This window comes from Nothobranchius furzeri, chromosome 18, assembly GCF_043380555.1.
Source record: "Nothobranchius furzeri strain GRZ-AD chromosome 18, NfurGRZ-RIMD1, whole genome shotgun sequence".
In the NCBI taxonomy this organism is placed as follows: domain Eukaryota; kingdom Metazoa; phylum Chordata; class Actinopteri; order Cyprinodontiformes; family Nothobranchiidae; genus Nothobranchius; species Nothobranchius furzeri.
In genome coordinates, this window is record NC_091758.1 from 29,113,614 (window position 1) to 29,181,611 (window position 67,998).

The window sequence follows — 67,998 nt, forward strand, 5'->3', positions numbered from 1 at the left end:
AAGTGGCAGATTAGGAAACAGTTAAGAGCCGTCAGCGTTCAGCCATGGCCTCCTCCCCTTCTCTATTTATGCATCTCATCCTCCTCACCCGTCCTCCCCCTCCGGCCCCACAAAATAAACACATCAGAGACCGACAGCCGGTGCAAGTAACCACCACATATTTTAGAAATTGTTGCATGTTTTTGAGGATGAATAAATGTATACATCCACTTTCAAGGCTTTAAGTGTTACATTTAAGATGAGGATCTTTACATTTATCTTTTTATCTATCATCCTGCCTCATATGATTGAACCTTCTTCAGCGCTACAAGTGTACTTGTTCCTGTTCTTCGTGTGTTCTCCCTGTTTTGCCATGATGTCGGATCTCCAAATGTCATGGGTTTTCCACAGTGAGATACATGTAATTTGGGGGAGAGCATCACTGAGAGTGCACAGTGGAAATAATCATGCAGCTGCACAGCCAGGGCAGGAAAGATGCTTATTGCTCGCAACCCACATCTGCTGGGAAATAAGTAAAATAGTAGAGGATATTCTGAAAAGACTGAACACTGCTGAGTTTAAAATTACTCTAAAATTACTCCACATGGTGCCCATTTATGCATAAAATTAGAGGAACACTTGTTTTCTGGATGCAAAAGAAACAATGCTACATTGCATTTAGTCCTACCAAGGAAACTTTCCTTCCAGCTGATGGAAAATTGATCCAGTGAAGTTTCTGGATCTCCGTGCATTCACTGTGCAGTTGCAAATGTGTGACTGACTGCAGTTTTACAGACCGTCTTATTTATTGTCAATTATCAAATGTACAGATGACTATAATAGTAACACCCAAATAAACACACAAGCCCACATGAGCAACTGCAGTTAATTATGTAAAAAATATTTTGCCCTTATTCACATTTTATTTTGACATTAGTTTGTTTTCCAGCTCACGTTTTCAGTCTTATGGGCTCGACACACGGACGGGAGGCGACATCGCCTCTCATTCATTCATTTTCAATGAGACATGCGCGACAATGCGATAATCGCGGGTCTTCCTCCTACTAAGCGAAACGCGAAAAACGTGAGTGTGAAATTTTGCACTCGTGCACACGTCGTACACAGGTGACCCAGCGACGCGATCCCAGAAAGTTGAAATATTTTCAACTTTTCATCACTGTCGCTCGGACGAGGACCAATCAACGGCGGTTTCATTCACTGACCAATGAGCGGACAGGATGCTCCGCACACCTCCGAGCAAACATGGAGGAGAAGTTGATTATTATTGTGTTTTATATAGTCCCTCCAACCTGACACAGCCAAACAAAACAACGGAAGTTTCGATTTCACCATGGAACAGAACGCGTAGACGGCTTTGCCGCTGGCGCGGGTCGCCTCCCGTGTGTCAGGTAATAAAAGCAACAGCGATGAATTTCGCTGATCGCCGTCATTTCTCGCCTCCCGTGTGTCGAGCCCTTAAAAGTGTGGGTGCCTTAAAGCACAATACCCAGTTCCACCAGTAGGTGGCACTAACACAACGTAGAAATTGAATTACATGTCCTGTTTTGATCACTTTATAATCTCATGAAATTAGAAGAAATAGACACATTTTAATGTAGCAGCTACATAAATTATTTCATCTATATATATAAATAAACCAACAGTGAGTTTATGTGAATGAGGGACAAGAGAGAGAAAGAAGGGGACAGACATTCAGCACCTTCTAGCATGCTAGCTAGTTATTTTCTGTAGCAGGGGCACTATCGCCTAGCACACAAGAGGCATTAAATTCAGTGATGCTGATTGGCCAAAAACTCTCCAGTTCTTCCTAGCAACCAAACACGATTGGCTGTTTACGTGCAGTTTGGGGCACTTTTTCCAGCGCCCCAGCAGTGATATTGGAGAAAATTCCTTGTTTAATGAGAGATACATTCATACAAAATGCATTATGTATATTTAGCAGTTTTTTTTTCTTTTACTTTTTAGGGTTTTTTTTCTCTCCCTTCACTTCAGAAAGGGGCAACCCCTATAGGTAGCCTAAGTCATGCCCATCAACCTCCAGACTATGGGTCACCGCACCCCAGAAAGAAGAAAAAAATGAATGCAATTCAAATTTACTGACCAAGAAATTGCTTATTTTTGAAAGGCAGCAAAGGTTTTTATAAGGTTTTGTGTGAAAAGACGATAGGACTACAAAAGCGTCTCACCGTATTGACATCAACAAACCAAACACGGAGAAGAAAACAGCTGAGTTTAGCGAGCTTTGAATCCTTCTAGGACAAAAGAGGGAGTATTAAATGTGGGGAAAACCACTGTGGTCCTGTGGTAAATAGCAGCTAGGCTGAGAGAGGAAAGATCCTGTGGTGACGTCATGTATGTCTGATTTGTAGTCGTTTTAATAAAAAAAATTATTACAAGGTAATAAACCTAAAACGTACATGACACACACAATTACTTTTCATTTAAATTGAAGTACAGCATATGTGTGATTCAGGGTATATAATGTAAAGTGGATTAGAAAATTGCTTTTACAGATCATTCATTTTTTCTTTGTTCCAGGGACGCACGAGCCAACCGGCAGGGGAGGAGACTTCAGCTCCCTGAGGACAAACCACCACAGACTGATGCCAGTTTTAATCAATTAGCAGATATTAAAGTAACTGTCTTTTACATACAGTTTATAAACAATGCCTTACAGATTTCTTTGTTTGTTTCTTTGTTTTTTGAGTAAACACATACTGCATTCTCCAAATACCCTTCATTAAGGGAATAACTTGAAGTAAATGTCGTCGTCTTCCTCCGCTTATCCGGGTCCGGGTCACGGGGGCAGCATCCCAACTAGGGAGCTCCAGACCGTCCTCTCCCCGGCCACCTCCACCACCTCCTCCGGCAGGACCCCAAGGCGTTCCCGGACCAGATTGGAGATGTAACCTCTCCAACGTGTCCTGGGTCGACCCGGGGGCCTCCTGCCAGCAGGACATGCCCGAAACACCTTCCCAGGGAGGCACCCAGGAGGCATCCTGACCAGATGCCCAAACCGCCTCAACTGACTCCTTTCAATCCAGAGGAGCAGCGGTTCTACTCCGAGTCCCTCCCGAATGTCCGAGCTCCTCACCCTATCTCTAAGGCTGAGCCCGGCCACCCTACGGAGGAAACTCATTTTGGCCGCTTGTATCTGCGATCTCTCTGCGAATAACTAAAAGTAAATGTAATTTTGTTAATTATAAGTACAAATCTGTCACAATCTGTGATGCAGAAGGAACCTAGGAGGCAGGCTGAAAAGCAAAATAATTTTGTTAACTAAACAACATCAAGGTCGGCGCTTCAGAAAGCAGGAGCACAAAAGCTCAACAGAACCAAAGCTGCAGCAGTGAACGCTTCAGTTTTGTCTGCAAACCAATTAGCTACTTCCTTTTTTTATAACGTCGAAATTAAAAGCATGGAGAAAACCAAAGTAATAAAACGACAAAGGATCAAGTAAAACCAAACACCAAAACATATGTCTGAACTATATAGAGATCCCTTTATTTATTAGTTTTCCACGCCGTTAGTGCGTGTTTTAAACGGGGCTGTGTCAAATTTTTCTGTTAAGTCGATCATCAGGTTCTGGGCGCAGCTGCTGCCGAGTTCATTTCTAAACAGCCTGCATGGTGATCGGATGCGCTTCCTGCGCTCCAACACCTCAGACCACGTGACCAGCAGGCGCACAAAGCACAGCCATATAACCGCGAGGGCGCTCCCAAACAGACTCACACCTCTCCGGCTGCCTCCGACACACACGGGATTCCTAACCAGGCAGATCATCACAACAACTCAAATTTCTGTCTCGCGTTCATTGTTCTAAGACTTCAAACTTTTTTTCTTTTCTAAATATTTAGTTTTTTCGCGGGATGGACTGGTCCAGGATATCTGTAGCGACTCAATAAAGGTAAGTAATAAACATCTAACCATCATAAATAAACTTTATTTTTTTTTTACTCAAAAATTCCCTTAAAAATGTTTTTTCTCGACATCTGACTTGATTAGATTGTTACTAATTAATATCATGATCCTTGTCATATGTTTACGGTTGATTGATCAGGTTTGTAGACCCTGTCCCATGATACCTAATTATTCAAGAGATTACTGGAAAAGGAAGAAAGCTTTAATGCTTAATGACCTCCTGTAATTAGTTTTAAAAAAAAGCTCTGCATTCTTAATGTGAAGATTTCCCTCAGGGCTACAAGTTCATACACTGTTCCCACTATTGTCTGGGATGCATCTGATCTGGAGTCAGATTCTCTGAAATTACAAAAATCTCCTTTATTTTATGTTTAATGATACCTTAATATGCTTAAATCACCATTTAAATAAGGAAAATGCTTTATCCGCATGAAAAAATGTCTTATTTCTTCTGTAGATGTGTTGTGTGAGTGTAATGCTAACTAACACCCCATTCCTCTGAGCATCCCTGCAGCCACTCAGCAGCCATGAAGCTGGCTGCACACCGGATCGCAGGCACAACGATGAGCACACTAACAACAGGTGTCCAGTATCTCGGCTCCAACGATGCCAGCTACGACGACCCCTCCGCTGACTCCAGCCTGGTTAAGAATAGATTCCACTTTGAGAAACCGTACTCTGCCTCCATCAGCAGCTCCGTTCCTGAACTCATCCCAGGGAATAAGGAGGTCATTTTCACAGCGCTTTCTCCCATTTTTCCCACCAACGTGTCAGACTTTGTCCTGGATAACGCCACCTCCGTGGAGAACAGTGGAGCTGCACAGTGCACTGAGGACTTTGTGGACAACTTGGAGTGCTTTATGATCCTCACTCCCGGTCAACAGCTCGCCATCGTCATCTTAGCGCTCACCCTGGGAACTTTTACGGTGCTGGAAAACCTCATGGTGCTGTGTGTGATCCTTCACGCTCAGACTCTTCGATCCAGGCCCTCCTATCACTTCATAGGCAGCCTGGCTGTGGCCGATCTGATAGGAAGCATCATTTTTGTTTACAGTTTCTTGGATTTTCATGTCCTCCACAGGAAGGACACGCCAAATGTTTTCCTCTTCAAGCTGGCAGGAGTCATCGCCTCCTTCACGGCCTCTGTGGGCAGCTTGTTTCTCACCGCCATTGATCGCTACATCTCCATCCACAGGCCCATGGCGTACAAGCGCATCGTTACAAAGACTAAGGCGGTAATCGCTTTCAGTTTGATGTGGTCCATCTCCATCGTCATCTCGCTGCTGCCGCTGCTCGGCTGGAACTGCAAGCGTCTGGGCTCGGTCTGCTCCGACATCTTCCCTCTGATCGACCAGAAGTACCTGATGTTCTGGATTGGAATTACAAGCATCCTGCTGCTGTTCATCATCTACGCCTACATGTTCATCCTCTGGAAGTCTCACCATCACGCCGTCCGCATGCTGAGCCGCAGCTCTCAGAGGAGCATGATTGTCTACACGGCAGAGGGGGCAAAGGTGCAGACGGTGAGGCCTGAGCAGGCCAGGATGGACCTCCGTCTGGCTAAGACCCTGGTCCTGATCCTGGTGGCTCTCATCATCTGTTGGGGCCCGCTCCTAGCCATCATGGTGTACGACCTCTTTGGGAAAGTGAACGACTTCATCAAGACCGTGTTCGCCTTTTGCAGCATGCTGTGCCTGCTCAACTCCACTGTGAACCCGATCATTTACGCCATGAGGAGCAAGGACCTTAGGAGGGCTTTCATCAACATCTGTCACATGTGGCGAGGAGGGACGCAGACTCTGGACTACAGCACTGAGAGCGACTGGAACAGCAGGAGTGTGAGGGCGGCAGCAGGTGGGGTGGGGAAAGATGGAAGTGTTTGTAGAAAGACCCAAGTAAAAGTGGCCCAGGTCACCATATCTGGAGGTACAGATACTTTCACGGCAGAGCCTGTCTGAAAAACATAGTGCTGCAAAAGTGTGAAGAACTGGAAATTTAGTTGAGTTTGTTAACAGAAGAGTTTTGTTACTGTGAAATGTGCCAAAATAACTTAGGTGCAGTGTGGAACTGCAGGGATTTAATGAGAACTTATTGTTAAAACTTGAGATAAACAGGATGAGTTTTGATTGTATTGTGGATTGTCTGATCTTATTCAGTACTTTTTTCCCTCCACCAACCTATCCTCATGTAATTCCTTCTCATCTATTAAGGTAGCGCGACTCGTGTTGCGAATGACCACAGTCACCAATTCTTGTCATGTGTCTTGCCCATGTATGTCTGATCTCTGAATTGTGTGTACTGAAACTCAATTTCATTTCTCTGTATGTCTTGCACATGTGGTAGAAATGACAATAAAATGACTTTGACTTGACTTTTGATAAAATGCATATTTCTAAAACATTTTGCTCAGTAATTATTTTCTTTTTTTTTCTGGGACAACTTTCAAAAATGTAATCTTTTTTATTTGAAAATGCAGGTTTTTTTTTTCCTTTTAACAAACACAAAAAATAGCCTTTTGTGATTATTTTGTAACATAATATGAGCAATCTTGTGCCGGTGATTTAAGACAAACCCATGCACCATATTCAGTGTGAGAAAATATGCTTGTAAATAAAAGAAGCTTGTCGCTAGTGGTGAATTGTACAGTGTCATTATCAAATGTAAAGACCATAGAATTGTAAAATTTGGCCACAACTATTTTGTATGGATATCGTCTTATTTATTTATTTATTTTATTATATTTGAACTAATTCTCTTTATCTAATAATTTTTAAGTGTGATATTTTATAATTCTGCATGGTTTTGCTTTTTAAATTTGCTTTTATTACATGTAATACAGCCATATTTTGTGAAATGTGCCATTTTGTCACTTTACTGACATGTGCTTAGTAAACATGTCAATCTATTTTTGTCAAACTGTCTGGTAATTTTTCCACAATAAAATAAATAAGCCCCCACTTTTAATCCTCTGCTTTGTTTTATTAATAATATAAATGACATGCATATAAATATTATTTTTATGGTTTTTATTTTTATGTATGTGCATAACACCTGTTAACCTACTTATTAACCTAATAAAATCACTGTGAGCAGTTCAGCCTTAGAGGACTGGTAATGTATATTACCGGTAATATGATGAATTGGTTACATTGCAACCACATCCCAACAACTAAATGCAATCCAAATAATGCAACCACACTGGAACGTACACAAACAGCATTTCAGCTAAACCTCTGCTGTGCAATCTTGCAGGACTTTATTTTCATATTTTTAACAACGCAAATAATCTTTATTAAGAAACTCATAGTGATTGCATTTAAATTAACTGAGAAAAAAGTTTTGTAAATTCAACTTTTTTCCTATTTGGGGTGTGTCAAAGCGCCCTCTTGTGGATTAACTCATTTAGGCAGAAAGAAAAGATGAACAAATACTCTACGTCAGCAGAGTAATAACTTTTAAATTCAAAAGTTTAATATCAAAAGCATAAATTTAGCTTAATTGAGGCCGTATTTCGTCCCGTGTCCAAGATCATTTTGTCGCCTCTCGTTTTTCACTACATAACCCATAACCCCTAGCGTCCCTGTTTGGCGCGTCACGTGACAACCCAAAGAAGCCGACAGTGTCGAATCAACAAACAGGCTGCTTAGCAGCGTTAGCTATAGTCCTTATCTGTTGGCTCTTGTTGGCCCGCAGCTGGCTGCTCGTCCCTTTAACTTTTTGGGAAAACAATTTTAACAACACCAAGAGTTGGTTAACGCTGTCGGATAGATTTGCTTTGCAACAAGAGGTAAGACGTTTAAGTTTATTCAAAAAGACATGTAGACACCCTCGTTTAGCGACATCCAAAGCTAGCATTACCGTTGTTTTCTTTTTTATCGGTTTGCTAACGATAGCTTCTTTTAGGAAAGCAGAACAGCGCAGTGTTTAAAAGGCATTTATCGGATAATATAAACAAATCCTACTTTAAACTGAGAACATACATTAGTTATGGTTCGTTGTTGTCTAATTACTGCTTTATTGCCAGTATTTTAAACCACCTTCCACAAGTTGAAGTTATGGCGTGTGGAGCCACCCTAAAACGGACCATGGATTTCGATCCGCTCATGAGTCCTGCTTCACCTAAAAGACGAAGATGTGTCCCCGTGCCCCCTTCGTCTTCCTCCCCGAGGAAGTACCTCAGCATGGAGCCCTCACCGTTTGGACAGTCGTCGTCCAGACTTAGCGCAGGTAAAGCCACTGCTGTCCGCCAACTGGCCTATTAACACATGTTGATCCACACATCTAAAAATCACCAAACACCGGTTTAAACGGGTTACCTAAACACCCGATGGGCCCCATTTCTGTTTCTGACCCACTAGAACAAATCCTCAACAGCATCAAACAAGAGTACAAACGCATTCATAAGAGGAAGCATCCAGATGGAGGCATCCAACAATCAGAGTGCTGCTATTCTCCAGAGTCCCCTTCCCAAGCGTCTACCATGAATGTTTCCAGCATGCCAGGTTGGTGAGAGTGGAAATCCAGTCAGTAAAAAAAACTCATGAAATGGCTTTGACATTAACTCAAACACCTTGTTCTATATTCAAACTAATGTTGTTGTTGTTTTTTTTTTTCAGGGACATCCTCGGGAGGCGTTTCTCCAACCAGAAAAGAACAACCTCTGTTCACTCTGAGACAAGTTGGGATGATTTGTGAGCGCCTGCTGAAAGAAAGGGAAGAGAAGGTGCGAGAGGAGTATGAGGAGACCATGACTTCAAAGTTGGCAGGTTGGTGCAGAAGCAGTTCAGATCAATGTTGTGTAGAGGGATGTAATAAATAATAATTTTACAGTGAACTAATCACAAAACTATCCAAGGTCTCAGTAAAGTTAAGGAAGGTTCAATTGAAACAGCTAGCTGGGGGTTTGAGTTTTTCTCCTTTCAAAATGGCCAGAGAGGGACTTGGTCTTTGTTTACAGTCTGTCCTGCCTCCATACTTCCTGGTTCCAGAGCCAGTCGTACGTGAGCCCTCAAATTTTCCAAGTCTTCGCTGCAGTGCCGGCATCTTTTATTCAACAGCAGCCCCCCAAAAAGCAGCAGCGGTGTGGAAAGATCTTAAGCCAGTAACAGGAGCGACTGTAAAGTTATTTCTCGCGACCTCTAAAAAGCCACGCAATCATTTTGTTTTACTCTATCGGGTAAAGTAAACTAGAGGCTAACTTTGAGCTAACAGTGAAATAGAAAACAAATTGTCTGCTCTAAGAATATCTCAAGCTACTTTGCCAGTTACTAACCACTAGACATTACAGTAAAATGTAAATATCTACTCAACTTACTGTTCGTGACTCATCTTCGCTCGTCATCTAGGATCTTTGGGTGCTGATCTGTAAATGGACACTAAACGATTTTTTCACTTTTTTGAGCCAATTTTCTCCTCGTGTGAGAATATCCGAGATCGGGGTGAGTTTTGCGCTGAACGTGACCAGCTATGGATCAGCAATCATAAGCTCGCAGGAACTTCTGGCGTTTGCTAGTTTGCTCATCCCTCGTGAGGGTATTGCTCTGTTGAAGCGGCGCTTCAAGCGGCTGCAACCCAAAAAGTACCAGAACCGCTCACGGCGCATGCACTAACATGCGTCAGCACGGCTCGCCCTATATACACGCCTTGTTCGTTTTTATTTATACGCTTTTTTTTGCACACAATTACGATAGTCAAGAAAGCATGTTTGCTGCTTAAACTGATAAAACGTTAATCTACTTTTCCATTCGTCTTCCTCCTCCAACCCCCTTAAACCCGTGTCCTCCTGCAGCACTCCCGAAGGACAACAGACATCAATAACAACACAAAAACAAGTCCAACGTGTCGTGTAAAAACGGCTGTTTTTAGATCCAGTGTGTTGCTACCAGACGTGCGGTGTGAGCAGTCAGGTCGCCTCCGAGAACCGGGTCGTACGGTGTGAAAACATGACTCATAATATTTGCGCTGCGAGGAAGTCGCAGAGTTTGAGCAGGATGTCCCGAAGGTCCGCCCACCTGTTCACCGCTCGGACGTCCTGATCTTCTACCTTCCTAGATCATCCAGCTGTGACCTGTTTCTGATCATTTTAGTCCCGCTGTAACACTGATGCATCAGTCTCAAGGTGTTACCAGAACTACCTGTGTGTGTGTTTACCACCCAGCTTCAGCTCTTCTGTGTTTGGGTCTGACCCAAGTTAGTAAATTTAATCAGATTTGTGTCTCTTCTAGTGTCATTTTAAAGGATTTTTATTTATTTATTTAACCATTACTAGATCAGCAACAGAAATGCTACTAAAACACACAGTTATGTGAAGCTGGACAAATTAGAATGCTGTGCAAAATTACATTTATTTCAGTAATTTAACTAGACTGAGAGACCATTTAAAGGCTCAGGAACCTTTACATGTGTTTCTATTTGCAATAGTAAATTTTAGTTGATTCGGGTCTTGTTAAATATCACACAGTGACATTTTAAAAGTCTAGATAAGTGTAATGTTCCCGTTAGTAGTTCCTCCTGTTAAGTGTTCATTTATTTCAATGATTCAGTTTTTTGAAAAAAAAACTTGGACATATGTTTTACTGTGTTCCAGTCATTTATATTTCACTATTATAATTTATAGTCAATTAAGTTTAATTAAGAAGGGACCCCATTTTTCTTGCTTTAATAATAAAAAAGGAACAAAATATTTTTCTTGGTAATTAGTTACATTTATAATCTTGTAACTCTGTAACTGACTTACTTTTTTGACAAAGTAATCCGTAACTATAATTACTTTTTAATAGCAACGCTCCCAGCACTGGTGTTTGATCAAAATGTCCAGAGTGTCAGTTAAACTGAGGTTACTGTTGTTTTGCAGGAATAAATCACAAACTTGCTGAAACCATCAGATGGAGCATGTTCTGTAACACATTTTAGTTCACCAGACATGCTTTTAAATTCCCCAACCTCTCCTTTTTAACGTGTTGCATCTGAGTGACGGCAGCGTTAACCGATTCCTTTCTGAAATTCCAGAACAATACGACACCTTTGTGAAATTTACACACGATCAGTTAATGCGACGATTCGGAGAGCAGCCGGCGAGCTGTGAGTTCCTCTTTTTTTCTTTCCACATTCCTGCTCCACTGGCCTGGATTCAGCTAACGGGTCTGGTTTGTGTATTTCATCTCTCTTCTCCAGATGTTTCCTGAGTGTGGCACCGACGCTTTGCAGGAAGCGAGCTCGTCATGATGCTTCTTAAGAGTTCCTCGTTGGGAGAGATTTGATTTTAGCTAGTTTAAATGAAACTTTTTACCGTGCCATACGTCTGTTGGGCAAAACAAGGTTTGAATGAAGCTGTTGTTGGCAGTGTGTTGTAAGCAGCCGTGTCCTTCCTGATGTAAATGAGCGGCCCCCGTCTCCACCAGTGGCCTCTGTCCCTCCAGCTATCTTACTTTTGTAATGACTCCCAGCATTCCAGACTTGTTGCATGTAAATATGAGGAAATCTCTAACATTTTATAGGATTTGCTGGTCAATCTGAAAGGGAGTGCAAGAACTTTAGTGATTTTCTTTTTTTTAATAGGCATAAAGTGAGGGCTAATTTTTTTTTAATTAGATTTCCACCCCTTACTGATATCTCTTAAGAAAATCAGGGACATTTGATTTTTATTTACAGAAAAACTGTGCGTTTGAGTCCAACTTAGCACAAAAACCACAGATTTATGTTTTTTTTCCCCCCTTGAAGATTAGATCAACAGCCTCCCCACGTGAGTCGAGCCACATGGTCGGTCTTCTGCTTCGTGGACTTGATGAAGCCCAGAAACTCCAGCTCAGCCACGGCGCGGATGAAACGAGCGCTGAAAGGAAAAGTTGAGGAAAAACAAATTTTAAATCTTTTTGTCTGATTTCCATGAAATCAGTCTGATCACATCTGCTGTCAAGGACTGTTACATTTTCTAGGGGCAAAAAGTAAAATGACATAATTGCTTCGTGTGCGTGTGTGTGTGTAACCCTTCAACATGTGAAACAAGTGAATTCCCTGAAGTGTCACTATGTTTCCCTTCTTGTTTGAATAAAAACTTCAGCTGCTCAACTGTTAGTTTTGTTTTTCTAACTGAAAATTTTCAGATTTAGTAGAGAAACTGAAATCAGAAAGGATGCTGTTTGACTTCGTCCACTTTCCCGAAGCCGTCGGAGTCTGGATCGGTCCCCTCGGCAGCAGAAATCACGGTGGAATACGCCTGAAAACAAAAACAGTCGAACAAAACCTCTCCGACAGAAAATCGGCTCATCTCTGGAGCTAAACGCTCGTCTCACTCACCTCCAGCCAATCGTAGAGGTTGATCAGTCGGCCGCACTCCAGGTGGAGCTTGTATGCGATGCAGATATCCGGAGCAGAGTTGGACACTGTGCCGTCGTCGGACTTTAAGCTCTCATTCTGAAAATAAAGCCACCGTCAACATCTGACCGTCGTCCACAGGAGCAATCTGTTGTTTTATGAAGACGAACCTGAAGGTAGTGGTAGGGGCTGCTGAGTGCAGCCTGAATGGAGGTGCGAGGTGCAGCATTGAGGTGGCGTCTGACAGCAGCTGAAGAACTGTAGTAGCAGACTTCATACAGCGGCTGAGACTCTGGGGGGGATAGGTGACTCCTGATTGGCACAAATACACATTAAATTAGCTATTCTGTTACTTTAATCAACTCTTGTGGATCTAAGTTTTATTTTTCATTTCTTACTTCACTAAAGTGTCGATAAAGTCCAGAGCTTCGTTACGTAGAGCCTCAAACGGACTCTTTTTCCTGGATCTGCGAGACTCCAGCAGCGTCTGCAAGTAGATCAAATGTCCAAACGGCTTTAAAAAAGTATTTCGTCAAAGAACAGAAAAAAATGTCTGATGGACGTACCTTCTGCAGCTGGAATAGATCTGTTTTCTTTGGAAGGTTTTTTACTGGAGAGGTGAAGTTTTCCTCTGAAGCGGTACTCTGATCAGTAGCAGGTGCTGTGTGAACAACAAAAGATTATGATCATAAATTAAAAAAAAACTTAAAAATCCTGCTTTGAACTACCATCCAGCTGCTGGAATTTGGACAGTAGTTCCTCCAGTTGGACGCAAGCACTCTTCATCTGAGTTGACCTGATGGGCTGCAGGATTTCTGCACATTTCTGCAGCAAAGAGATCAGCTCGTCTTTCGCCAGCATCCTGAAGAAAAAAGTACAAAAATACTGACCACCAGGGGGAGGAACACCTCTAAAAATCCCACAACTTTGTCGCCACCTAGTGGCAAATCTAACTGGCTGCAACTGAATGGAGAGATGGCATTGCGTTTACATCAAAATAGCTAAATAGAAATGCCTCAAAAAATAAAAAAATTACAAGTTTTATGTTGAGCTCAGCTTACTTTAAAAGATTCACAGCTGACTGGTACTCCTCCGCCTCCCACACGTTCTTCTCCAGGCAAATCAAGTGCAGCTCCCTGATCTGCAGCAGTAAGAAAAAGGAGACTCCAAAAATCAAAGAACGAAGTGAGACCAAAGCAAAAAGATGGTTTAAATGAAAGTTTAAAACTGTTTTCTTGCCTGTTTTCCGAGAGGGTATCGAGGCAACGATGAGGTCAGAGTGTGGAGACACCTCAAAATGGGATAATAGCACTTGTGGTATTTGTGAAGATCCTTCATCAGTTTTTGACAAACGTTCTAAAATCACAAAAAGGATAAAATCCTGTGCACAAAAAAAAAGTCGTCTAAAAACTGAAATCTTTAACAAACCTTTAAATGAGAGTCATCCGTCCTGAGCTTTTCCTGCTCTTCTATTTCTTGCTTTTCCACAAACCTAAAAACGAATTTTAACACAAAGAGCTTTTTTTTTTTTCATTCAGTTATAGAAAATGATCATCTCAGCTGGTTTTGTTCACCTCCTGAACGACGGGAGCTGCCTGACCCTCTCCAGGTCATCATGGCGAAGGTGTTTCAGGTTCAGCAGAGCCTTCTCCTTCCTACAGCACAGCACGCTGAGGGGCTGCGAGTAAAAGTGCTCCAGCAGGGCCAGCTGCACCCAGGACGGGAAGATAGTCGGGAGAAAATCAGTCCCTTACATTTACATACCTTACTCGTTTAGACCCCGATCCTCACCTGCAGGCCCTTAATGAAGTTTTTGACTGAGAAGTCGTGGTAGAGGAAGATGCCCACCAGCACCTGCATCACTTTCCCGTTGAGTTTGAAGGGAAAAGAATGTGTCAGGATCAACTGGAAAGAAGGGATGGACTTTTATCAGATTCAAAATCTTCGATCAGCATGCACAGATGTCACGGTGAAGGCACCTTTTCTATGACGGTGGTGAGATGCTGAGAGCAGGACAGGGACTGGAAGAGCTCTATGCACAGCAGCGAGGACACAGAGTGAGGCAGCATGTGCTGGATGGTGCTGGGCGCCGTGGCGATCCCGAAGATAAACATCAGGGGAAGACGCTGAACGTAACGGCTGTGGATCAATCATCAGACGCAGTTTTAACCTTCCAACGTAAACCGTGAGAGCTTCTCACGTGTCTGCTCTAAAGTCACCTGCAGACAAGGATGAAGTCCTGAAGAACTCTCGGATTAAAAGCTTCCAAATCTTTGAAGACGATCACCACCGGAGGCTCCTGCTGCTCGTTAACGACCAAAGAACTGCGCTTTTTTCCGGGAGTTCCACTGCTGGATTTCTTAAACCCAAGAAAACGTTTGTTTTCACCTCGCCGAATTAAAAACCTGCATGAGCGGACCTGCGTCGTGTCCTCACCTTTGTTTTCTTACTATACCAATCGCAGAGAGTCGTCAAGGAGCAGTGAACACTCCTGTGGTGCTGCTCCGTTTCCTCCTCCACCTCATCATCATCATCATCACCTACAGCTACAACCGTGTCCATCAATCTCTCCAGAACCTTCTTCATCAAATGCTTAAGAGCTGAAATAATAAAACCAAAAAGTCTACTCCTGAATATTGTGACATTTACAGTAAAATCCTGACGCGTTTGTATATTTTGAAGCTTTTCCCATCACCTCCACACTCTTTGGCTTGCACAGACGCCACATGGGGGGTGACAGACGTCTGGAGCAGCTCAGACAGACTCTGGAAGGTCATGTCATGATCTGTGACGTTCACGCCTGCAGTGAGAGATGAAAGTCAAATGCAGCTTGCGGGATTTTTGTAATAATGCAAGTTAGCAGCTTGAAAAAACAAAACAATAACTACTGGGTACCAAGGATGAGAGCGGCTGTGGGAATTTCACTTGCTCTCATCTGTGAGGTCCAGTCACTGTGATGGCGGATGGAGGAGCATTTTTTGGTGAACTCCAACAAACTGTCCAGAACTTTTCTGTTGAGCTCATCCTGTAAAATCTTATTTAAAAAAAAAAGATTATGCTGATCTGCACATTCTCTGTATTTTTTTGATATTATAATTTGTTCTTACTTCTGTCTCAGTTTTGATTTGGTCCCACAGATCCTGGCAGAGCTCGAATCTCAACTCACTGCTCCGTGCATCTTCACAGCCATCAGTGAAATAGCTCTCTGTGTAAAAATACAGACACGTTTATATCGCAACAAACAGATCCAACTAACAACTCTTCTCTGTCTAATGTAACATAGCTCACCCAAATCAAGGGTCTTTTTCTTCTTTTTAGCGCTGGGCTTGAAAACAAAGCAGCCCTAAAGGGACACAGCAAAACACAGTCGAGTCTGACGCAAATATCGCGAGGTCTCCATTTTTGTTAATAGAAACGTCGTTGAACGACAACAAGCTATAAGAAGTTACCTTTGAAACAGAAGAGGTGGCCATCTTTCTTCAAACTCTTTGTAGTAGTTTCTTTTTTAAAAAAACGCTACTTTTCATGAAACGTAGCCGCGACTTCCCGCCAGAGTGACGTTTACGGAAAAGGTTGGAAGTGTTAGAATGTATGGCAAGCCGCTATAGCATATAATTAGATGTAGCCGCTATAGCATATAATTAGATGCCGCCATAGAATATAATAGACAACAAAATGTAACCGTGATCACACACATATATTTTATTTTGTGTGTTTATATTTAAATATCACAAAGCTGTCTAAAAATTGAATGACTCAAATATTAAACACATTTTCTGTGTATTATAAAATGCATGTAATCCACAATGTGTATTAGTCTTGTTTACCACATCTTTTAGTTTTAGATTAAAAGTAATTTGGCTTTATTTGAATTTAAATAAAAATAAAAATGGAGCTTGTTATAAATTCAGAACAGCTTCATAAACTACTTATGAATAAAGTAAACATATTGACAATACATTATGAATGTGATTCTGCAGATTATAATAAAGTATAATTTAAATCTTTTAAACTGGCTCTAGCTTCGTCCAATTTGTGAATGCTGCATTTTATCCCTTTCCCAGAATCTTAATCCTTCCGTGTACAGCACTTTGATCATGCCGTTTTTAAATGTGCTATAAATTAAAATGGTTTATGAGATCATCTTTGAAAGTTTATTTAATTCAAGAAGTTACAATTTCATGAATAACTGGGTTTAAGCAGCTGTGTTGTTGTATTTGTAGATCAAATTGATGACATTTTTAAAAAGACAAGATTTCACTCGTGCTTTTATAAAAAAGAACCAGTAACATTTTATTGAACACTTTGTGGAAGACATGTAAATATTACAGATAGGTCTACTAGTGTTGAAAAGGGATGAAATAAATACAAACAGGACTCGAAATCCCATAGGGATATTTATAAAAACATAGTTTTCTTTAAAAGGTGTCCATTTAGTAAAAGAAAAAAAACATATTCAGTACTAAGCATAAATACAAACATGGTTCTAAAATCTATGCCCTATAGCTTACCTGGTTATTATAACTAACATACATAGTTAAAATCATCAGAGACATATTTTTTCAATTAGGTACAAAATAGGCCATTTCATTGTTAACTGTGACCATGACTGTTAACAGTTGGAAATCTGATGCATTAAGAAACAAATCATTCTGCAGCATAACGTCTCAAATCCTGAGTAAGACAGGGTAGGAAACAAAAAGACAACAACAAAATGAGCTATGATTCACTAAAAATCCTCTTTTTTATAATAACCGTGGGTCTCATATGTTGTAGCTGCTTAAGTAAAAGTTCAGCACCATCTGAAAATGTTTTATCCATAACAATTTTTACATTACTCACAGAATTTAGCTTTACAGGGTTTCTGAAGTCTATAAGATTCTCACAACCTCTAATGTCGTTCGTCATTTGACTTTTACTTCCAGATTTCAGTTTGGGAGTCTGTTGTCTTTTGTGCGGCACCTCAGAATTGGGTTTCTCATTTATTTTACGTTTAGAAGAAACTGTTGTCTCTGAGGTTTCCAAGAACTTGAGGAAGGAGTCCTCGAGTCCTAAAGGCTTGAAACATCCCGGTGAAGCCCCATCTTCTCGTTGCTCTTGGGTCGAAGGGGTACCGGGATTTGAGTTCTCTCCGGAACTGTTAACAGTCAAGCGGTTTCTAAGGGTCTGCATCCTTTCTGGACATGCTGGTGTAGGCTGTGAAGGTTTTCTAGGACGCCCCCTTTTAGGTCCGACTCCTGTGCCATTGGAAGCTTGAGATTCTGCGCTATCATCGTTGGACAGCTTGGCGTCCTCCTTCTCTTCGACTTTCTCTTCGACTTTTTCTTGTTCCACCACCAAAGTCTCCTCCGTTTTCCCCTCAATAGGCTTCACGCTTTCCTCAAGCTCCGTCTCTTCAGAAGAAGAACTTTCTGCTCCTTCTAATTTGTTTGCATCTTTGAATCTGGAGCGTGAATACTTTTTGCAGAAAATGAACTGACTTCTCTGATCTTCTATGTATCTTTCTGTGAGGCCATGAGTTGTGTAATGCTTGAATATGTTTCTTTCAGCCCGCTCTACTGCGTCGCAGCCGATGATCATGCACGGATACTGCAGGGGGGACTTCTTGGTGCACATGGCTGATGCCTCTTCGTGGGTTTTTAGTGTAGGCTTGCCAAAACTAGTCCAGTGTTCAATGGATTTCCCGTCTTTCTTTTTAGTGTTTTTCTTTTTCATTTTGAATTTATTGTCTACATTCTCCTTCCCGTTATTAATCCCTGGAAAGAGCCCGATTGATTTAGTTCGTCTTCCGTCGCTCGCTTTGGGATCATAAATATAATCATGCTTTTTGATCAGGTGGCGAAGGAGGTTTGATTTTGTAGTGTACACACGGTCACATCCATCATACTGGCACCGGAAGGTTGGATCAACTGATCCTCTGTCAGACACAGCAATCTCTTTGTGGAAATTCTTAATGTGCTCAATGTACTTCTCCACGGAGTTGAAAGGGAGAGCACATTCTGGGCGGTCACAGTTAAACGTTCCTAGGGTCATACTGGCCATCATGGCAGTGGCTTTGTCGCAGGTGAACTTGTGAAGTAAGAGGTAATGCTGCACTAACCTTGTGATACCCATGAACACCCTGGAACAATTTCTTACCTGACACCTGACCTCGTCATCTTTTCCTATGCACTCAATGCTCTCCTGTCTATCAACAACAGCGACCTTTTCTGTCTCGGATTCGATTTTGCTTGAGGGCAGCGATGCCTGATGCATGGCTCTATAATGGAGAATCAAGTTTTGCTGGATGGTGAAAGCTGCAGTGCATCCTTCATGAACACAGCGATAAGGTCTATACGGGCTGTAGGCATTGTCTGTGTCGCACATTTTTAAACTCAGCCTTTTTTGATTTTTTTCTTTTCTCTCCTCCTTTGTTGGTGTGCTTTTAGAGCTGCTTGGTTTCTCTGGGGAGGATGATGCAGAAGCTGTAGAAGACGAAGCAGACATTGCGGAGGGCTTTGGTTCTTTTACTTTAATCTGTGACATATCAGAATTTTCTTGCTGCACCTTTATTTTGGCTAAAGGACTCAATTTTTCTTTCACACTGACTTTCACTTTCACCTCTGGGCTCCTGTCTGTGACAGATACCTTAGGTTGCTCTGGAGGCCTTTCAAGGGCAGGAGGTGCCACGTCTTCATGCATCCTTTCAGCCAGATAGTTTTGTGGAGACGGTAGACGTGTAACAGTTGACATCTCTGGTGTCGAGATCCGTTTTACAGCCTCTCCTGAAGGGATGTCAGGGAGATTTGGGTTGCTTTCAATAACCGGCTGAGGTGCAATTGCAATGTCAAGTGGTTCCTGTTTTAAAATAGGGATCACAGATGCAGACTTTTTGGTGCAACTGGTGCTGGGTTCAGTGCTTGGGCGATTATTTTTAACAGAACCATCTTTAAGTCTGAATGCACGCCGACTTCGAGCATTGATTCTTAACTTCTGCATTTCTGACTTTGACAGACGGTGAACTTTTTCATAATGAATTCTCAACCCCGTTGTTCTTGTGAACGTTTTTGAGCAAATCTGACATGGATATGGAGCCAGTTTGGATGGGGTTCTTTTGAGCTCTTCGATCATTTCGCTGGTATAATCATGCATTTTGCACAAGTGTTTGAATAAAGCCTCCTTCGTCATGAATGAGTACTCACAGTCATTCTGGTCACACTTAAACGGTTTAGGTATCTTCTCAGTAGGCTTCCCATCACGTTTACTTGGTGTTTTACCTTTCTCTATTTCAGGGGTTTTCTTGCTTTGAGTAGAATTTTGCTCCAAGGCCAAGACATTTTGAATTTTCTCCTGTGCTGCTTGCGCAGCCTCAATCAAATCCATCTTTTGAAATCCATGTGATACTTCCATCAGGTTACTCTCCCGATAACATCCAGCAACTGGAGGGCTAGCCAGCTCGGGTGTTTTTTCTTGCTGGTCTTCAGGGCCAGCTGAGAAGGGTTTTGAATGGTCCATTATGTTTGTGGTCTGGGGTTCCTTCTTCAACATCAGAGGTGAATTCATCGTGGTCAAGTTGCATGGTTCCTCAGAGAATCCTCCATTTGGCAAATTATACAATGATCCATTAGTGTCAGGAACATGGGGGTCATTAAGGAAATCCAAAAATGACGTCGGCAGGTCTGCTGTCAGGTCAATTTCATCAAGAGGTCTGCACTGTGAGCGTTTTGAAAGATGACCTCCGAGAGATTTGGTGCTGGTAAACTCTCTGAAACACCTCCTGCAAATAACTTTCCCGTCCTTAATGATTGCGGGCCATTTGGTTCGCTTGCTCAGCCTGCTGCGTTTTCCTTTTTGGGCATCGGCATCGCCAGTCTTGTCATCTGAATTGTTAGCCTGACAGTCAGCATTAGGACAATCCTCATCGTAAGGAAAATCTGAGTGAATGACACTGTTCGGACTGAGCATGCCATCCACAGAGTTTTCCATCTGTTCGTATCCAGGCGTTGATGGGTTCTCCGATTTTACTATTACATTTATGCCTTTTTCTAAGCTTTTAGCCTCTGGGCTGACACTTTTTATTGGAATATCAACTGATGAGGACTGAGTGAGACAAGAGTTTTCACTCTGAGCATACGGAGTGTGGTAACTTCCATCGGGAAGGCTGTCAATTGTTGAGATACTGTTTCCATTATCCAAATGTCCTATCATGCTTGTACTGTTTTTCCTCATATCTGCATTCTCCCCAGTACTGTCAGAATGCATGAGTCCATACTGATGTCCTCCATTATGCAATTGCCCCCCATTATCAAGCATTAGTGAGCTGGATACATACTGGGACATCAAACTTGAATCTGAAGTAGAATGTGACACAGAAGAGTAGTGCATAGCTGCCACTGAATGATCTCTGTCAGATGGGTGAGGCAAGTTGGATTGATAAGGGTCAGCCTGCCAGTGGGGGTAGCTGCGAGGGGGGTACTCATTCATATTAAAGGTCTCAGGATAGCAGTTATTCATAGGCGACGGAGACCAGGATTGAGACATGTCTGGTTGCATTATTACACTGGGATTGTTTTGGCAAACCCAGGATGGGTAAATTGTTGGATTGACCATTGGAGTAATAGGTACAGGCTCAACGGATCCAGGAAAACACTCAGCTGGTGGCGCTGAGCAACCTGCTGAATAATCCATCTGCTGCATGCCCGGTTTGTTGCATAGAACCCCTGGCTTATTTGGGGGCCTGTTCCCCCTTCTTGCTGTGATTTTAGCCACTTTGTTATATTTTTTAGCCAATTTCCAGTCTTCGAAAATTTCTGGATGTTGCTTCTTCACATGCCTAGACAGACTTTTGTTTGTACTGTACGCCCGAGAACATTCATTACTTGGGCAGCAGTGCAAGTTCTCTTCACGTTCTGCAGGAACAGCGGGTGAACTGGAGGGATAGCCCTGCAGCGAAGAAGGAATTTCAGTTTTGATCTGACTTGGAGTCATTATTTGTGGTAGCACCTTCGGAAATTTGCTGCCTTGTACGTCATTACAAAGATGATCCTGTGGACTTGCGACTGGATTTGTTGCAGCAGGAACAGGATTCACTGGAGTTATATTCCCATGGCTTGTCACATTATGATGCATATGTGATATGTCTGGTGGTAGATTCACATCAGCAGGTGCTGGAGTGGAACTGGTGAGTGGAGTGTAGCATTTCTCAGGTTCCTTTATCTCTTGAACTGCCATTGAACCTAGCATGTTTTCAATCGAGTGCTTCACTTTCTTGCTAACAGGCTTTTTAGCAACCTCAGCTGATCTACATGGTGACATGTTTGCCATTGCTGTTTCTTTTGTACAAACAGCTGTAATACTTCTGTCAAAGCTAGAAATAGCAGAATGGGTCTCTTCCTTCACTGGAGTGCTGTTAGGCGGCAGTTGTACATTTGCAGCGGCAGGAGGGGGTTGGTTCAGAATGATGAAATTGTTGACTGCATTGTTTGGTCTGTGTTGGTCTTGGTGAGCCAAAAATTCAGACTGACAGTAGAATATCTTGCCACAGTTATCTGTTTGGCAGGTATAGGTCAGGTAATGCTGAGCCTCATGGTCATATAGTAAGTAGGCCTCACTGAAGACTTGGCCACAGTTTGGAAACATGCACTGAGCTTTAAATTCAGGGTGTGTTTTTCTGTGCATGAGAAGCTCAGAATTAGAATTAAAGTTGGCCTTGCAATCGAGCTGTATGCAGATGTATGGTTTGCTACCACAATGCATCTGCAAATGATCATTAAGGTGTCTGACGTTGACAAACTGCCTTCTGCAGTACTGACACACCACTTTCTGTTTCTGTATCTCTAAAAACCTCATGGCCTCGTCGTCATCCTTGTGGGATCTGACATGAGCCATCAAGTTACGGAAAAACTTGAAAGCCTTAGTGCAGTTTTTCACAGGACAGAAACAGTCCTGACTCATTTGAGTGTCGGATGTAGTCTGTTCTATCTTAACAGGGGGTGCCAAACCCTGACTGATTTGCGGTTCGGATTTAAGAGGACTCATGCTTGTCTTTGCTGTGACCTTAGGGAACTTCGTCGGACTTTTCGGGGACTGGTATGGTTTGGTTACTTTTCTCGCAGCTTTCATTGCCGCCAGTCTCTCTTTGCATGATTGCTTGACATGTGATGCTACATGGGGTTCCAAAATCTCTCTACTTTCAAAACCGTCAGCACAAATTGGACAAAGATACACCCCGTCTTTGAAATGCTTTTGAGCGTGACGAACAATTCTGTGACCTAAAAACTCCTTATCGCACAAAACACAATACTGCATGTAGGCTCGCCAGTTTCTGAACCGAGCAGACACGAACCCCTGCTCCCGGAGTTTTTTGGCCTCTCTGTTTTTTTCTTTTTCGTCTGTAATTTCATTGAGTTCATTTGTAGTGGTTAAGAGGAAGTCCTCTAGATCTTTGTATTCAGGAAGCTTGCCAAGTGCACTCTCCACGTCGTGATCATCTGGGTCATTGAGTGTGTCAATAGATGAGACTATAGCTGCCTCATCACCCATCAAAGCTAAGCAGTTGCGTTTCAACGTTTTCCAGTCCCAGAACTCTGGATCAAAAGGCCACTGTGTCTTCAAGGCCAGCAGTAACTCACAGCGTAAAGAATTGGGCACTGGCAGACTCCCGTCTTCCTCTGGCTTTTGGTCGGGTTCATTGTACAGTGACTCCACAGCATAGTATGAGTCAACGGTAGGCTGCAGGAGGAATTCTGTCAACTGGCATGCACGTTTAACCTCGAGATCAGTTGGCAAGATGCAGGAAATAGTCTTGCAGATGGTAGATTTGCTGTCTTTATGATCAGTGGAGGTCATTTTCAGAGCTTGAATGCACATTTCTACACATACTGGAAGCCCCACCTCTTCAACCTACGAGAGAGAGAACAAAACATACAGTTAATACCAAGGAATTTATTTCAACACACTGAGATCTGAGACCTTCTCTTTGTGCATCTTTGTGCATAAACCAAGTGAAATATTCACTAACTGCCTGTTAATTATGTACATGAGGATTGTTTTTCCTCACCTCGTTTTGGATTACTTTGATGAGAAACAGGATGTGGCAGACGTTTCTGCAGAGGAGAGCCATCTCTTTGCTGTGGCTGAGAAAGGAATCAGCTGAAGCCTCTAACCGCATCAGCAGTTTACTCCAGAACAAAGTGAGTTCCCTGGAAGAGTTAATAAAAGTCAAGATAATGGCTAGTCTTCTTGTTATTATTTGAAACCAGGAGTGTTTGGATGAAATCTGTTGAAAGTGCCACTTTTTATTGTTTTTACTTGGACTGGTGAACATATTTCTCATATTTTGTGCCAGTTTGTGAAACTGGATCCAGCAGATGTTAACAGCTAAAGGTCAACTCAATGCAATTACTCAGAATGTAAAATTAGTTTAATTTGACCTGGCTTCACATTTTAGTTTCTCGACTGTTATTAAGGGACAGTGTCCGAGCTAAAATCACCTTTTGAGTATCAAGTTAAAAGCCCATGCAGCTGTCATGATACTCAGCAGATGGCAGACAGTTACCGCTGACATTCCGCTCACATTCACTTCAGACACGCTGTTGCTTTTGGCTGTAATCATTTCAATATCTTCACAACTCTATTTGAACAGGCTGCACCTCCCGTGAAGCAAAGTCAGTGTATTTTGTATAAAAATTGTGTTAAATAACACATATAGTGTAGAGTCTGACCATCATCCTAACCAGGAGTTAAAAAGTGGGTCAAAACTTCCAGCGCTGACGCCAACATGTGACTTTGCATACCACTGAAAAAACGTGTTAACCACTTTTCCACACGTAGATTTATTATAGTTTAATAAGCTTTTATAATTTCTTTTCACATCCTTCAGAAATGCACAAAATGTTTGTAAAATGTTCCCTTTTCACCAAAGTTTCCAACACTTCCCCCTCAAAGGAAGCAGTGACTAGAACTTTTATGAAACTGTTGGAAAACTGGAAATTTGAAAGCAGAAACAAAAATGTTAATAGTTTGCACGTTTGCACATGCTGGAAAGACTCTGTTGAGATTAAGACGACTGAGATCTTTTACATGATGTCCCGTAGATTTACAGATTATGACTGTTTAAAAAGCATATTAGGACTATATAAGAAACAATTAAGTACGAACGTTTTTTGTTGGTTTCCCAGCTTCAAATCAAAATGTTTTCCCCAGAAAATGATTTGAGTTTAAAAAACTAAACCAGCACTAGAATAAAGACCAAACCAAAACTAATGGGGCTGCATGGTGGCACGGTTGTTAGCACTGCTGCCTCACAGCAAAAAGGTTGCCGGTTCAAAACTCGGCTGCAGCCTTTCTGCGTGGAGTTGCATGTTCTCCCCATCCATGAGTGGGTTTCCTCCGGGTATTCTGGTTCCTCCCACAGATCACAACATGCCTTATAAGTTAGAAATTGTGCGTTGCTTTGGATAAAAGCGTCTGCCAAATAAATAAACATAATACCTCGTGTAAATGAACCATAGTGACTTATTTCAAGTTTAAATGACTGTTTCAGCACACACACACAGCAACAGTTTATGCTGCAGTAGAGATTTTCCCAAAGGATAAACCTTTTAACAAGCATCAGATGTGGTTTGAGACTTTTATTTTGAAGGATTGAAGAAAATACTGCTGGCTCAGCAGCTGAGATCAAAATAAGGAGTAAAGGGTAAAAAAAAAAAAACTTTCTGTTGTTACAATTTTGTAATTTACCCAGTATAAGCCCACCCAGAATACTAATTTATTATAATAATAATTTTGGTCAAGAATTACAATAATTATTTATTTGGGCTACTGTAAAAATGCCTTTTTCATTTTTTTTATCCCAAAATTTCCACTTTTTTCTCTCTCTGTAAGCTAAATGTTTATCTCTGAATGGAGTTTTAGGTTGAATCCAAAAATAACTTGTACAAAGAGGGCTGGGCTACTCACACAACCAATCCCTGACTCCAGATAAAAAGTTTATTCATACGCCTAAATGGTTGCTCCACCTACCCTCGGGCTAACCCCTTGAGTGCATTTGTCACAAAGCTAGACTTGTGGCGGTGCTCGACATTACGAGTGAAATGAACCGACGCCTCCTCGCGAAAGGAACCGCAACACTTACCAAGCACAGTAAACGTCTCCCTGGATCAGCTGCCGCTTAAGGAAGGCCGTGCACAAGCACAGAGCTCCTTTCTCGTCCCCCTCCGACTCCAGGTTGCAGATCATTTCAAGAGCGTCCTTACAGTCTACCGGCGAGATCTAGTACGAAACAAAACCAGAAATAAAAATCAGATCCTTTGCTGCGTCAACGTCGTGTCCGAAACTAAAAAGCATTCTTACTTCTTCCATCAGTTGCTCTTGGCTTTTTGTCATGCAGATGCAAAGCAAGTAGGTCGGTTTGAAGTTCCCTTTTCCTTCATACCCCGGAAACTCTGAGCACATCTTCGCGAGGACAGCCGCTTTATCGATACTGTCGACCTTGATAAGGTGCTTTATTCGCATGTTGACAAGTGTGGGACCCTCTGATTCAAGATACTCGTGCACTAGAGCATAAAAAAGGAGCAAAAACCACAAATATGAGACGATTCACCTATTTTACGATGTAACAGCAGCACAATTCACTGTGATGTGTCTCAAACCCATTAGGAGTACATTTAAGACTAACCTTGTTCGGTTGGAGGAATTTGATTGGACAGGATGCTGCTTAATGTGCTGTTGGCCCAGACGCCGTCCTGCTGTGCCAGAACTGAGAGCAGCCGGAGCTGCGTGCTCCCACTTTCTTGCAAAAGGCCGTGTGCCAACTGCAGCAGAACATCAAAACGTATCAAATAATTACATATCTCAAGTTTTGGCCACAATATATGACCAAAAAAGACCTGAGTGAACTATCCCAAACACGCTTACCACTTTAAACACTGAGAAAGTCTTTATTACTTTCTTTTACTGCTTATTAATGCAACGCTTAGTAAAAATCTGATAGCCTGGAGGATGCTGACCTTCATGGAGGACTGAAACTCCTTCCATAAGGCACCAGGGACATGCTGGGGCACTGAAAGCAGCAGCTCCGCACAGCTCCTGTGAATCCAAGAGTCATTTGTTAAATCCAGATCCAGGTCAAGGATGTGCACACTCTCTACAAAACACCACCAGTGTAGAAATATGCATGGAAGAAACGGTGAACACTGTTGAGCTACAAACCACAACTATAGCAAGAAACATATAGATTCAGACATGATCGCCTAAGGTGCAAGGTTTCCATGTTTCGGGGGGGGGGGGGGGGGGTTCTATAACCCTGCCCCACATAAAAGATGGAAAACTGGAATGAAATTCTACCAAGTTGAGTAATGTTGAAGCACCTGAAAAACATTCCTCTCACATGTGTGCAGGAAAGAAAACTACCTGAGAAGGAACTCACAGCTTTGCTTAAAGATGCCACTGGTAGGAAGGAATGAAAATTATCTGTTGAAACAGTTGAAATGTTTTAGTTTTTTACTCAATTTAAAAATAATAATTCTGGGGAGCGAGCTATTTTCAAATTTGGCAGAATTTTACAAAACTGGACAAATAATTCCATTTAAATTTGAGCGACATCACTTTGTATTTCTTCATAGCACGTCCTAAATATGTGGCACCTTCCAGTGTCCCTCTGCCTCAGTGGCCCCCGCAGACCATTGCTGCAACGTTTATAATGTTTCATGTTTAGCACAGCCTGTGTGCAACCAAATCTTTATTGCAAACTCTTCACATGAGCTTTTTTCACTGACTTTGCACGTTTTTCTTATAGTATGGTATAAGATGATGTGTGTCAATACAGTCACCTGACATAAGAAGTATTGGGTAAAAGTTTCCACTCACAACGCTAACTTTTCAAGTAGGAGTGGCACGTTTTCACATTCGGAGGAGAGACAGGAAGCAGCCTTCGCGAAGCTGAGGATGGCCACTGTGTAAACCTCCAGGAGAGGCAGCGGGTCCTCGTCTGTTTTCCAACGGCCTGCATGTTCCACCAAGACCTGTGAGAACAAAAAAGCATAAATCAGTCTGAAATTACATGAAAAGATACTTAAATAATCAGTGATTTTGAGGTGGAAATTATTATTATACTGTTTCATATATTTATATACCTAATAATTTAGACTGGAGTAGAGACTCTTATTTTGAAGGATTGAAAAAAGTACTGCAAGCTCAGCAGCTGAGATCTAAATAAGAAGTAAAGGGTAAAAACACTTTCTGTATCTATATCTATATATAGATATCAATATAGATTAACATTTTTTTTATTCACCTGTCATGTATACTTAATAGACGGTCAGTTTATTGGTTTATTAGCTTTGTTTAAATATTTGATTGTACTGCAGTGCAGTGCCCAAAATTGTTGTCGACATACCGATGTTATTAGTTTGACATTTTTGCATGAAAAAAGCTGCAAAACTTCTAGATAAAGGCCACAAAAATGACCCTAAATCAGCAGCGCATATCGGCCATTATATTAGAAATCAACTGATTTGTGTCGCCACGGGTCAACGATTTTAATGTTGTCGTTTATTGAGATAAAGTGGAATTGCACAAAATCTGTATAGAGAGGTCAGACTTGTTCAAAAATAGGACATCAGTATCGGCTCACTAAGCCAGAATTGGTGCATCTCTGTTAATATTTTCCTTTTAGGACGAATGTCTACAGCAGGACTGGACAAGCCTAGTGAACTAGACCAAATTCTTGCTTTGCAGATAATTAAATAACTATATTGTTTTGCCAGGCTAGGACTAGACAGTAGATGATGTACATTTTAAAACAAATCAACAGCTAAAGAAAGTTGTAATTTTAATTAATGCCAAATTACAAAAGTGTGATGATTTTCAGATTTTCCATAGATTATTGATACCAAATACACGAATGTAATTACATGCAAATCCATGCTTAGTGATGGCACTTGGTCAGAGTTGGTATTTCCTCAATGCATTCAAATGAAATGTAAAATAACACAACTGAACGTGTTGCTCAGTGTGTAAATTTTACACTAAATCGAGCTCTCTTGAATGACTAAACTGTAAACAGATTTGAAAAATCGATATGAACATAATCTAAAAGTTAAGATGCTTAAACAGCAATAACAAGTCCATCAAATCAGAATAATTTGGCTCAGATTATAATAATTTGTCCTGCTTCGCCAACAAATGGAGACCTCCAGCTAATTAATGAGGAGGATGTAATGGAGTCAGTGACCACTGGCACACTTTCCCCTCCAAAACCAGCGTTTTTAGGCAGGCGGGGCGCTCTGTTTTACAAAACACCAATGTGAAACGTTTTAGAGAAGATGACTATAACCGTGTAATTAACATCTGCGATTACTTGATTAGCTGGATTAATTAGTGCAAAAGGCCCGGGTTAGCATCCTGGAAGGTAGAAAAAATCACCGCTCTCCATTTTTCAATGAAACACCCTCGCAAAACTAACCTAATTTCATAACATCACAATCCAGCATGCAGATGTACCGGTTTAGCGTTCCCGTTACTTCAAACGCGCATTACCGGTGCACGCGAGTGCAATAGCACAGGAAAATCTAGCTAACGCAGCTATTCCTTTTTTTTTTTTTTTTTTTTTTTGCACAGCATGACCACTGCACAGGACAGGGGGACCCTGCATACCAGCTAGCTACATTCATCGGCCTGGAAAATACGAGTAATGCTTGCACCGTTGGCAGATACTGCAGCGATCACACGCCTCTTGAATTGTCAGGCTTTGCAAATAAGTGCATGTCACGCATATTCGTCAATTAGAGAAAGAAAGGTAACCCGTAGGGAGTTTTTTTTCTCCCCCCATCTTGAAATGCGAGGCAGCTAGCAGGGCTGCTAGCTTCTTAGCTACATTGTTGTAGCGAGCGTAGACGCGCATCCTCGGCCAGGAAGCCAGAGGGGCTGCAGGCTTCCCGGGATGAGCAGGAGGAGAACGGGCTAACCTGGCAGAATTCCTGGCAGAAATGCAGGGAAGCCTCCGACGAAGACTGCGAACTCTCTCTTAAAGCCGTGGTCAAAGCCTGGAACCGCTCTTGGAGCTCCTCGATAGCTTTCCGTGTATCATATTCCTTCTCTGTCTCCCCCTCCGCCATCTTCACAACAATCACGACCGCGTACGCACAGATGTTACGCTGCCAGACTGGCACACGCACGCGCACGCAAAGAGGGGGAAGGGAGTGTGCTCCCCATACATAATACCCCCTGATGCCAACAAAAGAGGCGTTTCGACAGCAGGGTGTAAGGGCAGAATGGGGAAGTCTGAAAGGAAGAATCTACTCCAGAAAACAGGAAAAACGGGAAATTTAGAGGTGGAGTTCTGGGATTGGAGGGGTCCCAGTCCCACAATCATTCAGTCATCTCAATTCAATCATTCCTAAAACTTGTACATCAAGAATGATTGTTATCAAACGTTGTCAGCCATTTCCTGCAGCTGAGGACAACCAAGTGGACCAAACTCCGGAATAAAACGAGAAAATCTCAACTCAGGTCGAATTCACCATGTGCCCCTATGGAAACAACTTTTGTCAAAATTTGAGAATAATGTTGGAGATTTGTCACCAGTTTGTGGTGGCAGGTGTTTTTGTCTGTGTCGTATTTCGCTGGGAGGCAGCATCGGTACCAGAAACAACAACAGAATAAAGAAATGTATTATTTAGGGGGGGGGGGGGGGGGGGATCATCTTTGGGCCCAACCTAGAGAGGCTTGAGTCCATAAGGGGCAGAAGACCACCAAATTGATCAAAACTGCTCTAAATTAATGGTGATCATGAATCACCACTGACTGTTTCTGACTGGGATCTCAGGATCAGACTCATGAGTAAACATGAAATTTACCTGGATGCAGTAATTTCTGAGGATTAAAGAGTTAACCCAGCTTAGGTTGTTAAAAACCGACCAAATCTTATTTCTCAACACCAAGACAATAAAGCAATCAACCAAACAAATCTAGGGAATTGAACTCTTTTCTCTCAATGTATGTAACCCTATAAATGTTTCACATCAGCAGAGATTTACACAATACGTTTTTCTATTTCAAAATATAATCATCACAATGACTAATAAATGAAATTTTGGGGGGATTTGAGGATTTTTGCCCATTTTGGCAAAATTAACACCCATAACCCTCAGGATTAACCCACACACGCCTCTTGGAGCACATTTTATTTAATCTATGCATAATTACTCCAATACATTTAACAATGCAAAAACACAAATCTAATTCCACAATCACAGACCCACTACAAAAATACTATCCTGAATTAGTGAAGAGCACATGGTTTAAAACACAGGAGAGCTTGTACATTTTGAAAGAAACACAAAGTCTTGTCGAGCGCTGGAGGACGTTGTCAAGTCTCCCTTTGTCATATCTTGTGATAGTAGCAGGTGCTGCAGTGGCACTCTGTGTGGTTTCTCACTGTTATGTCAGCTACCTTTGTCTGAAATAGAGCAGATGGGGAATAAAGAAGCTTGAAGAGGACAATGAACTCATAGCTTTGCATTATACCATGATAGACCAACTTTACCTCATAGCTGTGCTTTGCTACACAGCATGTTGCCTCTGAAGTGATGTTCTTCGGCACGGTCATCGTCCTCATGGTGCTGAGAGGTGTTGGGTACGCTCTGGAGAAGCAGCAGCCCATGCACTGATAAATTGGACGATCCGTCGTAAAAAACATGTTCAGCGTCAGCTTGCATTCCTCACAGCCCACTACGAAACGCGTGTAGAAAGAAACAAAATAAAACATTGTGTCAATGTATAATGGGACTTTTTCCAGATCTAAACAACTATCTCAAGAGTGTAAAGGTAAAGAAACGTAACAGAAGAATTTGCAGAATAATTAGGCAATCCTTACTGCCTGATGAGTCGATGTTGGGGTATGAATCGGCCATGTAAAGTAGAAAACACAATAGAAGAACAGACACTCCTGCTGCTTTTACGGAGCACGTGGTAGAAGCTGCAGAAACCTGGTAACAGGCACACAAATCAACATCAACACTCTGCTACATCGCAAGAAAATCTCCAATAGATTAGAGCCTTACCATGATGAGAGAAAGCGTCCTATCATTGCGCCTCTGCCCAGGAATCCTTTATATTGAGGACTCATGGTTCGATTCATCTAATTTTATACCAGTGGTCTCGACAACTTCCTGGATTAGTTGAAACCTACCAACCTTATCCGTGATCTCACTGATTCTCTGGTTACCTTGCTCCCTTTCCACTAATCCCTTCAAAGCCCAAAATGATAAGACCAAGTCATGGAAACTCAATATACTTCCCCCATCCTGACGGTGAACCTTACATGTAATCCCTGGGTTTTTGTTACTTGGTAACAAAGGGTTGTTATCATTTTGTTGGGTCACGACAAAGAGATGCACGATAATTAGGGATTTTTCTTCAGTGTTTTGGTTCACTGCATTTGCACAAGCTGCACTAAATGTGTTTTTAGGCCAAAATGAACAGAAAAAAAAATGCTGGGAGTTGTTTATGTTTAAAAATGTTTGCAAACCACTCCTTGGAAGTGAGGAGATTTACTTTTCATGGAATAGTTCTCAACTTTGAGCTAATTGCAAAAACGTCAAGTCTTTCTCCTCACATAAAATATCGTCCTTTTTGATGCATTTTCTAGGGTACTTTTGATAGTTGAATAATGTCAGACGTGCCTTTTTATTAATCACAAATATGAAAGCTTGCATTTCAAATGTTCAAATGTTAGTTTGTGTTTCTCTCACTTTCGGTTGACCTTTGTTCAAATCCAGGGCAGATGAATGATTGAACCTTATTTAATAAACTGATGAGAGTTTGCATCCAAAATGTCAAGAATTAATAGGAATCTGTTTTGGGCTTCATTCATGACTCAGTTTTATTGCTCATGTGTCCTTGGTTGTTCTGGTGATAAATCCATGACTGTGTGGGCAAAAGGAGGAGCAAAATAGAGGCAGATCTTCTAATTTTCATTTGCAAACGACTGATGGTTTAATCCAGATTAAACTATAATACAATCATAATCTTGGTTTGAAGATAAACTGATTTGAGATCCTCTCACTTTTATGGAGATACGTCTTAAATCTGAGAGTTCATTAAAACTGCTTAGAGGATTAGCGTCATTGTTTGTGTCCTACCCCTCTCACTGACCTGCTTCACCATTGGCTTGTTTAATAAAACAAAATGTGTTGCTAAGTTTTTCATCCTCTCTGGGTTCATTAATAAGGCCAGATACCTAAACCGCGTAGGCGTAGCCTTGAAAGTAACGCTGGTCAGATAAATAGATATGTTTCAGCAGAAGGGAGAGATGGTTTTGACCCAAAAGAAGCAGCCCATCCAGGCCACACAGACAATAAGGAAAATGTACATGCAAACACTTTTCATGTGCAAAAAAAATTAGATCAGTAACGGCAGAGAACCAAAGGCAAGTAGACTAGCAGTAAAAAATTGAAAAATATATAATAATAATGATGATAATAATGATGATGATAATAATAATAATAATAATAATAATAATAATAATAATAATAATAATAATAATAATAATAATAATAATAATAAAACATTCTGAACTCCAGAAAAAAAAACTTCCAAATTTGCAGAGCTACAAAAAATTATTCATGTATTCTGTGATCATTTGAGTAAAACGTCCCTCAAATCCATGGACGTAATTTTGGGGGGGACAGGGGGGACATGTCCCCCCCACTTTTTCCAAAGTCAAGTTTTGACCCCTGCACTTTTTACCATCCAAAAACTATATTACGCTATATTAAATTGACACTGGTTGAGCTCTAGGACCAAATGGAAAACAACCGTTTGTGTTGAAGCCTGTTTCCCATTAGAGCATACTGTAAAGATACCCCTCCCCCCCCCCGTGCCCCCCACACACACACACACACTTCTAAAGTGAAAATTACGTCCATGCTCAAATCCCAAATAATTCTGTGGACGAATGAAGACAAAAGTTGACGTGTGCCGGCTGTAAAAGACACAACATCAAGTGGTCAGACGTGGTGGAAGTGTGATGGTCTGGGGCTGCTGTGCTGCTTCAGAACCTGGACCACTTGCTGTGACTGATGGAACCATGAATTATTTTCTCCAGAACACCCTGGAGATAAATTTATTTATGTGTTTGATACTGAAATGTATTTGCTGAGCGGAAACATTTAAGTTGGACAAAAAAGCTAAATTGAAAGAGAACAGTCCAACACATTTTTCTGTAACACTTGATGTCTTCTTGAGCAAATCAGAAAATTTGAAAGATCTACCTATAATTTTACTGTTTACTGTATTTGTCCCAAATGCTGAAATGTGAAAGGAGGGTGATACTGTTTTTGTTTGCAAGAAGTCTCACGTAAGTGTATAACTCCACAGTTTAACTGGTACTGGCATTATCTTACACAATTGCATCAATGCAACGTAGTATTCAGTATGTGTTCTATACTTGTGCAGTACTGGATGTACTTTAGTATGTGACTGTGGCCTTTATGCTGCATTTTTCTGGAAACCCAAGTTTCATTTTTATTTGTTGTTTTTAGTGCTTGAGGGTTACAACTGCCTATGTGAATTTACTTGTACTTTTGTTATTTTTCTTCTTGTGTATGCTACTGTAATGAGTGAATTTCCTCACTGTGGGATTAATAAAGTTTATTCTAATGCATTGCATTGGCTAGTTTGTGCTATGCAATGTTCCTGTTAAATAAAGGACTTGAATATGAGCCGATTAACTTTTGGAGTTAACCCAATTCTGGTTGGCCAACAGAGCTAATTAACCATAGCAGACATGAAACAATGTCTATAACTCAAATTTCACATATAATGAGCTAAGATTTAGTCTGATAGTAGCATCGTTCACAACACATCCTCACAGATATGGAGATATTGTGAGAGAGCATGCCCATTATTTATAAGATTTAACCAAAGATGGCTCAAACTCCATTATTTCTCCCTCCGCAATTATAGAAGGCAGCTCCACGGCTATAAAAGGAAGACCTAATGTGTGAAGACTTAAGCACAAATCAGTTTTGTACCATATGAAACAGATTATGAAGGTGAAGTTTTCCTAAACCATGATGTTTCTTTTTTATGGTATCTGACTAGAAAGTTGTTTGTCAGTAATGATTATAATTACAATGATTCTGCACAAAGTCTTAGTGTGCACCTTGAAAATGAAAAATAAACTTTTTTCCAGCAGATCTTTCTCATACTGAAGCCTTACTGAAGTCTTTTTCTTGGCAGAGAAGATCCCAGTGGTGAGAGAGGAGTGACACTGTGTGGCAGAAAGTGGGAGTTACCTTCCAACCCACAAACACACTCTAAACTGGTTGTTTTTGTGTTTCCCGTTGATATTTCTACAGATATTTAGAAATACATTATATGTTTTTCATTCATTTAGTTCATTTAGTGGTTTTTATTATGTATCTAAAAGCATTCATTTTATTCAAATCATCGCCACAATGCATGGGAGATGTTTTGGCTGATCCCAGTTGGCGTGAGAGCCAAACTTGTTCCAATATCTCAGATATCTCATATTCACACATTGGTGCAGTGGCCAGAGAACAAACCTGTGTTTCTGGAGGGCTGCAAGGTTCAGCTCAAATCACTGACTCGCTCCATATAAGGTCAGTTTTAGTTTTTATCTCTTTTTTCGGTCGTTCTGCATATTTTTATTAGAATTAACTAATGAACTAATTCTGTGTTTATTTGTTGTAATATGTTTTGTTAGTGGGCTGCACAGTAGCACAGTGACTAATACTGTTGCCTTGCAGCAAGAAGGTCCTGGGTTCAAATCCTAGCCTGGGGTCTTTCTGCAGTCTCCTTGCAATTGCATGTTCTGCTGTGCATGACTGGGTTCTCTCTGGGTTCCTCCCACAGTCCAAAAGCATAACTGTCAGGTTAATTGGTTTCTGTAAATTGCACTTAGGTGTGTGTATGTGTGTGTGTGTGTGCTTGGTTGTTTGCCCTGTGTGTCTCTGTGTTGCCCTGCGATGGACTGTCAACCTGTCCAGGGTGTACCTCGAAGATTGCTAGATAGCCCCCCCCCCCCCCCCACCACCACCCTGCATGGACAAGCGGTTATAGAAGATGGATGGATGTTATAAGATAAATATTTTTGTATTAGCCCACTATAAAATAATTTTAGCTGCTTTGTGTCACAAACAAGTCCAAGATCACTGAAATATTTTTGTGTCTCAGTATAACTCTGAACAATAAATGTTTATTTTTCTTGAATTGATGAATATTTGTTGTTGTTTTTTCCATTTTCACTTTGATTTTATGTCTCATTCCAGGCTTTATATTAAATTGTAAATTATTTATGGCTACTATTCTCACAAAATTTTAAAACAGTTGTCTTAAATTAGAAAAAAAATAGATATCTTTTGTGGAGTACTTATTTTAATATATTTTAAACAATTTTTATGAAAGTACGACTAGATATTACTGGTAATGTCTTTGTTATAAACTATTTTATTCTTTGTGTTTAAACCTCGCTTATTTGCTCTTTCCATCTGGTTTGATGAGTCGCGAGAAGCCTCCGTGATGGTGAATGAAGGGTTGTGTAGTGAAATTACTCATATGTGTAATTATGATGGACGCTGCGGATGACCTGCTGCTCCACTCCAACATGCATACAAGGCAAGCCCGTGCTACCCAGTCCGAGAAACCCCATCGACGAGACAAAACTCGAGGCGTGAACGTGGCAGCCATTTTACATCATCAAGAGTGAATGACTGGGGTCGGACCAGTGCCGGGAGTTTTACACTTTTTCAGTCTTTTAAATATCATATTTATCTTCCTGTGTAATCAGCACCATACACGTTGGTGTGCCAGCGGCAGGTAGGGCGAATGCTTCTAATTGGTCAGGTTAATGTCGCTTTATTAAGTGCTAAAAACTCCGAATCGCGTGGTGCTGTTTCAAACAATGTGGAAACTGGTGGTGGATGAGTTCTCCAGACCGGCTTTTTGAAAATGGACTCATCCTATGTGGCGGCACTTTGACTAACCACGCATTTGGCAGGCTAAAGTTTTAGCTTTCAGCTCCTTATTTGGTGTGATTAAATACACGAGTCGCGCCTTGTCACTTGGTAAAGTCTACACCGACACATGACGCTATAACAATGGCCTCACTGACACTCCGTTCAAATTAGCATGCTAGCTCCAGCTAGCTCATTTTGACAGATCATGGATCTGACGTGCTCATTGTCATTTTGTGCTAATAGAACCAGGCGAGCCTGTGACGTTAGCAAAGTTGGTGTTCATGGCTCATTATTGTACAAACAAACACGGCCTCGGTCTACAAACGGAGCAACAGTGTTAGCACTTACAGAAAATGCATAATAGCGTCTCGTGTTATTGTCCCGATAATGTACCATTAGCTGTGCACGTTAGCCGGCTAGCTTGCTAATAACGTTTGCGAGTCTGTCCCTATCCGCGAAATCTGACATCTTTAGCATCTACACCAAGAACATTAGACGTATGGGAATTTGAACACGTTATGTAATACATATGTAATAATATTAGCATTATAGCTAGTCGTTTGTAAAGCAGGAATGTATTAACCACAGAAAGCACGTGTTTATATGAATGCTTAACAGGCATATCAGAAACGGAATACTCGATATCAATACATTGTTATCGAAATAATTAATCATAGCGCGGATTTGTAATAAACATATTTTTGGTTAGTTTTTTATTAAATTAAGCAAACTGCTCACCTCAGCTAAAGTGTATGTTCTGAATTAAATCAAAACAGGAATTGGGAGTATAGTGAAGTTAGATGCTAGCATTATTACAGGAGTAATTGACGTGGTGTTTTTAGTATGTGCTACCACAGTGTCAATAAACAAATATGCCGTAGGGTGCGTTAATTTTAACTTACTGATCAGTCACCGGAAACCAAGACTCCCTCTGAACACATATCTGCCATCTAGCTTGTGTCAGAGTCCGCACCAAGAGGCTAACATGCAATTAGGAGAAAAATAGACTTCTACCGAAGCTACAACTAAGAAGATCAAGATTTAGGGGAAAAAAGTCATCGCCACAAATCAGGAAGCAATTTTTGGATTTAACTGTGTTTGTGGACAGTTTGATTTGTACATTCTGTCTTGTGTAAAATGTCAGAGTGTCTATGTCCAAATTTAGTGCTTTTTCAAAGTTACTGGTATTAAGTCAAGATACTGAAAACTGTCCTCGGCTTTTCACATCTGCCAGCACCTGCTGTTTAACAATTAGGACTTAGAAGTGCATTACCCCTATCACAATTCACTTTTGTTTAGAAATTCATGTTTATTTTTAGAATGATTTTTGCTGACAAGTCTGAGACTTTCCACTCTCTTGAACACGTCCAAAGTCTTCCCCTTGACCCAGGATTAATTTGGCTCATTGCATTTATACAGATTTCTGGAGACATGGCCACAGAACATATAAATGGAAATGGTCCAGAAGAGCCAATGGACACCTCTGCTGCAGTTACCCATTCTGAGCACTTCCAGACTTTATTAGAAGCTGGTTTACCACAGAAAGTTGCTGAAAAACTAGACGAAATTTACATAGCAGGTAAGGCATTATCAACATACTTGCATATACAATATGCAATTTTTCCTGTATCAATTCATGCATGTATTGTCATTTCATCTCCGTTTTGAGTGGGGGAATTGGGTTCTGAAGCAACTTTTTGTGGTTTCCAAGCAAAATGGGTACTGCAGTGCTTCAAAATATAAAGCTATGTATAATTGGTGTAAACTATTCCCAATGTTGTTATCTCCCTTCAGAAGTATTTCGATCAGCATGCACATCATTTTTCACCTTATTGATTGCAGTTTAATATGTTTATGCAATATTTTTATCTGAAACCTGGAAGATCTTGAACATTTGTTTAATTTAACCATCTTTTAGTGACTTAGTTGGTCACTTCCAGAGAATGTCTGGTCTTCGGGCCAGATGGGTCTGAAGCAGAAACAATGGAAGCAGCTGTTTAGTGTGTAGCTGCCTCGGACAGGTGATGGCCCCTCTCTATACAAAAATGTTGACTAGCTAATTTAAAAACTCCCAACCTCAGTAAAGAGGGGCACTGGCAGATCGAGTTGCATTGTCGCATCTGCTGCAATTATTTCTGCTGAACTGAATGGTCAGAAAATAAAAAGCAGCCTGTCATTTGATTAGGCTTGATTAGGCTGCGACACCCCCCATTATGTAGTAAACAACATTTTATCAAATCATCTGAGAATTATTTGTAGAATGAAATAATATGCATGTAAATGAGTCTTTCAGTAGGTTTTTTTATGTATAAATCATTAAGTCATACCTTCTTATTGATGCCAATCTTTCTGTTTTGTCCAAATCTGCAGGTTTGGTGTCCCACAGTGACTTAGATGACCGGGCGATTGAGGCTCTGAAAGAGTTCAACGAAGAAGGTGCTCTCCAAGTCCTTTTGCAGTTTAAGGACAGCGACCTCTCACATGTTCAGGTGAGAAACCCCCTTAGAGGTACAATACAGAGGATTTCTGTGGGTTGGAACACCATATGTTAGTTTTTTGTTCTGGTTTACCAAATTCCTGAAACAGCATTTGCTAATGTGGTTTTCATTGGTGTATCCTGTAGAACAAAAGTGCCTTTCTTTGTGGCGTGATGAAGACATACAGACAGAGAGAGAAACAAGGGACCAAAGTGTCTGACACCAATAAAGGACCAGATGAAGCCAAAATCAAAGTAAGAATGGAACCGTTTTGTGATTGAAGCTGTTTGTGTACATAATAAAATATCTTGGTGCTTTTTAGTATTTAGGTTTGTTTAGTTTTCATTTTAATTGACTTTTCTTCCAGGCTTTGCTGGAGAGGACTGGCTACACACTTGATGTGACAACAGGACAAAGGAAGTATGGTGGTCCTCCACCAGATTGTGCACACTCAGGGGGACAACCCACCATTGGTACTGAGGTATAAAACATCTGGCTGTTTCTTTAACATTAAGTGCATTTGGTTAAAGTGTCCGAATGATGAAATGTTGTTGATCTCTGTAGTAACCACGGTTACAGTGATGGCTTACCGCTAAGAGCTGACTGGACGCCAATTCCAAAATGTAATTCGCCTTTTTTCGTTACCTTATAATGATGCATATTTCCTCTTTGTTTAAACTTGGCAGATATTTGTAGGTAAAATTCCCAGAGACCTTTTTGAGGATGAACTGGTTCCCCTGTTTGAGAAAGCCGGCCCCATCTGGGACTTGCGTTTAATGATGGATCCTCTCAGTGGTCTTAACAGAGGCTATGCCTTTGTCACCTACTGCACTAAGGAAGCTGCACAGCAGGCTGTCAAATTGGTAAAACTTCTCTTCTACATTTAGAACAAAAAAATAACCAAACATGATTTAATTGAAATTAAGTAGAACTTAGAAAATCGACTTAAAAATGGTGCATCATGCGGATAGTGAAGCTTTGTTGAATTCTAAAAGTTGTAAAACCAACACTTAAAGAGCAAGTCACCCCTTACAAGAAGTGTATTTCACTCCCACTTCATGTTTGAAAAATGCAACAAATGCTGTTGCCTAGCAAACCGAGAGGGTGGAGCCACTAACAAATACACACACTCATGACATTGTGACATCATAATGTACCAGTTTACATCATAGCATACCTCTTAGCCAACAGCGGTGGCAGATTTAAATTCAAATGCAGTGAAGAGTTTTTACCTGACAACGGCACAACACTGACAGTTTCAGGCAGAAAATTTTAATTTTAACTAAAATGCACTAAAGTGCAAAACTATTGACTACACGTGTCTGCAGCACGATTAGACACACATTTATATAGTTCATCAGAAAAAATAGTTGATTTTGGGGTGACTTGCTCTTTAACTTAAACTTTGGTACAATTTAAGAATTCTTTAAAACTAAAGACAATCTACTCTACATCCACAGTGCAACAACAATGAAATCCGACCAGGTAAACACATTGGCGTCTGCATCTCTGTGGCCAATAACAGACTATTTGTTGGATCCATCCCCAAGAGTAAAACAAAAGAGCAAATTGTTGAAGAATTTGCAAAAGTTACTGGTGAGTTAGTACTGCTTTTATTATCAGTTAAGAAGCATTTTAGGAAGATTTATTGTGTTTAGTTTTTGGTGTTTGAAGGGTGATCCTATCCCTAAAACTTAGTGATGGTCAGTCTGAGTGTCTGCTGCTCACATCTAACCGGATGATTGTTTTTGCTTTTAGCTTTTTACCACATTTATTTGAAAGCTTTGCCTCTGCAACAAAAACGGTTATTCCCTTCTAAACCCTCTGTTTCGTCTATTTTTGTCTTTACAGAGGGTCTAAATGATGTCATATTATACCACCAGCCAGATGACAAGAAAAAGAACAGAGGCTTTTGCTTCCTGGAGTATGAAGACCACAAGACGGCGGCTCAAGCCCGCCGCAGGCTGATGAGTGGCAAGGTGAAGGTGTGGGGAAATGTGGTCACTGTGGAGTGGGCTGATCCTATTGAGGATCCGGATCCAGAGGTCATGGCTAAGGTGAGCGATGCAATATTATATTGTTCTCTTGTGCATGATTTAATGCATGTGGAAAAGTTTATTAAAACACTCTTTCTTTCTTTTTTCCTGCCAGGTAAAAGTGCTGTTTGTGAGGAACCTGGCATCCACCGTTACAGAGGAGACGCTTGAAAAAACATTTAGTCAATTTGGCAAGCTGGAGAGAGTGAAAAAACTGAAAGATTACGCCTTTATCCACTTTGAAGAAAGAGACGCTGCTGTGAAGGTATGACGAAAATAAAAAGGGGTGTTTTAGTAAAACCGTTGGGTGAATGAACAGGTTAATTTTGTGCCAGTAGTGGGAACGCCTTTGAATCTAGGCTGGCTTTGATTTTCACAGGCTTTAGCTGAGCTCAATGGCAAAGACCTTGAAGGAGAGCACATTGAAATAGTCTTTGCCAAGCCCCCTGACCAGAAGAGGAAGGAGCGGAAAGCCCAGAGACAGGCCGCCAAAACACAAATGTAAGCAAGAACAATGCAAATCAAGCTAACTTTGGCAGCCTGTAATTACCAGGACTCCTCCACCGTTCAGAGGAGACGTAGATTTCAGTGGTTTTTCACATGTTCTGGTTAAACTACTTACCCATTTTATCTCTCATCAATAGATGACTAAATGGTCATTGAAACTTTGCCTTTCAGCATTTTCCCATGTTTATGATGAATGTATTCGTTCATCCTCAGGTATGATGAATACTATTATTATGGGCCTCCTCACATGCCACCACCCACAAGAGGAAGAGGAAGAGGTGGGCGGGGAGGCTATTCTTATGCCCCTGATTACTATGGCTATGAAGACTATTACGATTACTATGGATATGATTACCACAACTACCGGGGAGGATACGATGACCCCTACTATGGCTACGAGGACTTCCAGGGGTCTGGCAGAGGACGGGCAACAAGAGGCGTTCGTGGAGCTCAGACCAGGGGCCCTCGTTCTATCACCTCCAGGGGCCGAGTGGGCTTCACTCAGCGAGGAGGCCTAGGAACAATCAGAGGTGAATGATATTTGGTTATGACCGCCATAACATGACTACCTAACAACTCAGTGTTGTGGCTAAACTTGGACTTCAGTCTGTTTCTGATTTCCTGCAATAACTTTTTAATTTCTTGTCTTTCAGCAGGGAAACGGGGCCGAGGGCGGTCCTGACCTGTCACAGTGGATACTGACTTGATGTGTGGGGTTACACCGTAAGCTGCAATGGATATTGACATGACAACAAGCACGACAAAAAGGTCCAATGAAATTCCAGCCTTACAGAAGAAGTTCCCCCTACCCCATTTTTTATTCTTAGAAACCTTTTTTCTCAGAAGCTGCCACCTTAAAAAAACAAAAAAAAAAAAACGGCCGTATGTTTCTGAACACTCGCCACAGCCTCTTTGCCCAGTCTCCCTGTATGTTGCCCTGATTTTCAGGGCTTTATGAATTGCCCTTACAATCTACCCCTTCCCTGTGCCCCAAACATGCCATTTTAAAGAAAAATAATAATTATTGAAGAAATTGCACTTTTTAAGTTCTTAGGTTTGAAGTGGCTCAAAGGAGCTTGATACTATTGTATATTTTTGTGCTAATTGCAATTTTATTGTCGGAGTATCCATGTTGTTTTTGTTTGACCTGGATGTTTGAAATCGAACATTTGCAGGGTTTTAAGGTGTACCCACCTGGCATGGATAAGTCAGGCATTCCAGGAAAGTGGTTCTTTTAAGAACATGTCTTTAAAGGGTTGGTTGACTACCTCAGTACAGAGGACTAAACTACCCGGCCTGTACTGTAAATAGGGAAACTATATAGATGAAAGCAGGGCTTGTTTTCATACAAAATATGCACAAGAGCTGCAGCGCAAAAACGATGTACTTAATGTAATATACTCCTTTTAGCTGCAGCTCTGCAGACTGCAAACAGTCAAGCTGGGCATGCAAACGATCTCATATGATGAGTCTAAACAAGCCCTACTTTTATCCTATTTTGAACTGAATTAGCTGCATTGCTTCTTCAGAGTATGTAGTTACTGGTTGTATAGTTTTTCGGAAAATGTTACGTTTTGTAAAGGCTTAAACATCACAGGCATCCAACTGCCTTTGATAAAAAAAAAAGAAAGAAAACAAAACAAAAATAAAGCCCTGCAGTGTCCCTTTTGTTACCACTATTATTCCAATGGGGTTTTTACTCATGAAACACATTTTTCAATAACCACCCTAATCAGAGAATAGACTATCCATAAGATCATGGAAATCGAGAAGATCCCTTCCCAGCTCACAAGGCAGCGACTACATAGAGCATCTTGGAAGTGAACCTTGGTGGGTGACTGAATTGCCATATTTTCCAGTCAGTGTGTGCCTAACCTGAGCTGCTGTGATGTGGTGAGGGATTACAGCCCTATAGTGGTTGAAGGGATACTGCAGTGAATGATTTGTTTCCAAGTATAGCATAAAGGAAACTGTTCTTCAATCTCAGTTTTCTACACAGTTAACTCCCTCAGTAAAATCATCATAACCACCTTTTGAAAAAAAAAAAGTTAACAGTTTTAAACTATTGTTGGTGGCCAACAACATTTTTTGCATTCCTGCAAATAAATTGTTTTATACTGTAAAATGGAGGTGAGTGTAACTTATTTTTGTAATAAAGTTTTTGATTTCTATCTGTGTCTTCCTCTTTGGATAAAAATAATCTCCATGTGTGTGTGTGTGTGTTTTTTTTTTATCACGCTGTTAAAAATGCAAAACTTGAACATTTTCATTATTTTCTTGGTAATGTGCGCCGTCACTGCTATTGCTAGTGTGAATTAGAACTTGGCGATGGTGCGTTTAAAAACAGTAATAATTTTTATCCATGATTTGACTGAAATAACTCACCAGTTGACTACAAGACATAAATTTCAAGCTGATTTGCAATCATGTGGTTGAGATGATTTATTCCGTTGTGAAATTGAACATTTATACTTTTTATTTGAAAATTTCTCAGGTCTACACACTTATTGTAGCTTTACAAATATGACTGAAAGCCCCATTAGTAAAGAAATCGTGAAATTAAATCTGCATTTGACCCGTCCCAGTGGGAAGCTGCAGCAATGGCTGCGCTCGGGAGCTACTTGGCGGTTCAACCCTCCTACAGAATCCCCGAGTCGAGCGGGAAGCCTGGCTCCCATTCTGAAATTCTTGGTATAATTTGAACGACCTCCCAGTCCCAGGTGGATACTAGGCCACCGAGAAGGGTTATTTTGGGTGTTGATGGGTGAATTGGATCACCCCGACTCGGCAGGTTATCCAATACATAATGCAAAACACGCGTTTTTTGCTTTTTTGAGTTGTGCTAAAATTGTGGGCAGCACCAGTGGCGCTACTAGCTAGTAGCAATGACACAGTAGAAAATGCCTTTTTTTCCAGATAATAAACACGAATTTGCCACATTTGCTGTGAGAAACCCCAGAATTACGCGACAGCAGCTTCTGCTCGGGGCGCAGCAGCGGAGGTGACATCACGAATATCCAGCGTTGATATCAGCCAGAAGTAATCGTTGCCCCTCAGTGGACACGGCGATGACAGCAAGAGCACCGCACCGCAGCCATTATAGCCCCAAACCCCGATCTTTGCTAGTTTTTCCGAACGTCTGTGGTTCAACGATGCGGTGTGATCATCTGTAATCCACCGAACAGCTGCAAACAGCCACCACGCCTGTCCGAAGCCAACGGAACTGACTTTTGGACCTTTTTTCTGTGACTTCGTGATGGACTCCAGTGGAAATCCACCAGAAATATCAAAACATCGCCTGTGACTGTACGTTCTCTACCTGATCAATACGTTAAACTCACAAAATGCGCTGGATTGTAGCCCGATTTGTCTCCTGTTTGATCGCTCTGCTGTCTGTTGTTTATTATCAGTGATATGAAGTAAGCTAACAGCCGAGGATGGTGTGCGTCAGAGCTTTTCTGCGGATGATAAGGCAGAGGATGAAGCTGGATCGGGTCAGAGAGTTGGGTCGACAGTATCCCGTCTTCTGCTTTCTGCTGCTGGTCTTACTGCTGTCCACTCTGCTTTTAAACAGGTAGGTTGATCAATGCGTGTCACAGAGCAAACAAAAACAAGCTGCAACATTTCCAATCCATGTGCTTTCAGACATATTCACATTATCATGGTGTTTTGGTCCTTCCTGGCTGGAGTTGTCACCTTTTACTGCTCGTTAGGACCCGAGTCCCTGCTGCCTAACATCTTGGTCTCGATGAAACCAAAAACAAAGGTAGGTAGCAAACAACAACAACAACCTGATGCATTACAGACATCATGTAGCTCTACAGCTTTGGGTTCATTGGAGGAGCTAACTTCCCTTTTCAGTCATTTCTGCAGGAGCTGTTCCCACAGGGCCATAGCTGTGCAGTTTGTGGAAAAATAAAGTGCAAACGCCACAGGTGAGTTGACAGGATAAACGATTAATCCCAGCAGATATATAAATTGATTTAAAATAATTGGTCTGTGAACTCGCTTATTCTGGGTCGGGCCACGGGGGTGGGAGCCAAAGCAGAGAGACCCAGACTTCCCTCTCCCCATTTACTTGGGCCAGCTCCTCCGGGGCAATCCCAAGGCCTACCCTGGCCAGCCGAGAGACACGGTCCCTTTAGGTCTTCTCCCGGTTGGACATACCCAGAAAATCTCATCAGGGAGGCTCCCAGAAGGCATCCTAACAAGGTGCCTGAGCCACCTCAAGTGGCTCCTCTCAATGTGGAGGAGCAGCAGATCTACTCTGAGCCCCTCCCGGATGACCGAGCTTCTCACCCTGTCTCTAAGGGAGAGCCCAGACACCCTGTAGAGAAAAACATTTTTGGTCACTTGTATCCGTGATCTCATTCTTTCGGTCACCACCCAAAGCTCGCGACCATAGATGAGAGTTGGAACATAGATCAACCGGTAAATTGAGAGTTTTGCCTTCTGGCTCAGCGCTCTGCACCTTGGCAGATCCGTACAATGCCCGCATCACTGCAGACGCAGCACTAATCCGCCTGTCAATCTCATGCTCCATCTTTCCCTCACTCGTTAACAAGACCCCGAGATACTTAAACTCCTCCACTTGAGGCAGGACCTCATCCCTGACCCGGGGAAGGCATTCTACCCTTTTCCGACTCAAGACCATGGTCTCAGATTTGGAGGAGCTGATTCTCATCCCAGCTGCTTCACACTTGACTACTCCAGTGAGAGCCGTAAATCACGTTCTGATGAAGCCAACAGGACCACATCATCAGAGACTCAATCCTTAGGCCACCAAAGTGGATCCCCTCAACACCTTGGCTGCGCCAGGAAATCCTGTCTTTAAAATTATGAACAGAATCGGTGACAAAGGGCAGCCTTGGTGGACTCCAACTCTCACCGGAAATGAGCCTGAATTACTGCCGGCAATGCATACTAAGTTCTGACACCGGCTTACAGGGATCTAACAGCCCGTGTCAGAGGGCCTGGTACCACATACTCCTGGAGTACCCCCCCCCCCCCCACACACACACACACACACACAGGGCCCCCCCGAGGGTGGTGAACCTCTTCTCCAAATCCACAAAACACAAGTAGATTGCATCACTTGGTTCTTTTTCCAACACAGCAAAAGAGTCGTTTTGCCTCATTTTTGCTGACGTTTCGGCTAACGCGCTATCCTTCCTCACAGCTTGCCGCTCTTGTCGGCGTCACTTCCTTCTCCGTTTATCCTCGGGCAGCAGAGGACGGTGTCGCCGTCCGCTGCCCATGCTCCCCTCTCCTTTGCCGTGTTGGAAAACAACCAACTTCTAAAATCACGCAACTCTTTCAACGTCATATTCACGGTAGTGGGGTGGTCTTTCAAGTTAGCATTAGCTCCAGGTTGCTGCTCTTCTTCCATGTTACTGCTAGCTTGTGACGAAGCATGTTCTTCCACTTCACTGCGTTCTCTTAAAGCGATTTTCTTGGATTTCCTGGGCATTTTTGTTGCAAAAAAATAATACCCAACACTTTCAGTCTATGTTTTTTAGGTTTTGAGTTCGATACGTTGGGAAAACGAGTAATAAAAGTCGGGAGCGTTTGCTTTAGGCAGCCATCATTCGACCCGCCAGACCGGAAGCCCCTCGGCCGATATTGATATTGATGCTGACATATTGTCCGTCCCTAATTTTTAGGTCAGTTGGGTCACAGCTGTTCAAAAAGAAAAAAATATGAGAAATTGATACTGGTCTCTAAATCCTGAATTGGTGCATCTCTAATTGTAACAAATCTTTATCGATACGCATTTTTACAATATTTCATGCAGGGAATAAATAAACAGGCTTTAATGCTGCTTTTAATTAACAATACTGTTTTTTTTAGACCGACCTTGTTACTGGAAAACTATCAGCCCTGGCTTGATTTGAAAATTTCCTCCAAGGTGGATGCTTCTCTTTCAGAGGTAATGCATAACCATATTCAACACAAATACACCTATTAAATCATTAATCCATGTCATTTCCTGTTTGAATAGATCCTGGAGCTTGTTTTGGAAAACTTTGTCCATCCGTGGTATAGGTAAGCTGCTTCTTTAGTTGGTTTTTATTCATATTTTGATGGAATGGTGATTGATTTACAACATGATGGAACGTATTCTTTCAGAGAAATCACAGATGATGAAGCGTTCGTGGATGAGCTGAGGGTGACTTTACGATTCATCGCGGCTGTGTTGGTTCGCCGAACCCAGAAGGTTAAGACTGTTAAGACTTAACGACAGAAAAATCCTCGAGTCGAGTAAATGTTCATCAGTACGTCTCTTTCTTTAGGTGGATGTGGCTTCAGTCATCACACTAAAGCTTCTCAAAGTTTCCATGAAGCACATTGAGATCATCAGCAAGGCGAGGCAGAAAGGTGCGGCTGATTTTATCCCCGAGTTGGATTCCGATTGTTACAGAAGAATCCTTTTAACCGTGTTTTCTGGAGCAGTGAAGAATGCAGAGTGTCTTCAACAAGCGGCCCTGGAAGAGTACGGTCCTGATCTCCACGTGGCTCTTCGCAGTCGCAGAGATGAGCTCCTCTACCTCAGAAATCTGACCGAGATGCTTTTTCCTTACATCCTGCCTCCCAAAGCTGCAGAGTGCAGGTAACTAACAGCTGCAGCAGGAAAATATGAGACAAAACAAGTGTTTTCATTTGTGCACCGCTGAAGGAGAGCATTACTGACACCAGACAGAAAAATACCTTTAATGGGGGGTTTCCATTACCTGAACATTAGGGTAAATTTAGCGAGGGGGAAATTGACCAGGAGATCCGAAGGCCTGGTCGCCGCAGCTGTCGTGTCTCCATTTACAGTTTGGCCCGTGCTAAAGCGCCAGCGCGTCGCGACCGCCGCGTTGTGAGTAGGGCTGAGACGATAATCACTAAATCGTACGATAGATGAAAATGAACTCCATAGTTCTTCCAGCCTTGAACTGTCGGTCTTTGTCAGACACGTGACCTGCATGTCAACCACACCCCCTTAGCGCTGTTTTACATGTATGACTCACATTGCTAGGGGAAGCTGAAGTTGAAGCAGAACAAGAGTCAGAAGGATGGATTAAGGACGAACGCATAAAACTGTGAAGGAGGCTAAAGATCGGTACTTTCAGAAATTGTCCACAATCGGTAACGTAGATCTCTACGACCTCAAAGGAAACAAGTGGAACTCAGACGTCTCATTACTGCCAAAAATATTTCACCTAAGTTAAATAAAGGTTGAATAGTTTCATTCTATAGGTGTACTTGCATTATTAGGATATATTAGCATTACATAAGTGGTTATTTTGGTCTCGATAATGTTGGTTATCGTCAGTAATTTGTTGGCAATATATCATCCAGCTAAGTTTGTTATCGTCCCAGGCCTAGTTGTGGCTTGTGTTATAGATTGGTACAAAACGTGCCAACCACTCGTGTTTTCCTAAATGCCGGTTCTCCGCCCCGTATGCATTTCCTATTTCCTGCTAAGCTGATGTCATTTCTGACGGCATTACAACCACTCGGCGGCGTTCCCACCCACCCACCAACTGCACCGGGCCTTTTACCGGGCCACTCCAAGTACCTACCCCCGGTACCCAGAAGGTTCCTGAAAACGGCCATTCGGCCAAGTGGAGACACACGCATGTGGGGATGTTCCTGTAAATTTACCCTGATGTTCCGGTAACGGAAACACACCTATTATCTAATTTCCTGCTTCTTTTTACCTTCCTTCCTCCCAGATCTCTTTCTCTCCTGATAAGGGAAGTCTTGGCTGGTTCTGTCTTCCTTCCTTCAATGGACTACTTGGCTGACCCTGTGAGTGTGGACAGTGTTAAGGACAGATAGTGAGAACTGTTCCTCCCTGAAGCCTCTCTGCTGCTTCTTGTTCTTGAGAGAATAAACCGTAACTATACTCTGGATGATCTTGATGTGAGCCTTTAAGATGGACTTATCTTTCTTTTTCCCGGTTTCAGGACACAGTGAATCATTTAATTTTAATATTTATTGACAGTTCTCCAGTAAGTATATTTCCTTGAACTTTAAATGTGATATTGCAGATTAAATGTCATTTGTGGACAGAAGAGAGATTGTTTTTTTTCTCTCTCCAGCCTGAAGATGCCACAGAACCTGCTTCAACACTGGTCCCGTTTCTACACAAGTACTCTGATTCCCGCAACAAAAAGCCCTCGGTAAGCGAATTTATTCATGAAATTATAAATAACTCATGTCCTGAAGGCTACAAGCATGCCGCCTCCTACTCAATAAGCAGGCTGGTGCTGTGTGGGATAATTTTAAGCAAAATAAACACTTAGCTTTTTTCTTACTCTAGGTTCTGAAGTTGGAGTTAAAGGAAATTAGAGAACAGCAAGATCTTCTTTTTCGTTTTATGAACTTCCTGAAACAAGAGGGAGCCGTCCACGTGCTCCAGTTCTGTCTTGCAGTTGGTGAGTATGTCTTGTTTGATTCTGGTCTAGTAAAAATAAAAGTTTTGGCCTTCTGTCACCCTTTTTGTCTGCAATAACAAACCAGCCCCAATGTCTTTTCTAACTTCTCAGAGGAGTTCAACGACAGGATTTTGTGCCCAGAGCTGTCAGACTCGGAGAAGATGATGCTACACGAAGAAGTGAAGAAGATCTATGAGACCTACTGCTTGGACGAGAGCATTGACAAGATCCGCTTTGACCCATTTATAGTGGAAGAGATACGAAACAGTACGTAAAACCTGAATCAAACTGCGCCCGTCTTAATCAGTATGTAAAAAAGACAGTGGAACTTTAATCGGAGTAATTTTCATCTTTCTTTTGCAGAAAGACAAACCAAACTGATAGTCTGAGCTTTTTATGTTTGCTTAAAGGTGCAATAAGTAAGAATTTTCCTGTAAAATATTCACAAAACACTCTGTTAGTCTGGCAGGCCATCCTATATATGTAAATATATAGTCTGGCCACGACCCATTAAAACAACACATTCATGGGGCGACATCTACGGTTGTCATTTAAAATTTCTTCTTGCGCAATTGGACTGCGCTAGGACCATTCAGATCAACAGACAACATGACGTATTAATAGCTAATCAGTCAAAAGGGCAGCCTGCCATACAGAAAAAGAAGTAAATGTATCGTTTTACAAAGAAATGACTTAAGTGCTTCTCTGGTCATTTCTCGAAGACATGCTCAAGTCTAAATCCTCTGAAGTTGTTTCAAACAAGCGCTGTTCCTGCGCCGACGCCGTCTTTGTTGTTTTCCTGCAGCCCAGCTCTAGTGCTAAGCCCGTCCAATAGGACGCTGTGATTGGAAGGACACAAACTTGATGGGACCTGCTGATGGTACAATGGAACATGGCTAGACCGATATCTTTTGCCACTGCTACGGTTGGTCTAGATTTGTGGTTTAACACCAGCCGGCAAAAAGCACCATAGTTGTGGACAAAATATTAACCAGTAACCGGAGTGACTCAGAAGTTATTTTTGCACCCCTGAGAAGCCAGTGTATCTTTTTGTTTTACTTTAAAATCAGGTAAAGAAAGCTAGAGGCTAACGAAGAGCTAGCAACGCTACCGGTGAGTTAGGAGCATAGTGGGAACTGGGAACAGCCATGAAACTCACGAAAGCGGAGTGGGGTGGGAGTGGACACCTTTTGTCGTAGTATATGGGCTGCAGTACCCACGTTTGACCATAAGATAGCATTCTTACTTCGTGCCCCTTTTCATTATACTAAAGCATTAAAATCAGGCATTTGGAACAACAGCATTAAAACATTAGTATCTCATCATGCCCTTGTCCTACTTTGATTATCTCACTTTGAAAGATAATCACAAAGTGATTCAGAACGGCTACTTAAACTCTTTAACTGGTCAGAAAGTGTGAAGATCTCAAATCCAATCCTCACCCTAACATTTTAAATCCATTCCCATTTAAGTAAAAATGCAACAATGTTCCTAAGTATTCCTTTTTTCAGTTGCCGAGGGCCCGTACGCAGATGTGGTGAAACTTCAGACCATGAGGTGTCTGTTTGAAGCGTACGAGCACGTCCTTTCTCTCCTGGAAAACGTTTTCACTCCCATGTTCTGCCACAGCGATGAGGTTTGTGTCCACAGCAACTTAATAGCAATAATTACATTTGTATTGAATTTGCTTGCATCATAAATCTTACAAAAAAATTACATTTTCGTCATTATTTTCTCACATTTTCATGTGATCATTGTTACACGATTGGCGCTTAAAATATGATCGTGATCGTCGAATTTACAGCTTATTTGGAGCAGGATGACTCAGCTGTTCTCTGATTTGTCCAACCACCATCAGCCGTGTCATCAACACCAGAAGTAGCTAATAAGCGGTCTCTGGCCTAATGCCAAGCTGCCAAGCCCAATTTCACCCCTCAGAGGCTAAAACTGGGTGGACTGGAGTGCTGCTTCGATCCAGCAGACCGCTTCCCTGCTTGTGGAATATAATATATTGCTGTTTGTTCCTGATCCGAAATAAAGGACTCAATCATTATTTAGGCATTTAAAAAGACACTATGCAACTTTTTTCATATTTTAAAATAATTTTCTTGAGCCAGTGTGTGCTAAAATGACTTATTACAGGGTAATGAAAGGCCACCCAGTCCCGATTGCCCCCTTGTGGCCAGAAAATTCCACTTGCAACTTCAGCGTGACGGTCCGGTCTGTTTGAGCTTCTCCTGTAGAAACAAACGAAGGCTGGGGAAATATTTAGCTGTTAGATTAAGGTGCTAAAGACGATTGCACAGCGAGGAGATAGATTTTGCTTTCGGTTCTACAAACGGACACTAGGGGGTGCCAAAAGCAAACCAAAACTCCCAGGTCTTCCTTTAAAATAGTTTTCTTATGAAATTTATTTCTCATTTCATCTTAGAAAAACTTCAAATTTAAAACTGTTATGTCTTTTTGCAGTATTTTCGCCAGCTTCTAAGAGGGGCTGAGTCCCCCACCAGGAACTCCAAGATGAGCAGGTACGTTTGGTTTTGGAACAATCAAAAAGCTTAGCGTGAAAAAAAAAAAACTCAATCTAACACATTTTTTCCAGACAAGATTATAATTTCTGTCACATCAAATGGACTTTAGCATTAGTTGTTTTGTAAAAAGTCACATTTCATTGTCACCAATGGCTCTCTAGCTTCAGGGCAGCCCAAGCCTATGCAGTATAATGAAAAAGGAAAGATTATAAAACTAAAAAGAGATCAAGGAGGATTTATTGTGCTTCCTATCTTGGGGTGTGGTGTGTATCTGGACCCTTCCACTAACCCATTGTGAATATTATTCCAGAACTAGCCTCAGTTTGGATGACATCCGGTGAGTATGAGGCATTAGTGTGCTGATTAACTCTGTGACTGGCTTAGCAGAGCTGCACGCAAGATGCACCTCATCCGTGCCTAAAGAGGGCCACCTATGGCCTTCATTAATAAATCCTCTGAATCTGGGTCTGTTAGACGAGCGCAGGTTTGGAAAATGAAACCTAAATGCAGAGAAAGCAAGATTAGGAGTTTATTTGGGGAATGTTGCAACCATTGCATGAGTCATCAGTAGCTGGATGTATAGCTATGGGTTTGTGCTTTTATTTTGGTTATAAAGGCTTCCAGAGCAACGTTTATACTTTTAATAGGACTGATTTTACTGGTGCATTTGTCCCATCTAAGAGCTAACACGCCCTCAGATCTGTGACTGAAACTCCACTCAGCCTGTTTGGCCTCCTCTTACTCCATCTCTGTCTGGCCACCACCACGCCGTGTCTGTATGTCCATTCTGACTTTCCTCTCCCGCCACTCACCCATGGGGGACGCCACCCTGTCCTGGTCATAGCTTCTGGGACTGGAGCCCCGAGTCCCCGTCCTCTCTCTGCACCGCCTCCGGCAGCTCTTCACCTGCATCTTTTAACTCCCTCCATGCCCAGTTCACAAACTTCCCATACGGCTCGCAACCCCACCGCCACTCATCGCCCAAGTAAGTCAGGGTCCATCTATGTGTCACAGTGAAGTGTGATGTCATGCTGACCATTATGGGTCCCAGTTTGACCCCAGTCCCAAGCAGATACCTGCATGGTAGGCCGAATGCATGGATACGTGTTTTTTTTATCCACTTGTGATCCACCTTTGATGTGATTTGTTACTTTTAACAAAGCAGTGACTCTTCTGCATACGGAGGTTTTGTCATCTAACAACTGAGAACCTGTGAGGTTTACGTTAATATATTTGCATTTGTTAAAATTCACTCACAATATCAGTATTCACTGCTTTGTGCTGCTTTTGGTGTCATCCATGGCGGTGCTTTACCATTGTCCTCATCAGACGACTGCAGTCATGCAACACAGTGTGCTGCTGCTGCTTCTTTATGCCTCCTTCTCCGCCAGTCTAAAAGCTGCATGACATCTGCTGTAATCATTTACATCTTCTCCATCAGCCGTTGCTCAGTGTGCTTCCTGTTTGGACTGCAGGAACACGTCTAAGAGGGGCGAGTCCTTTGGGATCAGTCGCATTGGCAGTAAGATCAAAGGAGTGTTCAAGAGCACAACAATGGAGGGAGCCATGCTCCCGTCCTACGGGCTGGTGGAAGGAGAGGATGATATGGTGAGACCAGAAGCCATTTCTAGAGCTTTAAAGGGCTTTTTATGATGTGGGTCATTTATGTGTTTGACAGAGAAACATTCTTTTCTTTAAATCTACTTGCAAAAGAAGCATCAAACCTCTTTAGTCCTTTGTGCCACTCCGGTCACCACCACATGGGGGCATTTATGAGTCGAAAAAGTAGTGGTGAAGAGGGAGCTGAGCCAGAAAGCCAGGCTCTCGATTTACCGGTCGATCTACGTCCCAATCCTCACCTATGGTCATGAGCTTTGGGTAATGACCGAAAGAACGAGATCGCCGATACAAGCGGCCAAAATGAGTTTCCTCCGTAGGGTGGCCGGGCTCAGCCTTAGAGATAGGGTGAGGAGCTCGGACATTCGGAAGGGACTCGTTTGGGCATCTGGTCAGGATGCCTCCTGGACGCCTCCCTGGGGAGGTGTTTCGGGCATGTCCTGCCGGCAGGAGGCCCCCGGGTCGACCCAGGACAGTTGGAGAGGTTACATCTCCAGTGTGGTCCGGGAACGCCTTGGGGTCCTGCCGGGGAGAGGACGGTCAGAAGCTCCCTAGTTGGGATGCTGCCCCTGCGACCCGGACCCGGATAAGCAAAGGAAGACGACGACGTTGTTATTCTGGTTGAAGTTACAGTGCATTTATTTTGGAGAATCGTCTCAGTGAAGCACGGTGTTGGCAGTATCATGCAGTGGTCTTAGTTCTCACAGTGATTAATTCTAGTCCCATATCTTCATCTTTCTTTTTCCTTTGTTCAAGGTGGAGGAAGCCATGATGGTGCTGGAGGACGACTCCCCCATGGAGGCGGTCTCCACCCCTAGCACCCCTCGGAACCTCTCAGCCTGGAGCATCACCATCCCGTACATCGATTTCTACGACGATGATGCAAAGAGGGAAAGGATTCCAGTTTTTTGCATTGACGTGGAGCGCAACGATCGGAAAGCAGGTTGATTTTTTCTTTATTCCTCACGGAAAGACTTCCAGAGAGCTTGGCCTGCTTCTGTGCAAGTTTTTGATTTCTAATTGAACTTATCAGTAAAAAAAAAAGACCCTAAATGTTTGTTTTTCCTGCAGTGGGACACGAGACGGAGCACTGGTCTGTGTACAGAAGGTACCTGGAGTTCTATGTGCTTGAATCAAAACTCACCGAGTTTCATGGTAGGTTAAAATAGAAGGCTGGTGGCCTTGTTGCATCCTTTTGAAGTCGCACCATTTGTCTGTTGAAATAAAAATGAATTTATTGTTTTATTGATATAATTTTTAAACATTTTTGTTACCCACTGTAGGATCATTTCCAGATGCACAGCTGCCTTCAAAGAGAATAATCGGTCCCAAGAATTATGAGTTTCTCACATCAAAGCGGGAGGACTTCCAAGAGTACCTTCAGGTAGATCTCTGACGACTCGATACGAACTCCCAAAACTAAAATGAAGATGTTAAAGGTGCAATAATTAAGAATTTTAAAGTGAAATAATCACAAAATAATCTAGGCCAAACCGGGATGTGGTCTTTGTTTACAAACTGTTCTGCCTCCTCCATACTTCCTGTTATGTGTCAAATGCAAGCCCGCTGGGTTGCCATGTCTGTGCCGGTAAATGCTGCTGCATCGGCATTTGTACCGTAATTTCCGAACTATAAGGCACACCTTAATATATAAGCCGCATGTGTTTTCGCTCTCGTTCTGTCTCTCGTGCTGCATTTGAGCTCACGTGGTTTGTTTTGCTGTCGTTTCCTGGAGCGAACTGTTTGTCTTGCGTGAACTATCTTACTCTTGCGCTTCCTTGATCGTGTGCCCCTGGCAGAGGTGGAAAGTAACGAATTACATTTACTCACATTACTGTAATTGAGTAGCTTTTTTGTGTATTTATACTTTTGAAGTCGTTTTGAAAATCTGTACTTTTACTTTTACTTGAGTACGTTTTTTAAAAAGAATTGTAATTCGCTACATTTTAAATCATATTCGTTACTGAGTAAAAATAAATCGTAGACTTAATAAATTAAAAATATTGCGTGTAGCAGCGGCGGAATAGAAAGAGACGCCTGCATGAGCGCCGTGTCTAAACCGTGGGGGGTGTACAGTTTAGATAACGAGGACAAACAGCCATTTTTACCGCAGTTTTGCTCAAAAACATCAGTTCAGTCCCTGTGATCCACTCGCTGTTTACCTCCTCTCTCCCTCCTCTCCTGTGGGTTGGAACCCGCACCATCGCGCACCGGTGTTACGTCATCGGAATTCTGCTCGGTTCGGCAACCAGACTCGGTTCCGTGTTTGAAATGTGTTTCCTTACCGCTCCCTACCGTTTAGTGCCCATAACAAGCGGATTCTCAGCGCTTTGCTCATAAAACAGAAGACCTGCAGGCCTCTGTGAGATAAAACATCCTTATACTGTTCATGTGTAAACATTGTGCTCCCTCCCTGTGTCTGAACTCAGAAGATGCTCCTTGATGCCACAGATATGTGATGATTTAGCTTGTTTATTTATTTTACTCCAGAATAAGAGATTAAATTATTACTAAAGCAGTTCAGTGTAGTTAAATTAGTCATTTAAATGATTCTAACATGCTGCAGTGTGTGTGTGTGTGTGTGTGTGTGTGTGTGTGTGTGTGTGTGTGTGTGTGTGTGTGTGTGTTACACATATAGGACTGCATGAGACGCTGGTTTCATCAAATCCATGCATCTTATTTCTTGGTTGAAGTAATAGTGAACAAATAACTTGTATTTCATAAATAATGACGTCTCAATAGTGTCTAAGATAATGTTTTATCTTATATTGTACCTATCTGTGGTCTGGGAGGTGTAACCTATCATGACACAAGCCTTTTAAAACATGTTAAAGTGTTACAAGAGGAGATAAATGCATGAATTTAAAGTTCATGTTTGGAGACCAACCTTCACAGTGTGGAGGCTCACGCTGGTGAGGAGACACCATTAGTTCTAGTAACACCTGGGCTCCCAAGGCCTGTTCTGACAGGATGGACGTTACGGGACCCTTAAGGATTCCAGTTGGATTATTGGAGGATTATTTAGGAGGACTGGAATGAACACACTGATTTCTGTGGTGAAGGGTTAAATGAGTGAGTGAACCCACTACCAAGGATGAACTCTAACTTTAAAAATCAGAAAGGAGCTCTAGGATGGACACGAATAAAGGAACTGTAATGTAGAGGTAAAGTAGGGCAGGGCCAACGTTAGCAGCTGAAATGTTTGAATTTTATTTAGCTTGTTATGTTATTTGACAGGTTAGAGCACAGTCTCATGTTAGAATTTTGTCATGAAAACATTGAGATACCTCACATGCTGATGGGAGCTAAAAATATATATTTTTTCTCAAAATAAAGAATAATTTTAATCACAATTAAAATCTATAATTGTAGAAAAACCTCGTCCAATCAATGTGCACGTCCTGTTCTCACTGACTGGATAGAAATCCCTCCATCAAACTGTGTGTGTATGTGTGCGCGCCATCGACATATAAATATTGGACAAGGCTCCAATAACACATTTTTGAGGCTAAATGGGAGGTGGCCACCACCGCCATTTTGACCGTGTCACAGGTTCCGTCAAGCCCAGACAATTCCACAAAAGGGAAGAGAGGTGGAGCTGAGGGTGGGGCTGTAAGGCTGGGATCAACTGACGACACCCGGTCGAACTAGCTACAAGCTAACCTGAAGCTAAAGCGGAGGTGGGAGCTAAACTAACGGAGGTAGCAACCTAGCTACAATCGGAGTTAACTGTGCACAACACCAGAGCTTCTGAGTCAGAGATACGCCGAGCTGCGGGGAGGGGAGAACCGGGTGGAAAACATCGGTCTCCTGAGAGCTCCACAAGCCGATAGTCGGAACCCAGCTCCACCAACATGTTATATTTCAACCCATTTTCTAAAGTGCAGCATTATGTTAAATGCACTGGGTTTTACCCTATTACATTTAAATTTCATGGTTAAACAGTACATGTTAAAATCTAAGCTCAGCTCGGCAGTGACCTAAAATACATAAATATAATTTTACTTAACGAAAAAAATGAAGTGGAGACTCCTTGGACGCTCTATTAGTGCAATTAATGCCACAGCAAGTCATTTTGTCCAACAATTGCACAAAAAATATCCAAAAAAGAATACACACATACAGAGACTCAAAATCCCGGAGCAGTTTCCAAGCCAGACCGAGGCTCTACTGAGGCCTTTCCACGGAGCTAGCTCTGTGGTCATGTGGGTCTGATGCTCATTAATTATACAGAATTTTAGGCTTTTAATAAACTTAAACAGAAGAGTGAGAAAAAAAATTCACCCCCTTCAGAGTTGTCATGAGTGTAAACTAGATCATTTAAACAAAAAACATGTTTTGGTACCAGGCTGTAAACATGTTTATTTCTGCTGTGAAATTGGTATTTTTAACATGGGAGTCAATGAGGATTGGCTCGCTTCTGACACCAGCCCCCAGCGGATGAGGGTGGAACTGCAATTTTTGGTACTTCGGGGTTGGCCTCAATTTTTCACCCGCATTGTGGGGGCTTGGTGCGCGCGCACATACGAGCAAATTGCTAACTGGCGTTGTGATTTTGCACTACTTAGATGTAGCCATCCTTACGCTGACAAAAATTTAACTAAGTAACTTTTACTTTGAGTATATTTTATTTATACTTGAGTAAAAAAAATGATCAATATATTGGTACTCGTACTTGAGTAGGAAATTTTAGTACTCTTTCCACCTCTGGCCCCTGGTGACCATTAGCTGTAAAACATCCATAGATAAGCCGCACCATTGTTTAAGCCACAGGGTTCAAAGCAAGTTTAAAAAGTAGCGACTTATGATGTGGAAATTACAGCAATTTGACACCAGCAAAAAGTAGAAGCGTTGTGGAAAGAATGAAAGCCAGTAAAAGGAGCAACCCAGAAGCAAAACAAAGTGAAACATTTTTTGTTTTACTCAAATATTGATTAAAAAAAGCTCTAAAAAGATCTCAAGCTTCTTTTTTTCAGTTGCCAACAACTGGATATTACAATATTTATCTACTTATCAACTTAATGTGTATGACTCGTCTTCCCTTGTCATCTCTAATCTTCTGACGTAGAGCCGTAACTGGCAACAGCTGCTCAGAGTGGAATTGTTTGGATGAATGGACTACCATACCCAAAATGTAATTCTTACATCATCCACCTTTAAAATAAAATCAAACATCCAATGAGACAAACTCTCCAGAAAAAAATTAGAACGAGTGACCACCAGAGCATCAAAACTAATTGGAACGCCTCTCCCCTCCTTGGATCTGCTTCACCACAAAAGGACACTTCATCAAATCCTACCCTCTGGTAGACGATATAGGTCAATTGCTTCAAGAACAACCCTGTTTATGAACAGTTTTATTCCGACTGCCATAGGATTTCTAAATTACGAGGGTCGCTAAGCTTGTCTGATCTATCCATCCATCCATTTTCATCCGCTTATCCAGAGTGGGGTCGCGGGGGCAGTAGCCTAAGTTGGGAGGCCCAGACTTCCCTCTTCCCAGCCACTTGGGCCAGCTCCTCTGAGGAATTCCAAGGCGTTCCCTGGCCAGGTGAGAGACATAGACCCTCCAACGTGTCCTGGATCTACCTGTAGGTCTCCTCCCAGTTGGACGTGCCCGGAAAACCTCACCAGGGAGGCGTCCAGGAGGCATCCTGACCAGATGCCCGAGCCACCTCAACTGGCTCCTCTCGATGTGTAGGAGCAGCGGGTCTACTCCGATCCCCTCCCGGATGACTGAGCTTCTCACCCTCTCTAAGGGAGAGCCCAGCCACCCTGCAGAGAAAACTCATTTTGGCCGCTTGTATCCGTGATCTCGTTCTTTCGGTCACTACCCAAAGCTCACGACCATAGTTGAGGGTTGGAACGTAGATCGACCGGTAAATCAAGAGCTTCACCTTCTGACTCAGCTCTCTCTTCACCACAACAGACGGGTACAACGCCTGCATCACTGCAGATGCTTGTCTGATCTTCTACAGTATTGTGTGTTATGTGTCTTAAGTGTATTAACGGAACCACGCTCTGTTCAAACCATGTACTGACCGGCTTACTGTGTGGTCATTAAAGTAATCTGAAACTGAATCTGAAGTGTCTTCGTCTTCCTCCGCTTATCCGGGTCCGGGTCGCGGGGGCAGCATCCCAATTAGGGAGCTCCAGGCCGTCCTCTCCCCGGCTTTGTCCACCAGCTCCTCCGGCAGGACCCCAAGGCGTTCCCGGACCAGATTGGAGATGTAACCTCTCCAACGTGTCCTGGGTCGACCCGGGGGCCTTCTGCCGGCAGGACATGCCCGAAACACCTCCCCGGGGAGGCGTCTAGGAGGCATCCTGACCAGATGCCCAAACCACCTCAACTGGCTCCTTTCGATCCGGAGGAGCAGCGGTTCTACTCCGAGTCCCTCCCGAATGTCCGAGCTCCTCACCCTATCTCTAAGGCTGAGCCCGGCCACCCTACGGAGGAAACTCATTTCGGCCGCTTGTATCCGCGATCTCGTTCTTTCGGTCATTACCCAAAGCTCATGACCATAGGTGAGGATTGGGACGTAGATCGACCGGTAAATCGAGAGCCTGGCTTTCTGGCTCAGCTCCCTCTTCCCCACGACAGATCGGCTCAGCGTCCGCATCACTGCAGACGCCGAACCAATCCGCCTGTCGATCTCCCGATCCCTCCTACCCTCACTCGTGAACAAGACCCCGAGATACTTAAACTCCTCCACTTGAGGTAGGACCTCTCCCCCGACCCGGAGGTGGCAAGCCACCCTTTTCCGGTCGAGAACCATGGTCTCAGATTTGGAGGTGCTGATCCTCATCCCAGCCGCTTCACATTCGGCCGCGAACCTACCCAGCAAGAGCTGAAGGTCAGAGCTGAATCTGAAGTGTTCTAAATTAATTTAAATTTCAACTCAAGTTCAAAAAGAAGGAAGTTGAAATTGATCTAAATCTGATTCTGATAAATCTTCCTGATTCCATAAATTATTCCTGAAAGCAAGCTGAGGTGCAACATTTCAGCCGGAGGATGTTCACTCTCTTCTATTGTTGAGGAACAAGTTGTTAAAACTACATCACAACTCCACCGTTATCTCAGCGTTTTAAAAAATATGGTTTGTTTTGAGCATCCCATGTTAGATGGCTCAAGTTTTCAGAACAAAATATAAAACGATAAAACAAAAAAAACTTTGAAAGCCATAACGACAAACACACACCTCTGCAAATTGAAATAGCTGTGTAACTATAAAATATTATGCAGAAGTGAGTCTGCATTGGTCAAAACCTCATTGGGGTTGCTGCCTTTAACTGCAGTTCCAGCATCTGTCTCCATGACAACCCCAGTAACTCAACGTTTCTGCTTATGTGCACCTTTAACAGAAACTCCTGCAGCACCCGGAGCTGAGTAACAGCCAGCTGCTGGCCGACTTCCTGTCTCCTCACAGCATGGAGTCTCAGTTCCTGGACAAGATGCTACCTGACGTGAACCTCGGTATTAAAACAGATGCTCTCTGAACTTTATATGGAAAGTGTGACGAAGATAAATGAGATGAATTGCCCTTGAACTGCTTAACACGCCAAACATCATGCTAACCTCTACTTGTACTATGAAGATGTATCTGTGTGTAGGAGAGCCATACATCACTCAGATTACATGTCTGCTTTTTTACAGGGAAAATTATTAAGTCGGTGCCAAGTAAACTGATAAAAGAGGTGAGGAATGTGTTCATACAGACTGTTTGTCTTTTTCTTTTTACATCTCACTTTTTTTGTTTAAATATATCCATAATTTAAAGAGATGATGCGCTTTTATTCAGAAAGGACAGCATCTGGAGCCGTTCATCCAGTCCTTCTTCAACTCCTGTGAGTCTCCTAAACCCAAACCAAGTCGGCCCGAGCTCACAATCCTGAGCCCCACCTCAGAAAACGATAAAAAGGTCGGTAGTACAAATTTCTCCTTCATGCATGTTTACACCCAACAAGTGTTGCATTTAGTTGTTTTCTTTGCAGCACAAAACTTTCTGCAGAATTATAGGTCTTTGTCAAATTTTTGATGCATTTGAAGGCAACAAAATATTTCATTCATCGCGTTTCTTTTGCAACCGACCAGACGGTCAGAATTTGTCCCGTTTTTGGTGGTTAAAATAGTTTGTTACAATCAAACAAAAGCAAAAAAAGAATTTTGACGTTATCAGAAAAAATGTTGTCTTCTCCAGCTTTTTAATGACCTCTTCAAAAACAACGCCAACCGTTCAGAGATGACGGAGAAGCGTCACAACCAGAACTACTTCATGGAGATGATCACTGTTGAAGGGGTGTATGACTACCTAATGTATGTGGGTAAGTCAGTGTTGCTGTTTTTTCTGTTCACATAAAATATTCCTACATCTGATTTATTAAAGAAAAAACACATTTGCTGTAAAGCTGAATGTAACAAGCTGTAGCAGCTGCAGATAAAACCAACGTTTTATTATTAGCTGAAAAGAAGGACTTATTTCCTCCTTTCTGTACTTAAAATGTGAGCAAACGTTCATGCATAACTTAAATGTTAAAACAGAAAATAGAAATAGTCGGAAATGTTTTGTTTTTGTGCTTAAAAATGTTACTTTTTTTTCTCTTTTCTATCTTTAACCCAACACCAAAGAGTTTTTAACACTTTAAGCCTTATGATTTCAAACTGGTTTTGGTGATTCTTGAGCCAGAAACTTGAGAAACTTCCCATTGGACAGCACTCCATTTAAAAGATCGTCGCTCCATCCATCCATCCATCCATCCATCCATTCATCCATTCATCCATTCATTCATTCATTCATTCATTCATTCATTCATTCATTCATTCATCCATCCATCCATTCATCCATTCATTCATTCATTCATTCATTCATTCATTCATTCATTCATTCATTCATCCATCCATCCATTCATTCATTCATTCATTCATTCATTCATTCATTCATTCATTCATTCATTATCGGCCGCTTATTCAGAGTCAGGTCGCGGAGGCAGCAGCCTAAGCAGAGAGGCCCAGACTTCCCTCTCTCCAGCCACTTGGGCCAGCTCCTCCAGGGAAATCTCAAGGCATTCCCTGGCCAGATGAGAAACATATGGGCCATTCCCATCTGTATCGGGTCGGCCCGGGCCGGGTAGCGTAGGTTGTTTACATATCTGGGTGGCCTGGTATTTTTCCGGGCCAACCAAGGCTCATTCTCAGCCCTCTTCTCGAGGGGTCTGCTTCAGGCCGACCAGGGCCAACACACCCACTGCTGACAGCAAATTCACACCTTCCATTAGAGCAAGCCTCTGATTGGTGGGTAGAATCAGCCCACATGGGCTTAAGGCAAGGATGTGTGGAATCAACCGGGCCAGGCTGGGGCCGACTGGGGCTACCCGGCCCGGGCCGACCCGGTACAGATGGGAATGGCCCAATAGTCCTTCCAGGCGTGTCCTGGGTCTTCCTTTAGGTCTCCTCCCAGTTGGACGTGCACAGAAAACTTTACCAGGGAGGCTTTCAGGAGGCATCCTAACCAGATTCTTGAGCCATCTCAACTAGCTCCTCTCGATGTGGAGGAGCAGCGGGTCGACTCCGATCTATTCCCTTTTCTCTAAGGGAGAGCCCAGCCACCCTGCGGAGAAAACTAATTTGATTGTGACCATAGGTGAAGGTTAAAATGTATATCGACCAGTAAATCCAGAGCTTCGCCTTCCAGCTCAGCTCTAATCATGCATTCATTAAAACTTGAAAATGCAAACACCTTGTCTGACAACATCGTTATCTGCAAATTCTGCAAAAGCAAAAAAATATATCAAAATTTTGGACGACAGAAGATTTATCAAACCAAATAATTTCCAATTTCTTTTTTCCCTCCAATGTCAAAAGGTCGAGTTGTGTTTCATATCCCTGACTGGTTGCACCACCTGCTGATGGGGGGTAGGATCCTGTTTAAGAACACCCTGGAGGCCTACACAGACAATTGCATTCAATTCAAGCTGAACCAGGTGGTCCAGGAGCACCGACTAGTCTCACTCATCACCCTGCTCAGAGGTGCGCCAGGCTGCTGCTTTTGCTGCTGCTGAGTTTCTCTTCAGACACGTTTTCATTTGTAAAGGTCTGATCTTCCAGACACGGTTTTCTGTGAGAGCAGTTCCCCCCGCTCGGTCCAGGACAAACAGAGCAGAGCCAAGAGGACATTTGAGGAGATGATGAGCTATATTCCAGGTATTCAGATAGTTTTTTTTGTCACATGCTGCTATTCTAGGATGTTGAGGGGAAATTTAAGATCAACTTTTTTAACCCAGATGTTTTATCGAAATGTATCGGAGAAGAAGCCAAGTATGAAGGAGTTCGTCTGCTGTTTGACGGACTTCAGCAGCCAGTTCTCAACAAACAGGTCCAACACACACTAAACTTTTCACAACACACTACTTCCATTCCAGTAAAATTCAACTTATTTTTGAGAGGGTGCTCACTGCAGAACCACAAAGGCAGAGCTTCACCAGAAGGTGGAGCTGCACCAGAGTCAGCCCCGCCCATTCACGCAAACTCAGCCCAGCCCACTGACTTCTTCTGTTTTTGTTTTTTAACTTTATCGCAAACTAACCTGACCCATATGAATTACGGCTGTTACTAGTTTACAATTGTTAATGCTATGCTCCAAACATGCCTACAACAGCATTTTAGGCAGACTGCTTATAGTATGATCTCTGGTAGTCCAGTGGCATAATGGTCTGACTCAAGATTTGTTTTGCCTTCTGCTGACTCCGGTTCGACTCTCGGGGTTGGTAGTAATCTATTTTCTTTGTTTTGTTTTTTCTGAACAACCTTGAATGATATAAATTGGTATCAGGGTGTTGCCATGTTTATATAAATAAGCTTTGTGAATGCGTAAAAACATCCCAACGCTGTCATCAGCATAGAGTAGCACTTTACATTATATATAAAATAATGATAAATATGCCAATAATATAACCTAAAATAAATGATGTCCTAAATGTCTGCCTTGGGGAACACCACACGATCTATCAAGAGGCTCAGATCTACTTAACATCCACTGTAAAAACAGAACCACTGTAAAAACAGAACCAATCAATTTACTTAATTCTCATAAATTTGAGTTTCTGTATCGAAGATTATAATCATACCTGAAAAGTCTTGATGTGGTCGATCAGATGATTGTGTGTGTGTGTGGTTGGTTGGTTGGTTGGTGGTATTTTTTATTCAAACAACTTTTCCTAAAATTCCTGTCTATCCCACACTGATTTGTCTGCAAACTTCCATGTTTAGTTTCAATATTACTCACTTTAGTGACTTTTCTACTCCTCTGCTTTTTGCCTTCCTCAGCTGACGTATGTGCTGCTCGACATCGCCATTCAAGAACTTTTCCCTGAGCTAAACAAGGTAAACCCGTTTCTAAAATAAAGTTTTTCCATCAATGTTTAGTTTACCTTAAAGGCTGACTATGGAACATGGACAATCTGGCGATCCCTGGTGTTCAGAGGTGGTATTGCAACAACAGGACTTAATTTTCCAGCCGTTGGGATGTTAGGTCACTGCTGACAAATCATACAGGATAAGGACTAATTTCTACTAAGTTTATTTTACTACAGTATTTACCTGTATTTAGACCTCTTATGATGAATTATATAAGTGGAACCCGTATTCCCTCGCCCAGACATGGGTCACCGGGGCCCCCCTCTGGAGCCAGTCCTGGAGGTGGGGCACGTTGGAGAGCGCCTAGTGGCCGGGCTTTTACCCATGGAGCCCGGCCGGGCACAGCCCGAAGAGGAAACGTGGGTCCCCCTTCCCATGGGCTCACCACTTGTGAGAGGGGCCAAAGGGGTCAGGTGCAGTGTGTGACGGGTGGTAGTCGAGGGCGGGGACCTTGGCGGTCTGATCTTCGGCTACAGAAGCTGGCTCTTGGCACATGGAATACCACCTCTCTGGTGGGGAAGGAGCCTCAGTTGGTGTGTGAGATTGAGAGGTTCCGACTAGATATAGTCGGACTCACCTCAACGCATGGCTCTGGCTCTGGAACCAGTTTCCTTAAGAGCGGTTGGACTTTCTACCAACGCTTGTCCAGGTGGGGACGGTATGCTGCGGACCTCTACTCAGGACGTTGTGGATCGGTGGGCAGAATACTTCGAAGACCTCCTCAATCCCACCGACACGTCTTCCAGTGAGGAAGCAGAGTCTGGGGACTTTGAGTTGGCCTCTCAAATCTCTGGTGCTGAGGTCACTGAGGTGGTTTAAAAGCTCCTCTGTGGCAAGGCTCCAGGGGTGGATGAGATCTGCCCGGAGTTCCTTAAGGCTCTGGATGTTGTGGGGCTGTGTTGGCTGACACGGCTCTGCAATATCGCATGGACATCGGGGGCAGTCCCACTGGATTGGCAGACTGGGGTGGTGGTTCCCGTATTTAAAAAGGGGGACTGCAGGGTGTGTTCCAACTACAGGGAGATCACACTCCTGAGCCTTCCTGGTAAGGTCTATTCAGGGGTTCTGGAGAGAAGGGTCTGTCGGATTGTTGAACCTCAGATTCACGAGGAGCAATGTGGTTTTTGTCCTGGCCATGGAACACTGGACCAGCTCTATACCCTTAGGGGGATCCTGGAGGGTGCGTGGGAATTTGCCCAACCAGTCTACATGCGTTTCGTGGATTTGGAGAATGCGTTTGACCGTGTTCCTCGGGGGGCCCTGGGGGGGGGGGGGGGGGGTGTCTCTGGGAGTATGGGGTACCAGGCCCTCTGGTACGGGCTGTTAGGTCCCTTTATGACCGGTGTCAGACCTTGGTCTGCATTGCCGGCAGTAAGTCGGGCTCGTTCCCAGTGAGAGTTGGACTCCGCCAAGGCTGCCCTTTGTCACCGATTCTGTTCTGTTCAACTTTTATTGACAGGATTTCTAGGCACATCCAAGGTGTGGAGGGCATCTGTTTTGGTGGCCTGAGGATCACGTCTCTGCTTTTTGCCGATGATGTGGTCCTGAACGTGATCTTCAGCTTTCGCTGGAGCGGTTCGCAGCCGGGTGTGATGCAGCTGGGATGAGAATCAGCTCCTCTAAATCTGAGACCATGGTCTTGATTCGGAAAAGGGTAGAAGGCCTTCTCCGGGTCAGGGATGAGGTCCTACCTCAAGTGAAGGAGTTTAAGTATCTCGGGGTCTTGTTCACGAGTGAGGGAAAACTGGAGCGTGAGATCAATAGGCAGATTGGTACTGCATCTGCAGTGATGCGGGCGTTGTACCAGTCTGTCGTGGTGAAGAGAGAGCTGAGTCAGGAGGCGAAGCTCTCGATTTACCGGTCGATCTACGTTCCTACCCTCACCTATGGTCATGAGCTTTGGGTAGTGACCGAAAGAACGAGATCGCGGATACAAGCGGTCGAAATGGGTTTTCTCCGGAGGGTAGCTGGGCTCTCCCTTAGAGATAGGGTGAGAAGCTCGGTTATCCGGGAGGGGCTCGGAGTAGACCCGCTGCTCCTCCACATTGAGAGGAGCCAGTTGAGGTGGCTCGGGCATCTGGTCAGGATGCCTCCTGGACGCCTCCCTGGTGAGGTTTTCCGGGCACGTCGAACCGGGAGGAGACCTAAAGGTAGACCCAGGACACGTTGGAGGGACTATGTCTCTCACCTGGCCAGGGAACACCCCCAAAGGAGCTGGCCCAAGTGGCTGGGGAAAGGGAAGTCTGGGCCTCTCACCTTAGGCTACTACCCCCGTGACCCGACTTCGGATAAGCGGATGAAAATGGATGGATGGATGGATTTATCTGTTGAAAAATATAAATTTGGTCTTCTGGGCTCAGAACCAGCTGCTTGATTTGTCAAGTCCGCCATTTTACACAGTCCCGACCTCGCCTAGCTGAGTGGACCTATTAGTGCAATGGGGCCCTCTAGTGGCTGGTAGATGTAAACATAAACACAGTGTCGTGCTCAACAGAATAAAAAATAGATTTATTTATCTTTTTAAAAATTGCTTTATAAGGAGAAACTGTACACTCATCCTACACACTTCTGAATGTCCCGTGGAGGCATTATTATTTTTAATATAGCTTTTTATTAAAATGTTCCATATTCTAACTTTAATCCTGAGTTCATGCAGTTTTTATTCATTTAATTACTATACACTCAACTAAAGGATTATTAGGAATACCTGTTCAACTTCCCCTTAATGCAATTATCTAATCAACCAATCACATGGCAGTTGCTTCAATGCATTAAGGGGTGTGGTCCTGGCCAAGAC

At 42.6% G+C, this 67,998-nt stretch overlaps 7 protein-coding genes across 12 annotated transcripts in view; 4 read left to right on the forward strand and 3 right to left on the reverse strand.

The window, feature by feature from the left end:
- Positions 1 to 3,767: 3,767 nt before the first annotated feature.
- LOC107392251 (cannabinoid receptor type 1B) lies at positions 3,768 to 6,050 on the forward strand. Its single transcript, XM_015969934.3, has 2 exons — positions 3,768 to 3,907; positions 4,436 to 6,050. The coding sequence occupies exon 2, from the start codon at positions 4,449 to 4,451 to the stop codon at positions 5,877 to 5,879; it is 1,431 nt and encodes a 476-aa protein (XP_015825420.3). The 5' UTR covers positions 3,768 to 3,907; positions 4,436 to 4,448; the 3' UTR covers positions 5,880 to 6,050.
- Positions 6,051 to 7,522: 1,472 nt separating this feature from the next.
- On the forward strand, positions 7,523 to 11,553 carry LOC107392253 (akirin-2). The gene is made up of 6 exons (XM_015969939.3): positions 7,523 to 7,708; positions 7,946 to 8,148; positions 8,280 to 8,423; positions 8,538 to 8,687; positions 10,930 to 11,001; positions 11,095 to 11,553. The coding sequence occupies exons 2-6, from the start codon at positions 7,977 to 7,979 to the stop codon at positions 11,103 to 11,105; spliced, it is 549 nt and encodes a 182-aa protein (XP_015825425.3). The 5' UTR covers positions 7,523 to 7,708; positions 7,946 to 7,976; the 3' UTR covers positions 11,106 to 11,553.
- Positions 11,410 to 15,803, reverse strand: orc3 (origin recognition complex, subunit 3). Its single transcript, XM_015969938.3, has 20 exons — positions 15,684 to 15,803; positions 15,523 to 15,577; positions 15,342 to 15,439; positions 15,130 to 15,268; positions 14,930 to 15,034; positions 14,671 to 14,834; positions 14,454 to 14,593; positions 14,214 to 14,373; positions 14,026 to 14,139; positions 13,809 to 13,942; positions 13,663 to 13,726; positions 13,474 to 13,590; positions 13,296 to 13,375; positions 12,963 to 13,096; positions 12,801 to 12,895; positions 12,633 to 12,721; positions 12,405 to 12,546; positions 12,217 to 12,333; positions 12,057 to 12,136; positions 11,410 to 11,752 (listed from the first exon to the last, which is right to left on the reverse strand). The coding sequence occupies exons 1-20, from the start codon at positions 15,705 to 15,707 to the stop codon at positions 11,647 to 11,649; spliced, it is 2,157 nt and encodes a 718-aa protein (XP_015825424.3). The 5' UTR covers positions 15,708 to 15,803; the 3' UTR covers positions 11,410 to 11,646.
- A 934-nt stretch (positions 15,804 to 16,737) lies between these two features.
- Positions 16,738 to 29,431, reverse strand: znf292a (zinc finger protein 292a). Its single transcript, XM_015969940.3, has 8 exons — positions 29,181 to 29,431; positions 27,082 to 27,236; positions 26,223 to 26,301; positions 25,892 to 26,027; positions 25,567 to 25,769; positions 25,349 to 25,485; positions 23,273 to 23,414; positions 16,738 to 23,115 (listed from the first exon to the last, which is right to left on the reverse strand). The coding sequence occupies exons 1-8, from the start codon at positions 29,328 to 29,330 to the stop codon at positions 16,954 to 16,956; spliced, it is 7,164 nt and encodes a 2,387-aa protein (XP_015825426.3). The 5' UTR covers positions 29,331 to 29,431; the 3' UTR covers positions 16,738 to 16,953.
- A 952-nt stretch (positions 29,432 to 30,383) lies between these two features.
- cga (glycoprotein hormones, alpha polypeptide) lies at positions 30,384 to 31,417 on the reverse strand. Its single transcript, XM_015969941.3, has 4 exons — positions 31,278 to 31,417; positions 31,091 to 31,202; positions 30,761 to 30,945; positions 30,384 to 30,673 (listed from the first exon to the last, which is right to left on the reverse strand). Exons 1-4 carry the CDS (start codon positions 31,278 to 31,280, stop codon positions 30,599 to 30,601), a joined length of 375 nt encoding a protein of 124 aa, XP_015825427.3. The 5' UTR covers positions 31,281 to 31,417; the 3' UTR covers positions 30,384 to 30,598.
- Positions 31,418 to 35,919: 4,502 nt separating this feature from the next.
- On the forward strand, positions 35,920 to 42,766 carry LOC107392257 (heterogeneous nuclear ribonucleoprotein Q). 2 transcript variants are annotated; one of them, XM_015969947.3, is made up of 12 exons: positions 35,920 to 36,057; positions 37,617 to 37,776; positions 38,568 to 38,686; positions 38,821 to 38,928; positions 39,042 to 39,155; positions 39,361 to 39,537; positions 40,135 to 40,270; positions 40,526 to 40,731; positions 40,826 to 40,975; positions 41,090 to 41,211; positions 41,431 to 41,747; positions 41,871 to 42,766. In XM_015969947.3, the coding sequence occupies exons 2-12, from the start codon at positions 37,629 to 37,631 to the stop codon at positions 41,897 to 41,899; spliced, it is 1,626 nt and encodes a 541-aa protein (XP_015825433.1). In that variant the 5' UTR covers positions 35,920 to 36,057; positions 37,617 to 37,628; the 3' UTR covers positions 41,900 to 42,766. The 2 variants fall into 2 exon arrangements, with proteins under 2 accessions (XP_015825433.1, XP_015825434.1); XM_015969948.3 differs by lacking the exon at positions 37,617 to 37,776 and having other exon boundaries at positions 35,927 to 36,057.
- Positions 42,767 to 44,251: 1,485 nt separating this feature from the next.
- Positions 44,252 to 67,998, forward strand: part of LOC107392256 (sorting nexin-14) — a 25,176-nt gene continuing 1,429 nt past the window's right edge. For 2 of the 5 annotated variants that reach the window (XM_015969942.3, XM_054741638.2), the window contains exons 1-30: positions 44,252 to 44,523; positions 44,628 to 44,791; positions 44,863 to 44,983; positions 45,079 to 45,152; positions 47,068 to 47,146; positions 47,219 to 47,262; positions 47,347 to 47,434; positions 47,511 to 47,595; positions 47,671 to 47,827; positions 48,939 to 49,014; positions 49,173 to 49,217; positions 49,308 to 49,388; positions 49,529 to 49,643; positions 49,755 to 49,910; positions 51,155 to 51,279; positions 52,113 to 52,171; positions 52,485 to 52,511; positions 53,019 to 53,159; positions 53,650 to 53,782; positions 54,548 to 54,734; positions 54,863 to 54,946; positions 55,075 to 55,175; positions 61,154 to 61,265; positions 61,446 to 61,486; positions 61,591 to 61,710; positions 61,990 to 62,113; positions 63,651 to 63,815; positions 63,894 to 63,989; positions 64,070 to 64,161; positions 65,112 to 65,168. In XM_015969942.3, coding sequence (XP_015825428.1) covers positions 44,655 to 44,791; positions 44,863 to 44,983; positions 45,079 to 45,152; positions 47,068 to 47,146; positions 47,219 to 47,262; positions 47,347 to 47,434; positions 47,511 to 47,595; positions 47,671 to 47,827; positions 48,939 to 49,014; positions 49,173 to 49,217; positions 49,308 to 49,388; positions 49,529 to 49,643; positions 49,755 to 49,910; positions 51,155 to 51,279; positions 52,113 to 52,171; positions 52,485 to 52,511; positions 53,019 to 53,159; positions 53,650 to 53,782; positions 54,548 to 54,734; positions 54,863 to 54,946; positions 55,075 to 55,175; positions 61,154 to 61,265; positions 61,446 to 61,486; positions 61,591 to 61,710; positions 61,990 to 62,113; positions 63,651 to 63,815; positions 63,894 to 63,989; positions 64,070 to 64,161; positions 65,112 to 65,168 — 2,922 coding nt within the window. In that variant the 5' untranslated portion in view covers positions 44,252 to 44,523; positions 44,628 to 44,654. The remainder of the gene's footprint in view (positions 44,524 to 44,627; positions 44,792 to 44,862; positions 44,984 to 45,078; positions 45,153 to 47,067; positions 47,147 to 47,218; positions 47,263 to 47,346; positions 47,435 to 47,510; positions 47,596 to 47,670; positions 47,828 to 48,938; positions 49,015 to 49,172; positions 49,218 to 49,307; positions 49,389 to 49,528; positions 49,644 to 49,754; positions 49,911 to 51,154; positions 51,280 to 52,112; positions 52,172 to 52,484; positions 52,512 to 53,018; positions 53,160 to 53,649; positions 53,783 to 54,547; positions 54,735 to 54,862; positions 54,947 to 55,074; positions 55,176 to 61,153; positions 61,266 to 61,445; positions 61,487 to 61,590; positions 61,711 to 61,989; positions 62,114 to 63,650; positions 63,816 to 63,893; positions 63,990 to 64,069; positions 64,162 to 65,111; positions 65,169 to 67,998) is intronic. The other 3 variants (XM_015969944.3, XM_015969943.3, XM_015969945.3) reach the window with 3 other exon arrangements.

Bases quoted from the DNA above. Each gene is read 5' to 3' on its own strand.
- LOC107392251 (XM_015969934.3), top strand. From the start codon at position 4,449: ATGAAGCTGGCTGCACACCGGATCGCAGGCACAACGATGAGCACACTA.
- LOC107392253 (XM_015969939.3), top strand. From the start codon at position 7,977: ATGGCGTGTGGAGCCACCCTAAAACGGACCATGGATTTCGATCCGCTC. The intron at 8,149-8,279 runs GTAAAGCCACTG...CTGACCCACTAG, and splicing joins GTCGTCCAGACTTAGCGCAG to AACAAATCCTCAACAGCATC. The intron at 8,688-10,929 runs GTTGGTGCAGAA...CTGAAATTCCAG, and splicing joins CATGACTTCAAAGTTGGCAG to AACAATACGACACCTTTGTG.
- orc3 (XM_015969938.3), bottom strand. From the start codon at position 15,707: ATGGCCACCTCTTCTGTTTCAAAG. The intron at 14,594-14,670 runs GTGAGGACACGA...CTTGGGTTTAAG, and splicing joins GGTATAGTAAGAAAACAAAG to AAATCCAGCAGTGGAACTCC. The intron at 13,943-14,025 runs GTGAGGATCGGG...TCCTGGGTGCAG, and splicing joins ACTTCATTAAGGGCCTGCAG to CTGGCCCTGCTGGAGCACTT.
- znf292a (XM_015969940.3), bottom strand. From the start codon at position 29,330: ATGGCGGAGGGGGAGACAGAGAAGGAATATGATACACGGAAAGCTATC. The intron at 27,237-29,180 runs GTTAGCCCGTTC...TTGTTCTCACAG, and splicing joins TCTGCCAGGAATTCTGCCAG to GTCTTGGTGGAACATGCAGG. The intron at 26,028-26,222 runs GTCAGCATCCTC...GTTCTGCTGCAG, and splicing joins AGTTTCAGTCCTCCATGAAG to TTGGCACACGGCCTTTTGCA.
- cga (XM_015969941.3), bottom strand. The intron at 30,946-31,090 runs GTAAGGATTGCC...CGCGTTTCGTAG, and splicing joins CAACATCGACTCATCAGGCA to TGGGCTGTGAGGAATGCAAG. The intron at 30,674-30,760 runs GTAAAGTTGGTC...GCTCTATTTCAG, and splicing joins TAGCAAAGCACAGCTATGAG to ACAAAGGTAGCTGACATAAC.
- LOC107392257 (XM_015969947.3), top strand. From the start codon at position 37,629: ATGGCCACAGAACATATAAATGGAAATGGTCCAGAAGAGCCAATGGAC. The intron at 37,777-38,567 runs GTAAGGCATTAT...CCAAATCTGCAG, and splicing joins AGACGAAATTTACATAGCAG to GTTTGGTGTCCCACAGTGAC. The intron at 40,732-40,825 runs GTGAGCGATGCA...TTTTCCTGCCAG, and splicing joins ATCCAGAGGTCATGGCTAAG to GTAAAAGTGCTGTTTGTGAG.